General features: G+C 39.2%; 1 protein-coding gene across 3 annotated transcripts; it reads right to left on the bottom strand.

The window, feature by feature from the left end:
• Positions 1-3799: 3799 nt before the first annotated feature.
• On the bottom strand, positions 3800-39614 carry IL31RA (interleukin 31 receptor A). Of its 3 annotated transcripts, XM_056513493.1 has the most exons (17): positions 39322-39608; positions 31517-31759; positions 31128-31209; positions 30312-30608; positions 28791-28911; positions 27192-27358; positions 25890-26041; positions 23177-23348; positions 22472-22554; positions 21707-21923; positions 20317-20499; positions 17485-17586; positions 15960-16106; positions 14465-14605; positions 13418-13511; positions 11827-11905; positions 3800-10987 (listed from the first exon to the last, which is right to left on the bottom strand). In XM_056513493.1, exons 3-17 carry the CDS (start codon positions 31177-31179, stop codon positions 10388-10390), a joined length of 2607 nt encoding a protein of 868 aa, XP_056369468.1. In that variant the 5' UTR covers positions 31180-31209; positions 31517-31759; positions 39322-39608; the 3' UTR covers positions 3800-10387. The 3 variants fall into 3 exon arrangements, with proteins under 3 accessions (XP_056369468.1, XP_056369466.1, XP_056369469.1); XM_056513491.1 differs by lacking the exon at positions 31517-31759 and having other exon boundaries at positions 39322-39614; XM_056513494.1 differs by lacking the exons at positions 31517-31759; positions 39322-39608 and adding an exon at positions 39090-39228.
• Positions 39615-50814: the final 11200 nt, after the last annotated feature.

Below are 50814 nucleotides of genomic sequence, written 5' to 3' on the forward strand. Positions count from 1 at the left end.
ACAGCCAAGCCCAGCCTAGCCCAGCCTAGCCTAGCCTGGCCCTGCACGGCCCAGGCCAGCCCGGCCCCGCTGCCCGAGGCCTCTCAGGGCTCCCTGGCCTCTCAGAGCAGCCGCGCCCCGGCGCCCCAGGGCCTGCTCGGCCCACCAGCACCGTGCCGGGAGAGGGCAGCGCAAGTTGCCTGTAATAGCCGTCAGGCTGACTGCGCAAGCACTACCACATGTTTTTAATATTTATTTTCTGGCACTTTAGGAAGTCCCCTTGGTTTCTCCCTCTCCCTTTGTGAGCAGAAGCCCTGACCCCTGTTAAGGTTTTCCATCAGCCGCAGTCCTGACTCACAAATGCGGGCCACGGGCAGGCTGAGCGCCTGCCTGCTGCCAGGCAGGGCAGACCCAGAGCCCTCTTGGCACAGCCTCCCCCGGAGGGGCCTCACAATGGCCGGTCCGCACAGACAGGCCCCAATCACCGGTTCCTGTCGCCAGGGCCGAGGGACATGCCGGGGCTGCTGACAGGAAACCTGTTCTCATGCACTGCTGAATCACTGCCCTGCTCTGCCCACGTACGCAATCACCACTGACCCAAAAACACGAGGCTTCTCAGGGCCATTTCTGGACCAAACCCGTGGCAGCACAACTCTTTGTGCTTGAATGGAGGCAGCTTTTTCCCGTTTTGAGGAGATGCATCATTGGCAAAAGAGCATGCATGACTGCAGGGGCACCCCACCGTGCACTGCCTCTCCGCACCAGCCCCAGCACTCGGCTGCGGACGAGGCAAGGCTGCTACTTTGGAGCTAAGGCTGCTTTCCTAAATGGAGTCATTGTAACTCACTTTAAAACACACTCTGGCTGTCCTTCATCGTGCTTTACTCAAAACTTGCCATGTTCAGCCAGACACCTGAAGAGTGTCCCTCCTTCCCTCCCCACCTTCTTCTCTCAGACACAAGAACTTACCAAATAGCCCCAGGGCAATAGCAGATGTCTCCAGAGCCTGCTCAGGGCACAGCTCTTTTAGCACATCCCCATTATGCTCCATTTGCTGAATGTGTTTTTACTCCCCTGTCTGCTGGATATCTTCCTTAAGTGAAACTATTAACATTCTTGCATGTGTCAGAAAGCCTCTCCATTTTACTTACATAAATTAATGCCGTTTAGATAAATAATGCATAGATACACATCTGCAAATGGAAGCAAATGGAATCATTTTATCAGCTTGAAGAATAAAGGATCTTGTACCAGCCTTTAAAATTAGGTTGACTGTAATACAGGAAGAAAGTCTGTGAGAATGCAGCATGTGGAGTAACTTAAATAAAAATGTCGGCACAAAAACATCAAAAATAAACAAACACTGACAGAGTACAAATTCCTTTAAAGGCAGTGAAACTCAGACTTAGCCACAAAAACTGGAGTAAACAGAGATACTTTGCAGAGCATGTGGCTCTAGAGAGAAACTTAGTTAGCCCTATCATTAAAGAAAAAAAAATCAATCCTTACAAAATTAAACCTCAGTCATGGGAGCAGAAGAACCATGAGCTGGAGACAATGCATCCAAGAATTTATCTCAGGACATGGCAACAAAAGAAACCCAAGTCACCATAAAACAAGCAGGGGCACATGAAGGATTTACCCCACATACCTGTATTCCTGTCCATATTAGACACAGCACTGCCAGCTCACTCCCTGAGAAATTAGCTACCTTGCTCCTACCTTAGATCAGGAACCTGGTCCATAACTACAAACTAGCAGACCTGCTAATAAACCCAAGGCTTAGGTAATTTCACAGCAATTTGTTTGGTAATTTTATGTCTACACAGTGGGCGGGGGAAGTGGGAATGTGTATCGGAAAGGTAAAAAGTGATGGAAGAAAAGGATGGAATCAACCCCTACTCGAGCTCAAGCATCTCCAATCTCCTCTCCCTCTCACCATAGAGCATCAGGAGATGTAATGCACAGTTTATTTCCAGGATTGTCCTTTACTTAATAAAGACAATACTTATAAACAGAAAACTAACCCTGTGTGCTGGAGAAAGGTAAAAAATAGGAACATCTAAAATCCTGTGTGGTTCTTTTCACCCAAAATGATTCAACACTCCCCTGATTCCTTCCTTGCCGATCAGATGTTGGTAAACCTTGTCCGGCCCAAAAACTGTAAAAGCTTTTTATCAGAAGTGTAAAAGCAATTAAGCTCTCCAGAAAATAAAAGCAAATGCAGAAAAGAAATTCAGTCCCTAAAGACAAGCAATAATACAAACCTCTTTGTGAGCCAAGCTATAAAACAAAACAAAAAGCAGCTAGAGATGAAAGCAAATGCATGCAGCATTTTTGAAGGATGTGTAAGGTCATGGGAGAGAGAAACAGGCAGCAAAGGCAGCAAGCCATGAACACAACTGGGAATGAGCATTTCTGGGCAGGACGCTTGTGACAAAAAAGCTTTACATTCCAAGCAAAGACACCATCTCCCACTGTTTAAACCTTTTTGTGTTCAGAGGATTTAGAAACACTTTTTGTAATTAAATGTCTGTAGCTCATAAACTACTGATGCTGGCAGAAATTCCTATGCTAAAAGGGAACAAAACACAACCAAACAGGAAAAAGAAACAAAAACTAAAACCCCTCCCAGCTCAAACCCTCTCAGCTAACTGTTCAAGACCAGTAAGAGAAATGCAACATAGAGTCCATGTCCAGATTTAGCAGACACTGGCTATGAGAGGATTCACCACAGAATCATGCTGGGGTCATTTGGTATAATAAAGAAATTTCTCACATTAGAACATAATAACATAGTAACATTTTAGAAAGTCTTTTATGCTCTTTTGATTCAGAATAAAATGTTCAGTTTAGATAAGATATGGCCTAAGTGGACATACAGAGCGTTAACTGTGATTATAATCTTATGTTCATTGTCTCTGACATCCCTACATACTCTTGCATAATCTTTCTGTGATTCTGAAAAGTACCACTTCTTTGTTAAATTCCATTAGACATACTTGCACATGTAGTGGTAAAAATTCTGCAGAAGTTAGCCTTGGCTAGACTACTGCGCATTCTGAGCATAGGAATGACAAACCCAGGAAGTCATAAATAAGCCTACTTTTCCAAGAAATGAGTACTCAGAAACTTCAGTTTTATCAGGTTATACACTGAAGCTGAAACAATATCCTAGTTACTTCAGCAGACTTGCTACTTGTCTTTGTGGGGTTGAGCAGTGCCTGGAAATTAGGGCAACGTAAGGGGCTGAGAAATATATTGGTAGTAGATATTCAAATCAAAAGTCTTGACCTCACTACTCAATAGGACTAGTCAATGTTAAAGCAGCACTTTTAAAATATAAACCACCGGATTATAGCATAGTCTCTTTGACAGCTTGAATTGGGAAACAATTCCCAATTAGGAAAACAACAGCCCCACCCACTGCAGCCTTAGACGTTCTGTTCTGTTACTGAGCACGCACTGGGCAACCCTCCCAGAATCCTTGTCCCCCAGTGAATGAGCTGTGGGCTGACCCTCCACCCTCCTCCATGCTCCCAAAGCTTACGTGAATAATGAGTAATTCAGGACCCTGGGAAAGAACATCCTTAATGTGTAGCTGGGGCACCTCAGCACAGCCTGCACCCTGGAGTATTAACCCCTCAGGTAAAGTTAGATACATGACTGGTTTGAAGCTGTGCCCCTTTCTGTCTGAGAGCATTTTCTACACTTGTTTCTTTTAACAGCTGAAGGAAGTACAGCACAGAAAAGGTGTTAGAGTGTTTGAAAGGGCTGCGGTATTTCAACACCCTCAGAAGAAAACAAACTTCTCAGGAGGTCGAATAGCAAACCTTTATTTGCAAATTTTAAAGTAACATCCAGTTAAAGTAAGGCATTTCACAAAGCACTTGCTTTGCAAACTCCAATTTGAAGTAGCACAGATTTTGAGAAAAGGAAGTTGTAGAGCAGTTTTTTGGTAGCCGCTTTGGGCTGGGCCAGAGGCTCCAGTGGGTGGGGGATGGAGCAGTGGCTGCACCACCTACCCAGAACTTGCCCTGTTCCCTGCTCTGAACACACACTTCAGTTGTTTTGAGCCATTAATCTTTTCTCCGGTCTGCTACAAACAGGCAGCACTAAATAATCACACTTTTCAAGTATCCTGTTAGGATACTGATAGGATAAATCTACAGCATAAGTATGCATAAGTATGTTTCTATTCATGTTTTGGTATTCTTGATAATTTATATATTTTTAAAATCTCACAGAAGAATGTGTTTGTCAAACATTGGTTCCCATTTTTGGATTGTAACTCTTCACATTCATGTTCTGAGACCTCTATAAAACAGTGTTCTTAATTAAATAGTGAGACAGCAGTAAAATGACTATTTACTCTTAAGAAGAAAGGCAAACAAAGTAATCATTACAAAGCCCAGTAAAAGAGCAGGCAAATTAGTCCAAGCCCACCAGAATAATTACACTTTTGTCAAATACTAAGCAGAAAGAAAGACATAACTGATGAAATTGACACTATTTTGCTCAGAGCCTTCTTCAGAAATTCTCAGATTGCAAAACACAACATGTGCACGAGAAGAGTACAAATAGTATTTTGAAATAAATACATCTAATAAACAGTATGACTAAGAACAGGTCATGCTCCAAACAGAATGCTTAATGATTTTTTGTCAGCTCTGTTTACAAACGTCATCCTTTGTTCACAGGACATAAAAATTCCATTAGTTATGCAAGGAGGCAAAAGTAGTATCTTTCCAGCCTTTCCGTAGAAACACCATAAGGTCACTGCATATTTTACTGTTGCTGCGCCAGGAGAGACAAGAGGCTGCAATTAACAACTACCTGTACTTGCAATAAGCTCCTATTTGTATGGGCTGAAGACTCACCTGCAGTGAGAATATGCCTTGCCTCCTCTTACCAATATGCCAGACAATAACACAGAGCAGTGCAACAAAACTTCTACTATCTTTGCAGCAGATTGATACAAGAGCAAAGCAATTCAGACAATGGCTTAAGTTAGTATCCACTTCATCTGTTCACAAGAAGCTTTCATAAAGCCTTAAATAATTTATAGTATGTAAGCTGTATGTGTTATTTCTGAGTGATCTTTAGCAAGTTATCTTATCTGACTGTTTCAGAATAGCTACTAGCAAAAGATAAAGCTATTGAATAAATATTGACAAATTACCTCTTACAATCCTAAGGAGCATGATTTTTTTATTCAAAACACTGTTTTGTGTGACTACTGAGAATTAAAATTGCACTGCTTGCTACACAAATTACTTCCCAAACACTGTGCTATTAAATATTTGGTATTTTATATTTTGACATCTAGATGAGCCAAGCTAAAATCTTACAACCCAATACATGAAACCCCTGATATAACAAAGGTGTCTTACTCTAATTCATCAAGGGAGAGTTCAAAATTAAAGCCTGATATTTCTTTGAGGTTGAAATTTAGTTGACTCATTATCTTTTTTGTAATAAGAAATAATCCTGTTGTAATAACTCTGGCAACATAAGGCCAAAGGATTTGGTACCATTCAACTGCAAAAAAACACCAGACCAAACCTTGCTTTCATGACCACATCACAATGTGTGCTCCACAGTTCATCTGAGGCTGCACAGAGCATGGTCTCTGGAATTTGTTCTGCCAGCCTTTCAGTGTCATTTTAAAATGACACTAGCCCAGTATTGATACCCTAAGGTTGTTGTGCCTGCACAGATCTACTCAGCTTATCCATGAGAGCTGCAATCACAAGGCATCAAGGTTATTATCTTACTATTGATCTTAGCAATTACCTGTATTGTGGGAGCAATGGATGATACTCCTACCCTGTAGCTCTGGACTTGAGCCTCCGTGTGTCTAAAGCTTCCTGAGCATCCAGATTGTCTGAGTGTTGGTTTGCACCAAACTGTGAATGGAGGGAACCAGTCACCTTCTCACACAGGAGACTCAGAAACAAGGAACATCCATCTAAAAGCAACAGATACTTCAGTAACATGGGCTAGGGTAACTGGTCAAGGGCGAAGACCTTGTGGGCTTTTATGGTAGACTCCATGCACAATACCAAACAGAGGATCCCAGCAGTGAAGCAGCCTGTAGTGCTGTCTGTGCTGGTGAATGACACTATGCAATATAAACCACATAAACAACTTCCTTTTCTGTGGGTACTCCTGCACAAACTAGATTAATTGACACCTCACTGTGTCTGGGCTCAGGCACATGCACACATGAATATGCTCAGGTGAACACAAGCACTTCAACAGCCTCTCAAAGGAGTCTGTAGTTACACAGATGAAAATATGTAGATGCATATGATATATGTGTATATCTGATCTGTATCAGCTTTTGATGAAGCTACACAACTTTGCAGCAGTGAGAGGGCCAACTCCTCTCCTTTTCTTAAAAGTCTACATTTGGAAGTGTTCTGCTTCTGCAAACACTAAAGAAAGAAAGTGCATTTCAACTTTCCTTAACTGTGCATGTGCAACGTATTTTCTTCTCACAGCAAGAATGCATAATACATGGCAGCTGAACAGCTCCTCATGTAAGGTCTAACAACCATTAGGGAAACAAGAAAGAAGCTGGGGAGATCAAATACTAATACAAGTAATGGACAACTAGCTGAAAAAAGCTCTGAACAAGCAAGAAATTAGTGTCTTGAGTAGGTTAGAAAACCACAGAGGTGATTCTAATGTAATCTTTATGTTTAGGAATGGTATGCACGGCTGCACCTACAAGAAGTCTGACCAGATTTCAGATCTCATTAAATTCTCAGCTCCTTTCTGCCCTGGGGGAAAACATAACATCAATAAAGTGGATTATGTTTTGCATGTGCCCTATATAATCATGGATGACTTTAGGTTGGAAGGTACCTGTAAGATCATAGAGCCCAACTGTTAACCCAGCTCTGCTAATTTCACCATTTACTATGTCCCCAAGAGCCACTTACACACATCTTTTAAACACCCCCAAGCTGGTGATTTAAATGCTTCCCTGGGCAGCCTGGCCAGTGCTTGACAAGCCTTTTGGTAGAGAAACTTTTCCCAACACCTAATCAAAACCCTTCCTGTCAAAGTTTGAGGCCATTTCCTCTTATCCTAGCACTTGTTACTTGGGAGAAGAGGCCAAGCCCACCTGGCCACACCCTCATTTCAGGCAGTTGCAGGGAGCAGTAAGGTCACCCCTGAGCCTCCTTTTCTCCACGATAAACACCCCCAGCCCCCTCAGCTGCTCCTCACAGCACTGGTGCTCCAGACCCTGCCCAGCTCCACTGCCCTTCTCTGCACTCACTCCAGCCCCTCAGTGCCTTTCTTGCACTCAGGGCCCAGAGCTGGACACAGCACTCGAGGTGTGGCCTCAGCAGTGCCCAGGACAGGGGGACAATCCCTGCCCTGCTCCTGCTGCCAACACCATTGCTGATCCAGGCCAGGATGCCATTGGCCTTCTTGGCCCCCTGGGCACACCCTGGCTCATGTTCAGCTGCTGGCACCAGCACCCCCAGGTTGTTTTCCACGGGGAAGCTTTCCTGCCACCCTGTCCCAAGGCTGTAAGGCTTCCTGGGGTACCAGAGGAGCTGGCTTTAGTTCATGGGGTGGATTGTAGTGGTGCATCCCACACTCCCTCACCAGCCACACTGTAATTTGAGAAATGCTCATTAGTCCTTGGCCTTAACAAACAACTCCTGGATTGAGCTCCTTTTGATTTTTTCAGACCACTGTCTGCTCAGAGGAATTAGTAAGTACCTGTTTCATTAACAAATTGATTGGAAACTTATTTTTCTTGCCTGAAAAGCAGCCTAAGTGGAATAATATTTTTGTTGTTGAACATTCAGAGAAAATTCAAACTGTGGCTGCAGAAAATTACTATGACTAAAGCGCACTCTCTTGTGACCCTATAAAACAGTCCAAAGTGAGACCTATTCTATGTGAATATGAAAATCTAAAATGTATAAATTGTGTATTTAGTATAAATCAATAAAAAATTTTACACGTTTTCTCAGTTTTAATTTTTTAATGGTTCACAGTGTTAGTTTGAAAGACAAACTGCAAAAGGTCAGAAAGAGTACAACTCCCAATGCAAAACAAACCAAGTGCCAGAATCTTTCATTCCAAAGCATGTGCAAAAGGCAGCCTTACTTTCTGGAATGTATTGAGCCCACTTCTAGCATTTTGCTTTTTCTGAGAAAATCCTGGGGAAGGAAAGCAGAAAAATGAGGAGAGAAAAGCAGAATATCAGTAGAGAAGGAAATAAAGTGGGATAAAAAAGGGATATATTCAGCCTCCAAAACCTAAGAATTATGACAAGGATAACCTGCCCGAGCCACCTAGCAAGAACCTCCCAACAATCCCTTAAAGGTTGTGTTATTTTACTTTTTACAGTCTCAAACATGCAACTAAGAATATGCAACTTTCATATGGCTGTTAAACAATTTCTAAAAAGGCCCAAAATATCTCTGCATGTGTTCACTTTTATATATTGTGATATTAAAATAAACACTGAGATTTAAGGGAAAAAACTGCTGTGATAGAATCAGTGAGTTCTGAGCCTGGGAGACAACAACATAGCTGTGAGTGAGAAGTCTAGAACCAAATGAAGCAGCAGAAAAAAGCCCTGATCTAACCAAAGATTTGTCCTAATTTCAGAGTATGTCTTACCTAAGTGAGCAAGGGCTTAAAAGAGCAAATATATATGCACTTCATCTTGGAGCACTGGTTGAGAAAGTGATCCAACAAACATAAGAAAGGGAAATCAGTGTTTCTGCATAAGGAACATTTGCAGAAATTGTTTTCCCATCCTTTCTGGGCAATTAGAGGAACATTGTTCTAAGTTAAAGTAGCTTCCTAAATGCAAAACTTCACACTGTTTTTCCCAAAACAAGGCAAGTAATAGCCACTGCATCCAGGGAAAGGCTCAGCTTCCTCATTCATACTTACAATGTATTTTCCATTCTTCCACTCCTCTTCCTGCACAGAAAGGAAAGGCTTTCTAATCCTATTCACATTTGTCTCTCATTTTTCTATCCCCATAACTCCTGTATCTTTCTTACCCTGGAAGAGATCTGTAGTTGTGCAAACTACAGTCTTGTGCAAACAAGAATAATGACATCACACCTCTAAGTACTGCAAAAATACTTCAAACTCTTAAAATTACCATATCCTCCATATGTGTTATACTGAACATCCCCTTCTAATACAATTTACTTAAGACTCTCCATCTTTTTAAACCTGTTTTTTAGCAGAGTATTTCAGTTAGAGTTTTCTAATAATGGCCTCTTTCTTGTTATAAAAATTAGTGTGATCGAGTGTTTTACTGCTTAATTGCTGATTTGTAAAATGGAAACTACAACTAGATTTATTATAAAACAAATTACAAATGTTATATCCTTCATGTAGAAATACCTAATCCTAAATCAATTACCAGAGAGTATCTGTGAAGATTTTATAGACTTAGTGTTTATTCATTACCTCCCTGAAAAATAATTTCCTAACTCTTAGTGCTTATTCTAACACAAGATGACATATTTAGTTGATTTTTTTCAGTTCAAAATATCAAAATCTCAACTGGGAAACGCAGTTTTAAATTGAAACAAATTAGAAGCACAGGAACAAGATGATAAGAAATTAGTCTTCAGTAAGCAGTTTTAAAAAGCAGGAAACAAACAGGAGAAACAAAAACAGCACAAAATGCTGAGGACTATTAAAAACATGAGCAAGGAAAGGAAGCAACATAGCAAGCATAACACATTTTCCAAAATGCAGATAACATAACAAATATGCTCTCATTAAAGTCAAGAAACTATAAGCCAAACTATTAATTCAGGAGTCAGGATAACAAAAGACAACTTCTGAAATCCAGCAAATATTTGTATAACAAGAGGAACATGATATATAAAACCTGATAAAAAACAATCAAGGGAAATAAGAACAGGAAAGTATTTCTTCTTCATGTAACTGAAGGAAGGATTCAGCAGATTCTGACTGTTCAAGTTCGCCCATGTTTCCCCATCAAAGCTGAGCCTTGGAAACTGGTTGTGTGGGGAGAAAGAGATGAGCTGCTTGTACTGCTGGGTGCTCCTGCAGCAAATATTGGTTTGTTTTAGCAGGTTGATACAGGAGAACTAAGAAGAAATAACAAAACCTATTTCTTTTTCCTCATTACTGGCATGTCTGGTAAAAAAAACAAATCAAAATGAAAAAACAAACCAACAAGAACCCCAAACAACCACACTGAAAGTGCACTCTGACATGTACACATACAGTGTAAAAAATTACTTCACAGCTATTTGAAGGAAGAGGGTGTTCCCATCCTAATTAACTGAGATCAGCCATGGTAGAATATATGAATGCCTATGAGCAGCAGTGCCAAGGGATATCTCACAGGAGGATTTTACGATGGAGTTTTCTCACGTTACTGAGCTTTGGCCAGCCTGAACATGTCCAGTGTTATGTAGGATTGTCCTGGAACATTTGGTTGAAAAGGAGACGAGACACTTGACTGGCTTTTGTGTTCATCAATACTATGTTCTGGCAAGCTCTCAGAAACAAGAAATTCCCGTGTTTTAACCGAATTTTTAAGGTATGGATTGAACAGTGCTTTTTCACTGAAATCTTCCAGCTTTAAAACGTCTTCATCATCATTTTCTTCATTTTTAATTGGATTCTGTTGGGATCCACACAAAACATTTCCAACCATTTCTATGGGTTGGGCTTCTTTCACTGGTATCAAAGCTGAATGCACTTGACTTCTGGTAAATTGCTCAGCAATTATATATGGCATGGATGGGGAAAAACATTTAGCAACTTCATTCTCCTCATTACGCAGTATCTTTTCATCTCTGTTAGTTATGTCTTTTGTATTAATATCAGTACATTCAGAAACATGTTTTTCATAATTTATTAGTAGTGATCCTTCCTGACTTTCTTCAGGAAAACAATATTCCAAAACATTGATGTCTTCAAAGTCTACACTTTTAGTCTGAGATGACACTCTCTTCAAAAATGAATTATTCTGTCAGTACAAAGAGATAAATTGGAGAGTTATAAAGGGATAGATAATGTATCAGTTCATTTTTTAAATAAATAAATTATTGCTATTCGAGTTCTGTTTAACTTGTCATTTCAGACTTTCACTAGTAAAGAGTTCACATGCATTTCAGATGGGATGCAGTTACATGTGAATTAGAACTAAAAAAGGCAATGTTATTCTGTCCATTTGCTAAACACTTTTGTATTAGGTTTCCTGTGCTTAATGGAAGAATGAGTTTCCGTGAAGGCTCAGAATCAAGTTTGGATTGTGTCCATCTTTTCTAGTCTAACCAGACATTTCTGAGAAAAAATTTAACCCCCATTATCCATAAATTACACTTTCTGTGTAAACCTGATCAACTACTCCATTCAAATAAACATCAAAACTTTAATAAGGAATAAATATTCAAAAAATAAAAAGATAGATCTGTTAATACAACCAAATACCAAATCTTACTATATGTTGCAATACATTTTTTGTGGAGAAGAGAGGAGGTATGCATATCTGGAAACCTGATTTCATTAAGTCAATGGCCTGTGCAAGTTTAATTTACTTTATTAAATTAACCATGCATACCAACCACTTTGTGACTTCAAAACATTATTTCTCAATATCATATAAAAATTAGGTTAATATATTTTATGAAGATGCATCTTCTCTATTGTTTTGGAATACCACAAAGAGCATTTTTTAACACTTTAAAAGAATTAAACTCAATAAAGGGAGGGGGGAGGGGTTTGATGAATAAAATGACTGCCAGAAAATAATTTCTTTTCATTCCATTTGATCCCTTCTTTAATGTATAAAATTCCATATATTACCATAGATGAAGCAAGAGGCCATTCCACTGCAAGGCTCTCTTCAGGATTTGGAATATCAGGCCAGCAAACCTTTTTAAACCTATAATTGAGGAAGGAATTTTAGCCAAATTATGAAAGAAATAGTTTATTAAAAATAAAATTAACATATCACCAAAAATTCCAAATACTGCTAAAGTATCAAACTTTTATAAAATAAGTCTTTTCTGTATCAACACAATGCTTTTCAATAAAACTGTTTGCCATACACTGATTTTAATTACAAAAGATCTCAACAAGACCTCTTGGATTACAGAGACATTGCAGAAAAACTATTAGCTCACAAAAGCCATTTTTTTATTATATGTGTTATTATATTACATTACTCAATTAAATAGCATATTAAATAAGAGCATGCCAAAAAAAGACAGTATCCAAATTTTGCTGTGATATTTCAGGGTGTTTCTTCAGTGAAAACCACTTCAATGACCTTTGCTCAAGGAAAGTGTCCCTAGCACTACACCACATTAAAGCTACACCGAGTTCCTAAATAAACAACAGATAAAAGATGCTCACTCATTGAATGACTCATTGACACTGGTTAGAGAAATAAGGGAATGAAACTCAGTTCTTAGTTTGATTTTTCACATGGCAATTTGATCTACACAGATATTCTACTGCATCTCATAATATTCTTCAAAATCAAAAAATAGTTTTTACTGTGTAAAAATTCAGTATACACAACACAGATGAAGGAGCAAAAGGGATGGAAATTATTGCTTCAGTTTTACTTATTACCTGATGCTTCGGCTGACAACAGTATTGGTTCCAATAGCTAAGGATGTACCAAAATAGTTCAGATTTTTAATCTTTTCATCAGCCAAACAACCCAGTCACTTTTATTGTGAAAGAAAAGCATATTTTATAATGTTTAAAAAAACCTCACCATCGTCTTTGGAATGTTACTAGATCACCATGGTTAGAGAAAAAAAATTAAAATCTGTCAGGGGACATCCATGACAGCAGATGAAAGGATTATGAAGCATGTACAGATACAGGTCCATACTCAAGGGCCAAGTATCCAAATGTTTTCACAAAATGCAATTTCTAGGTATTTTCCTTACTCCTTTGCAGCTCAAGGAAGGCATCACAAACTAACAAGAGTCATATTGTTATAGGTAAGATAAGCAATAGGGGCTATGTGAAATATGTCCCTAGTACCATTCTAGCATATTAAAAGTATCTAGAAAGCTTTATTTCTTGGCATTATTAATTTTTCAGAAACTGACTTTAAGTTTGCTCCCCTCACTTAAACAACCATGGAACTGCAAGTGGCAAGTATGCATCATTTTACATAAATTGATGTAGGTGATATGTAAGGTGATATGTTTCAATTTACTAAACCTTCTAAAACTAATACTTATTTTTGGACTATAGTACATAAACTGCAGTCAAAGTATAACGTGTATACTTATTTATTTGTTATTTATGTTGCTTGTTTTCTATTTTGACATTGGTTTTAAACACAACATTTATAAAATTAATGAAAATTCCCATTTTACAAGCTGATTTTAAGTAGTTGCATTCAGTTTTAGACAGTAGCAAATATACTCACGCGTGTTTTTTCAAAACGCATGTTATCCAAAGGCCTATCAGACACAACATGCTTACCCCAACAGGTATAGCAATAAAAAAGAAATCTTCTTCATCTTTAGAGAAAAACAAAGAAATAAAAACCAAAACACCAATCAGTCCATATTGTCATTTCTTCAGATATTCCCTTAAGACAGCTAATTTTTAATATCCAAGTCACTTAATTAGCACAACTCTAAAAAGCTTTGTCAAAACTAGCCAAAATTACTCAGAATACTATAGGATACCCATTCTATGATGAGTCAAAACATCAGTATCTGGAATCCAGCAAGCCACAGTTACTGTGCCAGAATACCAGGTCATGATGAGACTTTCCAGGATGCTTTAGGAACAAATTTATTGGAATTTTAAATTTCCTTGTAAATCACAAAAAATACAGTTACTGTGAATAAAACACTGCTCAGATTTCTGAGCTAGTTTCCAAGCACCAGAGTACCAGAGGCATTTAGGAATGTACTGAGAACGTTCTTTCAGAAGTTGAAATGAGGAAATGTCTGAGCTTCTGATCTGCTGCCATTATACCAACCTCCCTGTCAAATCTGGCTAAAACAAATAGTAAGAGATAGGGAAAGGTATCTCCCTACACACTCACAAGCCACATTCTCTGTATTCATTTATCAGTTAAGCTTCTATACCAGATTAGGTGCAACACAATGTGTGGTTATTGTAAATCTCTCAGTTGGAATAGTCTACTTTTCAATGAACTGTTAGGCATCCCATCCCACAGCTGGTAACTACACACTGCTGCTTCCACAACCACACTACTCCACAGCTTTACTGACAAGTAAATAAAGAGTTTTGGGGTTAACTTCTAATTATGAGGGTTTTTTTAGTCTGTAAGATTGTGGGTGAAATTAAGTTAAATTCAACTACTGCTGCAAATTCTTCCTTGTTTTGTTCAACATTACTTAAAAACAAACAGAAGTTAACAAATGCCTAAACAACAATGTCCTGTATTTCTTACTTCCAAACCCATTTTTTTAAATAACTAACCTGGATTATTACTTACCAAATTTCAAAGTCTTGAAGATTTTTTGCTCTCCAATGGTTCCACCAGCTTTGTTGCTTGCCATGATCTGAACAGTATATTGTGTATTAGCCTGTAATGACTTCAGTCTGTATTGCAGAACATCAGAGTTCACTGTTTCATCTTTTTAGAAGGTTTATGTCAGTAAAAACACAAAAGTAATGTTATATCAGGGAATCGTACACTTATTTAGCAACTTCTACAACAAGAGATCACAAACTGTTTTAAAGGTAACTTATAATATAAAGCAACATTACCAGTCCTTTAAAAGACAAAACCTAAACAATGTTTATCAGTACTACTTAAAAGTTTGAGGAAAAAACCTGAACCATTGCATACTTACTTTTAAAAATAAATACAAATAGTTTTGCTAATATTAAAGATAAGGGAATTACAATCTTGTGCAGTTTATAACTGAGAACATTGCTTTGAGAACTTTATTTCCTCAAAATAGTTGGCTCAGAAATTAAGAACTTCAGCTATTTTCTGTAGCTTTTCTGAAGAAAAGAATCTGAAGTCCTAAAAAGGACACAGCCTGCTTTACATTAAAAGTAATATGGAGAAATGCAGCTCTGTAACATGAAGCTCCATGTCTCACGGATCACCCTGCAAAAAGCAGTCAGCATTAAATTACTCAGAAACCAACACAGTAGGAAAAACTGTGTGCAGATGACTAAATCTGACGGAAATAGTCAGCTTTCTCTTTCACATTTAAAAATTACCAGGAATACTCTTGCCCTGGGTCTGAACTGGATATCCATAAGAAACAAGCATCACAAGATTTGTAAGCCTGAAAACTTTGCAAAATAGATTGTGTTAGGTGCCTGATAACAACGATGTCTAAAAAAAGGGAGGAAAAAAATCTGAAGCACTAAATGATCCAACAGCTTTCTTCATAAACCATATAGGAAGAAAAGTTTAGGTCGCCCAAACACTTTTCATGAAAGCTTTTGCTGAGATTTAAACTAAAGTATTTTTAACAGATACCATTACAATGCCAGATTGTATGGACACTATTTCTCAGGTAGAGATTAGGAGTATGCTCAAATTTATGCAATTAGCCTCCATACCAGAAAAGCACAAGCACACATCTGGCAAGCACAGAAAATCAAACACATTTGAAGAAACTGATCTAAAACAACATCCAAATAAGCCATTTCTTGGCAGCTTATTTTACTGTTACTTCCAAATTTGCTTTTAATAGAAAATTGACACGAAAAATACTTTAACCGAAAATTTCCACTATTCTTTTCCAGAAGCTGAAGGCATATCCTTCCAAGGACATGCATGAAACTTATAAATTTAATGAACCCTCATGATCTATGGATTTACACAGAATCTATGACTCTCTAAAGTATTTTAGCTCCTCTACTCTTGTCATGTCTTTATCCATTGACTTCAAAGGTATATCAAGATGGAAGAGAGATTGAAAATTTCATAACCCTGTTGAAAGTATTGTTGTTTAATGTATACTTACTCAATTCTTTTCCATCTTCAGGTTTATAAAATATTGTATAGTTAGTGATAAATCCATTTCTTTTAGCCTTTGAAATCTCATTCCACTTTATTGTAACTTCATTTTTCCCTGGAATGCCTGTATCAGCCACAGGTCCTTCTGATGGCTCTACAGAGAAGCATTATGAAATAACAAAAGTCGTAAAATAGTAAAATAGTGTACCACAGTGGTATCCACCTCTGTTATTTTACACCTACCAGTAGCATCAGGGGAAACATATGCATGAGAAAATATGTAACCTTAGTGCTCTGACACAGTCCTTAACTTTTCTCACTCTCTTTAATGCAGAAATTCTTCCCATAAAGCTTCCCCTCATCTGTTCTGGCGTTTGCACCGTTCTAGGTGTTAGTGTATTCAAATATCTTGAGATCATTAAAAGGCTCTATTGTTTCAACATCAGGGAGAGATCAAGGGGAAAGTTATCCTTTGTGCATTCATGTGGGGGGAACTCAGGTGCCAGGCCACTGCCTTTGCAGAAGGTCTCTGGCTGGGATTCAAGCAGCATCTCCAGCACCCCCAGCATCCTCAGACTTGCCCATCACACTAAACAAAGCCTTTCTACTTACACAATACCACCTCACACACATTGCTCATAACTTTGAAGTTCTCTCTGTTGCAGCTCTAAAACATTTAACTTTTTTTCCTTCCCAGTCTCTAACAACCCTGACTGTTGTCACAGCTACCTATAAACAGGAAAGCATTCAAAACACAGTTGACTGTGCCAGTAATTATTACTCAAACATAAAATACTCCACTGCCTCCCCCCAGCAATTAATGCTCTTTAGTGGTGCATTGTACTATGTGTGCATGCACATTTTCATAGACCTATTCATGCAGACACACACCAACCAACATTTTCACACGGGATCTTAAAATTACTGGTAAACTACATTCTTATAGCTTGTTGTATAAATCACTGAATTCACAACAAACATTATTCCTTCCCCTGCAAAACACTTCATCCACAGTTCATCCACAGTTTCTGTCCAATTACAAACATCATGTCTTCTTACCATTTTTTATGTACAATACTGCAAATATTTTATTATGTTATAAAATATTTCAAACTAGCCGTTTTATTTTATAAGTAGAATTTCCTCATATATTAAGACTGACAAATGTAATCAAGCATTATAATCAAGTATAATTATATGTCTAAATGAGCTGTAACATTGAAGAGATAGCTAGTTTTAAAAATTCTTTCATGTTTGCAGCTATACTCTTTCCAAATGCTTTGTATACAATATGTAAATTTCACAAATATTAGTGGGTGCAAGCAGCAATGTACCTGTATCACAAGATGAATACTTTCTTACAATTTTGTCACTGAACAGAACAGAAATCAGGAACCCTGAAACCTGTGGTCTTTTCCACCATCTTCATCTCTTTTTCCAATAATGGTAGTACCAAATCACTCAAATATAATACATCCTGAGAAACAGACTACAATGCATCTTTCAAAACATGATTACTTTAAAAAACCTACCTTTTTCTTGAGCATAGATTTGTGCATAAGATGGAGCTGCTACATTACTTCCATAAAGAGGATACACCGAGATGTTATAGCATATAAATGGTTTAAAGTTTTCTAAAAAGGAAAGAAAATAATATTTACATACAATCTTTATGTGCTGTTAACACAATGAAAATATAAATCACAATATACTGTTTCCAACTATTTTCTTCAACTCTCTAGCAAGCACAATATGCAATTATTGATTTGAATGCTCATTACCGGCTTTAACACACTTTTTTCATAGTAGTATTTGTAAGAGCACATGGTTCCTGACTCATTTTTCACTAGAAATAGTCTGAATGGGTAATTATATTTCAGCATCATACAACTTCTCTATATGAATCCACTTACTCATCTTGAAACCCTCTATGGTTTTAGAGGAAGTCTCTATTTTCAAATAGCCAGTAAATTACACTTGAAGGTAGTATTTTTAATTTCTCATATCTTTATGCTTGCTGTTCTGAAGGAGACAACTTTGTCTCATACATCAGATTAAAAAGCAGTGGTGTTCCCCACTCTTAACACTCAGGACCTGAGGGAATGGCAAGTAACTGTGTCAAGGGAGATTTGGGTTGGATATTAGGAAAAGGTTCTTCACCGAGAGGGTGGTTGAGCACTGGAACAGGCTCCACAGAGAAGTGGTCACAGCACCAAGCCTGACAGAGTTCAAGAAGTATTCGCTGGACAATGCTCTCAGGCACATGATGTGATTTGTGGGGTGTCCTGTGCAGGGCCAGGAGTCAAACTTCAGTAATTCTTCTCAGCCACTTACAACTCAGAATATTCTATTATTCCATTATTTCTACACTGATGTTCCAGTCCCGCCAACTGCAGATCTGCTTCTAACCAGCCTGACTCAAGGGTACAATTGTCCCAAGTGAGACCTCTCCAGTTGAATTTTATGTTTCAAGACATAGTTTCAGCGTCTGGAAATGAAGTTTTGAACTCTGAACAATCCAGGAACCAAGCAATCAACAGGATGCACCTACTACTCACAACAACTCCCATCAACTCTGAGACAGCTGATCTGAGAGATCTGTAGCTTTATATCCCCTGGAATGAAACCAGTATAAAGGGTTTCCTAGATCATTCCTCTCAAGCTCTGCAGCTTGCTCAGCAAGAATAATGGCTATCAACAGATCCCTGAAATATATCAGATTTCTGCTGCTCTTTCAGTCCCTTACACCTATTGCAATTGCCATTATATATACATTACCCCAGCTGGTTTTAGCTAGGGTAGAGTTGATTTTCTTCCCAGTGGCTGGCATGGGGCTGTGTTTTGGATTTGTGCTGAACACAAGGTTGATAATATAGAGATGTTTTTGTTATTGCTGAGCAGAGCTCACATGGAGCCAAGGTCTTTTCTGTTTCTTATACTGCCACATAGGTAAGGGGGACCGGGAGTGCCTGGGAGATTGGGAGGAGACAGAACCAGGACAGGTGACCCCAGCTGACCAGAGGGATATTCCAGACCATGTGACATCATGTTCAGCATATAAAGTGGGGAAAGAAGGAGAAAGGGGGGAACATTTGGAGTGATGGTGTCTGTCTTCCCAAGTCACCATTACATGTGACAGGGCCCTGCTCTCCTGGAGATCGCTGAACACCTGCCTGCCCATTGGAAGCACTGAATTAATTCCTTGTCTTGCTTAGCTTGTGTGCAGGACCTTTGCCTTCCCTATTAAACTGTCTCTTCATCTCAATCCACAAGTTCTCCTGCTTTTACCCTGCTGATTCTCTCTCCCTGATCTCACTGGCACAGCACTGAGCAGGCAGCTGCCTAGGGTTAAACCATGACAGTCCTTTTTGGGGAGCCAGGCAGGAGTCAAACTATTGAGATGATGACAGATTTGATTGGTACGTACTAGACTGAACTCAGCTGTTAATGCTGTTCAGCTAGTGATAAGCAGGCTCCTATGCTTGCCAAGAGGCTCTCTTGCCTGGCTGGATATTAGAGTCTAGTGATAGTGGGCACTTTTTGCTTTCGCTGCTTGCACTGCTTAACACCTTACTGATTTGTGCCTGAGAACATTTTGACAACAGCCATGGGGATGTGCCTGGGCTGGCTGGGGCAGTGCTGCTGTTTCTGTGCTGATGTACTGGACAGGCTGGAACTCCAGCAAGAACTTGAGTTGAAGGGACTGTGATGTGTGAATGAATCCATAGTGGAACATCCACCTGCAGCCTGTGGAGGACTCCACACTGGAGCAGGTGGATGCCTGAAGGAGAATGTGACATCACAGGGAGCCATGCTGCAGCAGTCTGTGAATAACTGCAGCCATTGGGAAGGACTCATGTCAGAGAAATTCAACAAGGACTGTCTCCTGCCAGTGGGAACACACACTGGAACAAGGAATATAAAGATTCCTTTGCAACCTGTAGTGAAGATCATGGTGAAGCAGGCTGTCCCCCTGCAGCCCATGGAGGACTATGATCTTCTGTCTCTAAAACATATGAAGGAGCATGACTTTTTCCCATATTCAAATTTATCTTTTTTTTAGTCCTAGATTTCTCTGCTAGATTGTGACATCAATCACAGGCGTCCCTACTGGCATAAGATCAAGCCACAGAACTACTTTAACACAATTCTGTAGCCTAATCTTATATGGAAGCAAACACTACCTTGCATGTTGCATGAAACATGAAAATGCTATCACATTACCTGCAGAGATTTCAATAAAGCATTTTAAATATGTTTAAAAATCCTCTGAGGAAAGCTGCATGAGTTCATCCTTGTCTGTTCTTTCCAATCTACCTATAAATACATCTGTACATTGTTAGAGCTGTAACTGATAAACATACTTTTGTTATTTTTCCACTCTGTAGAGTTTGATACATATTGCCACGATCTACTGAAAGGGTCCATCTCCAATTCCTCATACCATTCAACCACATATTTGGTTGTTTCTGGTTCAGAGGTTATCCATTGCACCACCACTTCCTCATTTGTTGTAGAGGTCATCACTGTTTCAATCACCTGATAAGCTAAAAATTTAATAGAAAACATCAGCAATTCTGTCTTCATAACAGCTTGAAAAGCACACACAGAATTCAAGAACAGTCTCTTTCAGAATTCAAATCTCACAGTGTGTAAAACTTTATAAACCAAGTTACTACCAATTTTGCAGGTTGCTCATAAGCAATTTTGATCGAGATGACAAAGGCAATAGTACAGGAAAGCAAGTCAGCAAGGTTAAGAATGACACTGAAGCAAAGGTGAACCATCAGCCTGCAGAATAGAGCTAATGAAAGTCTGAGTGAAACCCCAACCTGGCAAAGCAGAGGCAAAAGAGATCTGATGAAGCAGAGAAAAAGAGAGATTTATCTGCTGGGGGAAGAGCACATCACAGCGTAAAAAAATCAGAAAAATCTTTGTGATGGGATGCAAAAGTGTGTAGGGAGATAGTCAGCAACCTCTAGGACAAAATTACATTAAATCTATATATCCAGTTTTCTGATTAGAAATGGAATTTAAGCAGTTCCAGGAAGACACTTGCACTTACATCATGAACAACTGATGTTAGAGGTGATTCAAGGGTGTCAAATGCAAAGTCTCTATCAGATCATGGCTGGCAGCAGGATGTTGCAACACAAGCTCAAAGCAGTATCAGAATTAAACATAGGAGCCAAAGAGCATCTCTTGTGCTAGAGCAGACCAGCTTCCTAAGCCTGGCAGTGGGTGGGATGGGTACTCTGGGAATGCATGTGAAATGAGGATAAACACCAGGCTTCTCTTCCTGCTTCCACTAACACAACTTAGAGACTTCTATTTATCATACCTTTGAATGATGTTGTTGAATACTCTGCAATAGTACCCTGTGATAACCAATCTTATGAGCTAAAAATGGGATGCAAAAGAATTGGGTAGCATTCCATGGATTTTTTTGAGAGGTCCAAATTTAGGAAAACATCTAAACCAGCAAAAAATACCCTCAGAAAGTAATACAATAGAATTTCAATAAGATATCACAAAGTATTCATATCTTAACAACTGCATCTCAAAACCAAACCCCCAACAATAATTGTCTATAGCAGAAATATGATCCATGAAGCAAAATGTGACAAGATATACATAGATACGTATGACAGAAGTCCTTAGCCCAATTTTGCTTCCACTGTATCAGAACTTAAACAGATGTCATGAAAATCACTTTTTCATTAATGAGAAAAATAAAACATTGAGAAATATTACGTTTTTCATCAATGGATGGAATCCTCAAAATAGCTTCAGGAGACTCTCCAGCAGAGTTATAGGCAGTGACAGATATTATATGTGCCTCTTCATTTAAAAGTAAGGTGATTTTCTTTTCAGTAGAGTTGTTTGTCCTTTTATGTGCAGGCTTTTTTTCTGGAAAATACTGTATTTTGTAGCCTAGAATTCTCCCAGAAGGTGGAAAACTTTTTAATGGCTGTTAAAAAAAATATACAGTAGTGTTTTGCAGTGCTATTTGCACAAGCAAAAATATATGCTGTATTAAATATCAAATTACAAAACTATTATACTCTATTTAGAAAAGCAAGGTATTTTCTTCAGACCCATCTTCAGTACAGACAGTTGCAACAATTTCCTTGATGGATTTCACAAGTCAAATGCTGAGATTTGAAATGCAAAAACATTTGGTCACTTTACTAGAAGATTAAAGTGAATTTAAACACAGCTTTGGTAAACCGGATTATTTAAATGCAGTTTAAGGACTTTCAATGCAATCTTCCAGTGATCTGAACATAATTAACTGTTCCCTTTCCACACAGATTATAAAACTTTATCAATCTACCATTCAGTAAACAAAAGCCTTTTCAAATCTCATTTAGTTCAGTGAGCGTTTTTTTGTTGTTTTTTTTTCTGATAACAGCAAATGCCTCTGGCAGTTATATGTCCTACAACACTAAAATATTTAAATACAGCATAATCTACAGGATAACAATATGATTATCAATTCACAAAAAAATTATATACTTTCCACAAAAGATGTACAGTTCTATTTCCAGATGAGTGTGAAGACTCAATTACTCTCCACAAATCCACTTTTCCTGAAGGAGCTATTTAAAGACAAAAAAAAAGAACCAACTTGCAATTTGTTGCTATATTTAAAAAATAGTTTAATATGGTGAAAACAATCAAAAGGGTTTCAAACATAGTGTTAGAGAAACTTACTAAAAGTAAGTTTTCTCTTCTGTAGTGCTACATCTTTTTTTCCCTAATTAGGTACTTCTTTCTTTCCATATGTTTCTGCTGCTTGCTTTTATTTGTTAAGTTCTAGAGTCTCCTAGAAGAGATTTTCTAGTCTTGTTTTATAACTGGCATTTTGATTTCTCTACTTATAATTTATTTCATTGAACATGCCCACTGCACTACTTTTCTGCTACTATCTTACTTTGCATTGTTAAATCTTCATCTCCACTCTTAATTTTCACTCTTCACTGTCTACTTATCTGTTTTCTTCCTTAGCCCTATGTTGTTTGAATCACTTTTCAAATCTCCTCCAATACTAACTGTTGTCTTTCAGTTTTCCTCTCCTGTCCCTAAGCAAAATACACATGTTCTCTTTAAGTAGGGATTCTAAATTTAATAGAGGATAATACACTCAAACACAGTTTTTTCCTACTAAATCCTATGCTTCAAAGTATAATAGAAGAAAACTTTTACATGTAGGCAGCTTACCTTTTTCTTCTGTGCTTCCATTTTTCTCCCCACTCCATCCACTCCAAAATACTGACTCATTATTGATACACCGAATGGCAACAGAATAGTCTGTGGAGTCCCACAGACCTGTGAGATTACATGATCCTATTACATGACCCTTCTTAGAATTCAGTGAGACATTGACAAATTCCTGAAAATAGATACATGAACAAAAATTGATATAAAACTGCATGCAGATAGATAACTTATTTTCTTAAAAAACCACAAAAAGATGCAGTTTTTGTGTATCTCACCTCACTCAAGACATTTTTCTGTATACCACTTTTGTTCTTCTTGTCAAATTCCAAGATGTGAAAAACTTGATCCCAAACTAGGTCTCTACTGACTAACCTGTGGCTTGAACAGTGTGCAGCTCAGATGTCATTCTAGAGCAGCTGTGCAGAGAAGCTGCTGGAGGAATGCAATTCCCACTGGTGGAAAGCAAGCAGTTATTGCTAAAGCCATTACTACAACAATGTCCCACAACAGCATCCTGGTGGAAGCAGTGAATCTCCCACAGCTTGTGCGTCAGCTGGGTACTTGTTTCCTGTCTTGTTTATCTTTTCTGAGTTACAAGGCCTTCTAGCTTTTAGCCTTACGACAGTATGGCTGGGAGCTCTCTCAAAGATTATCAGCATAGGATTAAAATGAAAAGGCAAATGAAAAGACAAAAAATGCTGGTACCAAGAGGTAAAAAATAAGATGAAGCCTGTAAGTGGTGAAGGAAGAGATATGAGAAGTAAATGATGTGGTATCTTTTCAGAAAAGTAATGACAATGTGAGTAATTTCTTTATTTTAAAAGGAACCTCATTCCCTTCAACACTCACAACAACAGGGCTAAAACACAGTGAGGAAATTCTTGGCTTCCATCAATTGAACCTTCCAATGAAAAGTGAATCAGTTTATAACAATGCAGACTGTACTATAACAATCTGTAACAACTACAACAAAAGCAGAGTCCTAGTCATAAGAAAACTCTAATGGGAAGTGCACTGCCTAATGTAACTGAAGATTTAGTCTATTGTGATCTCAAGAAACTCACTGTCAAAAAATACCTGCTTCTATGAGAATGAATTCAGGGCTCTCCAAACCACTGTAGGTGACAGATTCTGCAAAAAATCTACAATAAAAAGAGTTCCAAAACTATCATCAGCCTCTGGGAGAACCTGACATAGAATTGGAGACACCTCATAGTAGGTTTTAGTTACTTTGCCAAAAGGCTGTTAGCAATATTGCATTATAATTATAAACTCAGAAATTTAGTATATGCAAATACAAAACCAGATTACATGTTTTTCACTCAGTAAAAACAGTTCACACCAAACTATTTAGACTGGTTTGGTCAGAAGACTTTAAAGGCCAAGATGATATTTGTCATTTGCTCAAACATTTTTTAGTGAGGCTTTTTTGGGAGTTGGTTTTGGGGTTTTTTTTTTTTTTTTTTTTTGCATATATGTGCTGACAGAGAAACAGCTCCTGTATCTTTACTAGTCATGGATAGCTACTGTTTCTTCTGGAATGGTCTATGTGAAAAGGTAGGTGTGAGCTGAGGAAATGGACACAGACTGTATTTGATAGCAAGAAAACCACACAGGTGATTTTTAATGCAGGTGCTGAAAAATAGACACAATACACTGTAAAGCTGTAGCCCTCCAAGGACTATGAGCTCCTTTCCTAATGTTAAAAACATTTGGAAAGGACCTCATAGCATGTAAGTATCACAAGGACACCAGTGCCTTGGCTCCAAAGGGATAAACATTCCAAATAGATCCTTTAAACAATCATTAGTTCAATTTCTAATACCTGAACTGGACCTGGCATCCTGCCCATCCAATCATCCTGAATATTATATCCTGAATTCAAGAGCTAGTATGTCATATTTACAGTTATGGTGCTTGAGAATGTGAGAGGGATGATAGTTAGAAACATCTTTAATATTAGAAACTTCTTTAAAGCTCCAATGACTACCTTGATGGATTTTGCTCTCCCAAAATTATACATGTAGTGCATAAAATAGTAAGATCAAGGCAGATATCTCAGTTCAATGAACTTAAAAAACAATCCAAGAAACTTGGCCAGTTCTTTAGTTTGGAAGAAGAAACAGTAAAACTACAAACACAATCCCTTCCATATAGAGGGCCATCAAAATAGATCATCTGAAACATGAAAATACTGGGTTTTTTACAACCATTCCATTTAAGTGTCAGAAAGACAGAAAAAAAAAAACTTCTTTTATTTTCCACCATGCAAAATCTGTATTTTCATTTAAAATAATGAATAAATAAATAAATAAATAAATAAAATAAATTTAACATCATTCTATCTTAATCAGATTCAAATACTGCAGTTCTGAGTGAGTGCTGTTTGCAACACCAGAATGTAAGGGAAAAATAAAATATTGTTACTGACTGCATGGGCAATCCCTTGGCCTAGGGTCATCCCTCATCCTTCCAAAGAATAATACCGAGAAGCACGATATGTACCAAAACAGATAATGACCAAAAGAAAAATGATTACTCAAAAACAAACAGTGTACTTAAGATCAAGAACCCTGATAACATTCCACTAAAATAACAACATTATAACCATTATTTCAAACAATTTGTTATCTTTTTAAAATTCAAATTCTTGTAATACTAACAAGTTAGTCACAAAGAAACTGGCATGCAAAAGAAAAATGATGTAACTTACGGTAAAGTTTGAGTACAAGTTTCTGTATTGAAGCTGGCAAATTATGGATTTTAACGGGATAATCTTCTCAGGCATTTTCCAGGTTACTGTAAGTAATTGCTTTATACCAGGGATTTTTTTAACTGAAAGTATTTCAGGAGGGGCAAATTTCTCTAGAATGAAGAAACAAAAACATTAAGAGAGGAAAATGCTTCTATAAAAGTTCAGAATGCCTCTGTCTGTGTGTGTTCCAAGAAGTTAAATCCTTATTCAAATAACACACATCCTATCAGAGTACTCATGTGATATTTTATTTTATAGACATAATTCTACATATGGGAAATTATTTTTAAGAGAAATTATACACATAACTGACTTAATTACATGGGACTTTGAACAACCGGGTCTAGTGGAAGGTGTCCCTGCCCACCCAAGCCTTTCTGTGATTCTCCTCACAAACCTTCTCTCAAATAGATGTGCAGATGTCTTTGATTTGTATCAGCACTGAAAAATATTACCCAGAGACAACAGCAGGGAAAACAGATGAAGCAGAGCTGGGATGTCAAAGACAAGACTGAACAGCAGATGAGGAAAGAATTCAGCTGAAAAGGATCTGAAGGGGAGAGAAGTGTAAAGGAGATGATGGGAAAAGAATAGACTAGCAATGAAAAAAGTTATGTCTGGCATGGAGAATGTGGAGAGTAATGAGGAGTCAGAGCAGTTCTGAATACAGAAATAAAGGATATGATTGATGATGAGTGCTGCAGCAAAAAGTAGTCAGTTATAAGGGTTACTGATTAACTACACCACGAAAATGAACAGAGGAAAAGCACAGGACCGAGGCAGAAGAGGTAGACAAAGTATTATTATTGCTCCTGTATGCAATCATTATTGCACACAGAACAGGTGAGTTTTTTTAACATTCCTAACCAGAAAGCAGAAGAGCAGAGCAAATGATGGACGGCTCTTGAGAAATTATAATATCACTGTTCGTCACAGGTAGGTGTTGCACTGATATTTGGTACTACTCAGAAATATTAGAGTCCAAGTACCAATTAGATTGATGAGAAGTTTTAATATATGGCCTTTACTTCTCAATAATTAAAAAACTTAGTAATTTATAATGGATATATCAGATGTTAGCTTAAAGAAATACCGTTGCACTTAGATGTTGCATAGCATGAAAACGTCACCCTGACATTTCTCACCACCTCACAATAAGATCAAGAAACTGCTGAAAATTGCTGCTGTAACACCACCAGCTTGAAGAATTTTACAAGGAAAGGTCATAAATTAAATCTTTATTAATTCTTTCTTAATTACCTATTTTTTGCAGAGGTATAGGAACACATTCTGTTAAGGATTCACCCAAAACATTTTTAGCTTCCACCTGAAAACAAAAATCATTATTATAAGCATTGTTTGGAGGAAAAAATGAACACGACTCCGTTGCATTCTGGCAGGACTTGACTGAATATTGAGAATGCATCCTAAAAAAGAGAAAAACAGAAGTAGTTAGAAACTAGAGAAATATCTTTGAATAATTCAAACAAATTGTTAGATTATTATTTATATATTCTTAAGGTTGCAAGACATTTTTACCAGTGAACATATTTAGACGACATGTTTGTACAAAATAACTTCCAAATTTCCCTGCCCCTTTGTACCAGTGCTAAATGTTACCATGCTAAACTCAGCTAGGGAGATGCTTGGATTTGGCTGGAAACAGTTCTGCAATCCAATTCACTCTGAGGTTAATAAAAAGTCTGTTCTTATACAGGAAGAAATAATTCTGAAATGTGCTTTCAATGGTGTTTTAGATTCTGGCTTCACAAATGCAGCTAAGTTATAAAATACAGAAACACCAGAAGAAGAAAGAAAGTTCCACATTATAAAGGTAGAAGCCTAAAATGTCAGAGCTAAAATGGAGATAAAACAAAAGTTTTCCTACCCTACAATTTAAATTCAAAGGATAGTATACACTAGTACAATATTGAAAGAGTACCATCCGTAGTCTGAATTTCTTCCCATTCTCATTAATAACTTTAGGCATTTTAGAAATCTCCTCCTGAAACAGTATTACCTGGAGTCCTGGTTAGGCAGAAAAAGAGCACTAGTAGAAGCAGCACTATGAAGTGACAAGTGCATCTGGGACAAATCTGTGCTATCACCTTCAAAATCCTATCTGAAATCTGCCTTGGAACAACATTGATTTCACCATTTTCACAGTAGCTTATGAAAAAGCAAGCTCCTAACCAACATTTAAAATCTAACAGTAATGTAAAGAAGCACAAGTATCTGTGCATCTACCCTGAAAAGCATGAGACCAAATAATTCGCATTTTAAACAGAAATCCCCAAGCAATCAAAAAAAACCAACTCTGGATTTTTTCAATGAAGCATTATGACTCCAAGAGTCACTAGGTTCAATGCTCTTGGAATCAAGCAGAATACTGCAGTAAAGCAGTGACTGAATTAATTTTGATGGGAATTTTTTTAAGCAGATGAGGAAGCAATCTTTTTTACGCACCCAAAATGAGGTTAGTTCATTACATAGAAAGTTTCTGGGAAACTCTCCCATAAAATGCCTCCTTCATTTGTGCATATGGTCACTCAGCTTTCAATCTGAAGTAATGTTACTTCAAAGGAATAAGTGAATATCAGTTCTGATACAAATATTTCTCTACTGAAGATTGGTTGAGAATGCTTATTTCCTTTATACAGCATACTAAAAAGGTATCAGACTGCAAGTATTTTCAACAATTACCAATTCTGAATTAATCAATTTAAATTACTGAGAAATGGCAAGAGTCCAGTCTCCATAATGATTTCAAGTTTTCTTCAAACAGAAGTCAGGATGAGAGAGGAAGAGAGCTGGTTGTCATATCCCAGCAACCCAGTGCCCACCAGCTCTAGTACTTACTGTTTTCGATAAAGAGTATAGTTTGTTGTAAGACTTGTTTCTCTTCCTACATTCCAAGTACAGGTAAGGTTAGCATCATAGAAATAAATGCAAGAAATATTTTCTGGAATGTCTGGACGAACTACAATGACAAAAAGTTAAAAAAAAAATCCAGTAAAAGTAAGTAACGTCATGTACACCTGATTTTGTTGCTCAAAAAGCAATTATGGCAAACTTCATTTAGTGTCTTCACAGTACTTCATTTCATCATCCCTCACTGCCCTCAGAACTCCCCACAAAACCAAAATTAAAACCATTCAACCACTCTTCCTTACAGAGAGATTTTCTCCAACTATTTCTCAGAAATACTTCACTTAATGTGCCCAAAGGCAGTAACTCTGTAACTATTATTTATCAAACCACTGCAAACACTGTCTTGAAAATCTAAGCATACACACACCTTGTCTCCCACCATAACACACCTGTAGCTTAAGGTGAGTCCAGAAAGTGAGAGGAAAACAAAAGAAAAAAAAAAAAAAAAAAAAAAAAAAAAAAAAAAAAAAAAAAAAGTATTTTCTGAAAGACAGAACTCAGAACTCCTTTTGGTACTTTCCTAGAATATCTAATTGTTTACCCTATGAAAAACCCAAATCTGAGAAACCTGCACAGCCTCAAGAGTGCAGAAGACAAATTTCTGGGAAACAGATCTATGTGACCTCAAAGAGATCACTAATTCTGGACTCTCTATATCTTACAAGCAAGACAGCACAAAAAACCCCATCTTCTGCAATCTCTATAGTCTGAAGTCATCCATTAAAATGTAACACACTGAAAGACTTTTTTGTTACAGCTCATTTTCTTCACTGGTTAGAAGAAATTGGAGTAGAGAGAAAGAGAACTGTGCCCAGTGAAATAAACTGGTTGAAAAAGCCCTCTTTTCAAAACAGTATCTTTCTGCCCCATCTAATAGAATTATCTATAATCTTCTAAAAGATTTTTTTTAATCAACAAGCTTACAGCACATTAAGCTTTGCAGACAAGCAAGACCTTCTGCTGGCTTTTTTTTCTACAGGTGTTCTGCTTTTATTGCTTCTTTATTAGAATGGAACCCCTAGGCACATGCTAGTATAATCTGGACTTAATCTGTTAAAAAAATTAGAAAAAGTGTATACATATTTACACTCTGTTATGGAGAACATGAAATTATAATTTCTTTAGAAAAGAGGATTAAAGAGAAAATCCTCTCTGGAGAAAGCTAAAGTTGGCTATGCTAGAAAGATATAACTAAAAGGACAGACTTTTAAAACCCAACAAAAAACTTCAGCTGAGCAAAAGTCACGGTAGGTCTGTGTCAGTAAGGAATGCTGGTAATTTCATACTTTATTTCAGGAAAAAAAAAAGATAGATAGACAGATAGGTAGAGAGACATACTTGAATACATGTGTTTTAAAATGCCACAGCCAAAAGTACTGTTTTAAAAGTAAAATTATTATAGTAAATTATTAAAAAGTGATAAGATTATTTTTCTGCCTTTCTACTTACACCCAGATTTAACTTCTGTGTAAGCCAAAGGTAGTTCCTCGTCCAAGTACTTTATGGAACAATTCACATAAGCTATGCTATGAGTGAAATTATGAATGGTTACATTAGATACAGTCTCATTCACAATGTTATAGTTTTCTGGAGCAATCAATGTATCATTCAGTTTCCAGATGATATGGCTTGCATTTCTCTGAGGCATGTAGTTCTTTCTAAGAACACAGGATAGTTCCAGGGAGGATCCTCTTTCAATTACAGGAGATGAAGGAAAAATGTCAGCATCTCTGATAGAGTTTTCATCTAAAAATAAAATCAAAGACATCACATAGCCATATCCCTCTTAAAATACTAATGTAAAAAGGGCAAGTTGTTTTGTTGTCTACAGATAATTTAATTTTTTTTTCATACTAAGGTCAAATAAAATGCCCAGTTAATCCTTTAAATCAGACACTGCTGTGTGAAAATGCAGTTCACATTAATTACTGTAAAATAACAGGTATTACATTAGAGTGATGTTTGAACAACTTCACAAAAATAATGAGGAAATTTCTACTCAGATACTTTCTAAATAGCCCTAAATGAATAAGGCTATTTAAGCCTGTTTTTATAAAACACTCCAATATGTAAAAGATATGCATGTAATTTACATGCATTTATCACTACTACTCACAATATCAAAATAGACATTAAATCAGTAAGGCTAACATATACAACTAAGCTGCAATCTATTTCAGAACTCTTCAACATTTTATTTGGAGAAAGTTATCTTTTGGAAAAATTTTTTATGGCAAGACAGGTGCTAATAATCCAGAAGCATACCTGCTACAGAGCTGCAGAGTAGAATAAACATCCAAATCAAATTGCTGAACATTTCCTTCTCAATAAGAATGGGCAGAAAATGCTGTCATAAAATAAAAACAATGGCTTTTATTTTTAAAAGCAAAGTAAAAATGCCTTTTTGATACTTTGTTAGCATTTGTGTATGAGTTAATAACGTTATTCAGCTTTTCTCACTTGTATTCAAGTGAAGTATTACTTTGTGTAAGTGCTACTTTCCTGAACAATGGAAAAATTTGATGCAGCTTTACTAAGACAAATTGCATACATTTCTTATAACAAAGAGAAAGACACATATACCTAAAACATTGCTGAGGGCAACCCAATCCCCACAAGTGTTTTACCTTGCAAGGGCCATGTAGATTTCTTACCAGTTATTTATCTCCATTCACTTGACATTCAGCCTGTCCAGTCTTTTCTAAGGAGATTCATTCAGCAAATTCTTTTGAAAATGAAAGATTGCTGGAGAAGGAATGATCTTCCTATCTTGTTCACCACCACCTAATAAAGAAACTGTTCAGGAAGCAGACAGCAGTCCAGGTCACCTTTCACCCAAAAGTGGGTGAATTCATATTGTTTTTTTCTGTTTAGTGTCCCTGGCAACTGAGTGCACTCTGCAAAGACAAAGGAAGGCACCTCTCATTGCTCTTCTTTTTGAAGAAAAGAACTACAGAACTACTGTGCAGTCAAAAAACCTCAGACTCTATGTTAAGAAGGAGGAAAGCAAAGTAGTAGACTGATTTCTTCTAAAAGGACTGATGAATCTAGTGTTCCATAAGAAAATATTACAAAAATCAAACACTTTCCTTGCCTCGAGTGCCGCTGTCAGCACTTACAAAATCACAGAATGTTAGTTTGGAATGGACCCCTACAGACTATCTGATCCAAAATCCCTGCTTACACAGAGCCTCCTAGAGCCAGTTCCCCAGGACCACGTCCAGACAGCTTTGAAAGATCTCCCTTGACAGAGAGTCCACACACTTTCTGTGTAATCTGCTCCACTACTTATTCACTCTCACAAAAAAAAAAAGGATTTCCTGATGTTCAGAAGAAACCTCCTGTGTTTCAGCTTATGCCCAGTGCCTCTGGTCCACAATGAAGGATTTGGCATTTCTCCTTATTGAACTTCATGAAGTTCGTGCCAGCCCAGCTTGCCAAGGTCACTGTGGACAGCAGCTCAACCCTCTGGCTTACTAGTCACCCCTTCCAGTTTTGTGTCATGGCCAAACTCACTGAAGGCAGGCTCTGCCACAGCATTCTAATCCAGAACATTAATGAAAATGTTGAACAGGACTGGATCCAGTATTGCCCACTGGGGTACACACCAGTGATTGGCCTCCAGATGGACTCTATCACTGATAACCACCCCGTGGGTACATTTATTAAGCCAGTTTTCAATTAACTTCACTGCTCATCCAGCCCATGCTTCATCAGCCTGTCTGTCAGCTCCTCACCCCTCCCAGCACAGCTCTGTGCTCTCCTTTATCCCTGACCCTTCACCTGTCTGTCAGCTCCTCAGCCACCCCAGCACAGCTCTGTGCTCTCCAACTGGTCACAGACATAGGAGGCGACACCATCTCTTCATCTCCCCAGCCTGCCCTTCCTAAAGAACCTGTATTCTTCCATTCCAGCACTCAGGCCACAGGAACCATCCCACCTCATCTCTACTATTTCAGGAAGATCACAGCCCAGCAGGCAGACTCTCCTCATTTATTCCCCACAATAAGAGATAAGATTGCGCTAATATCCTACATGTGGATTTGCTGTTTTTGAGGGGATATGAGACAGAGGAGGCTGCATTTCAGCCAAAACAGTTCAACTGTTTCCAAGCATAAAGTGAAAAACATTTTTATCATATTCCTTTAACTAGCTCCAGCAATCCCATGCTTTTTTTAGGAAGGAATTCTAACTTAGAAGCATTGGCAAATCTTGAAAACATTTTTGAATAATGCTTGAGCTGAAAAAACCACATACCATGACATATCCCACCACAGTGGAGCACAGCACTGCATGAACAGGCATGCACGAACTGGCTGCCATGCCAAGTTAGAAGCTTTTGAAAAATTCTAGTTTCACACGCACACCAGAGAGCTTAAATAGTTGAAGATTCCATCCACACTCAGTGGGTGTTCCTCATCCTGTATCCATCCTGTACCTCTCCCTCCCTCTTCTAGTCTTTTTCTAGTACTCAGCCACACAATAAGTCATTTCCACTTGCTAAAATAGCAGAAGACTAAGAAAAAAAAGTATTAAAAAATGTAAGCAACTTGCTACATGATCAGACAGGCATCTGAGTTGGTGAAATAGAGGAGAGAACTGGGGAAAGAGACCTCTGTGATTTTTCCCAGATGTGTGCTGTTCATTTGGTTCAGTCCTCCTGCTTCTGCTTTCTCCAGTGTAATTTAGCAGCTGTTTATTTGGCATAGCAGCTGCTAGTTACTACCTGCCAGAAACCAAGGTAGTGACTCAGCAGGTCACGATGTTGCTCAAATCTTAGGTGCTTGCCAGGACACTGATACATGATACATGACAAAATAGCTCATTGGCTGTTTACTGAAGAGGTTGTATATGTAAAAGTAATGAACACTACACCATATGTGCATAAGTGTTTCACTTAAAGATGCCTATAAAAGCTAAATTCTGATGACTTAACAAATATGAACACAACTGTCTTCAAGTGATTAAAAAACTGATTCATCAGACTTTTCCCCATATTGTATTTAAGATCATTCCTTAATTGCCCTTCTTCCCCATTTCAGGACATGAAGCCTTTTTCCATTCAGATCCAATTCTAAGATTGTTTTTAATTACATCAACTACATGCCTCTGCATACAGTGTAGATGTTACACCAAGAATAAAGAACATGCCACATCCATAAATGTAAAGACAGCATGTCACAGAGTCATTGAACCACAGAATCACAGGATGTTAAGGGTTGGAAGGGATCTTAAAGACCATCTAATCCTAACTGTCCCTTCCACGTTCAGGGATACCGCCCAGTAGATCAGGTTGTTCAAGGCCCTATCCAACCTGGCCTCAAACACTTCCAGGAATGGGGCATCCACAACATCCCTGAGCAACTTGTTCCAGTATCTCAGCACCCTCACAGTAAAGAATTTCTTCCTATTATCTAACTAATTTTTCCCTCTTTCAGTGTGTACCCATTCTGTGTTCCCATTCCTCCTTGCCCTGTCACTCCAGCTCCTGTCAGAGAATTCCTCTCCAGTTTCCCTGTAGAACCCCTCAGGTACTGGAAGCTGTCTATGAGGTTCCCACAAAATTTTCTTTTCTCCAGGCTGACCAGCCCCACCTTGCTCAGCCTGCCCTCATAGGGGAGGTGCTCCAGTCCTCCTAACAAGCTCCTGGCCCTCCTCTGGACTTGCTCTAACAACTCCTTGTCATCGTGCTAGGGACTCCAGAGCTGGATGCAGTGCTCCAGGTGGGAACTCAGCAGAGCAGAGCAGCACAATCCCCTCCCTCAATCTGCTGGCCAATGCTGCTTTGGATGCAGCCAGGATTCCCTTGGCTTTCTGGGCTGGGAGCACTCACTGCTGGCTCATGGTGAGTTTTCCATCAGCTACCACCCCCAAGTCCTTCCCCACAGGGCTGCTCTCAATCACTTCTGTGCCCAGCCTGTGGGTGTGTCTGGGATGGCCCCAGCACAGGTGCAGGACCTGCACTTGGCCTTGCTGAACTCCCTGGGGTTTGCATGGTCCCACCTCTCAAGCCTGTCCAGATCCCAGTGGATGCCATCCCTCCCTCCCCTGTGCTGACTGCCCCACCCAGCTCAGAGTCTGAGCTCAAACTCGCTGGGGATGCCTCGATGCCACTGTCCATGTCACTGACAAAGGTGTGGAACAGTATCAGCCCCAGGACCAACCCTGGAGGGACACCACTTGTCACTGGTCTCCATGTGGACAATGAGTTATTGACCACAACCCTGTGTGTGTGGCCATCCAGCCAGTTCTTTATCCACTGAGTGGTTCATCCATCAAATCCACATCTGCCCAATATAGAAACAAGGATGGCAAGTGGGACAGTGGCAAATTCTTTGATTAAGTCCAGGTACACAATGGGAATTGCTCTGCCCTTGTTCACCAAAGCTGTAGCACCTCATCATAAAAGACCACCAAATTTGCCAGGCATAATTTGCCCTTAGTAAAGCCATGTTGGTTGTCACCAATCACCTCTTTGTTTTCCATGTGCCTTAGCATAGTTTCCAGGAGAATCTGCTCCATGGTTTTTCCTGGCTGAGGAGAGACTGACTGGTCTGCAGTTCCACAGGGCTTCTGCATTCTCCCTTTATAAAATGGGGGTTATAATTCCCTTTTTTCAGTCATCAGGGACATAATTTGATGGCCACAATTTTTCAAAAATTATGTATAGTGGCTTAGCAGCTTCTTCTGCCACCTCCCTCAGGACCCACAGATGAATTTTATGGATCTATGCACATTCAGGTTCCTTAGATGGTCTCAGACCCAATCCTCTCCTACAGTGGGCTTAGGGTCTTCATTCTCCCAGTCCCTGCATTTACCTTTCTCAAATTTGAAGGAAAGCTAATGGTTTTTTTAACTCTTTAACCCCTATGACTTACACACTTACAAGCCCATCCACAGGAAAAATGACAAGACACTGTGATGAAAGATCCTGGGCACACTGAATTTGCAAACCACAGTCTTTAAGTGAGCTAAAAATAGACAGCTGAACCTCAGAGCAGGATGAATAGAATTTTAAACATTTACCTTTAAATATAACTTGATCAAAACAGGTGTTAGGTCTACATTTTCCTGGAAAATAAACCTATATGTATTTTAAATTATGATAGCCTACCAGGAAACTTAATGGTATCATAATCTACTAACACCACTTAAAGTAAATAAATTCATGCATATCTATTCAGAAAACTACTAAGCTTACAGACATATCTGAAGGAGCCACATGGTGAGCCTCTCAAAATACTGTATCAACTGTTGACCACAGAAACTTGTTCTAAAAACACTATAATGTAGAAAAAAAAATCATCATCACATAAAACAAGTTGTTAATTTAAAAATTTCAAACCAACTGGAAAAAGCAGGAAAGCCATGTTTCCTCTTTCAGTCTCTTAACAGCAAATGTAGGCATAAAAGGATAAGATACTTTTGTTCTAAAATTCTGAAGGACACAGTGATCAGGAAAAGTCAGTTCTGCTAATAACTGCTGATAACAGTTATTTTGCTCAGTACACTCTGGAGCTACAGATGCAAAACATGTTTTGAGAAACCCTTTGCTTTTCTTATAAAACAGCACACTGAATATTCACACATTATAATACAGAATGTTGTTACATTGGAATTAAAATCAAATTTTTAACAACATGAGCTTGATACTAATAGGAAAAATAGAGTATAACTCATTCTTCTCTTATACAAGCATAACAAATAAGCCTCTATATAAATCTTGAGGTATAAAATGCCCAGATAGATAAAAAAAGCTGCAAAACAGGTATTCTTTTACTAATTAATGTATTGTATCTCATAAAAGAAATATAATTTTTTACAGAAAAAGCTTTAAGTTACAAACACAAAACAAGGTTTAGTTTTTTTATCTTTACACATGGGTCACTTCTTTAATTTTAACTACATGATTGCATCCAATTTGCTAATGCTCACTAAAGTAAAGGTCCGGCCATCAGTATCACTAGAACTAAATGTTGATTATATTACCAGACATAATGTTGCTTTCAGGCATGTCCTTTCCCATTCTTTTTTCACTGACAAAGAAAAATAGCCAAGCTATGGTTTAAAGAGAGTTGTTGTACAGGTCTTGGAGCAAGTCTCCTTCTTCAGCTCGTTGACTGCATGACTACAAAGTCTATTTGGACTGCAAGGTTCTACTCTGAGAGATGATTTTGCATCAGATGTTTCAGTGAGTAAGACATCATGAGACAATGGTCGCCTTCGTGCCCCTTTGTGTCGCTCAAGAACAAGCTGTCTCTGGTGTGACAAGCAACTAGGTGAGCAAAATGGATGGGCAGGGTAGGAGGATCCATGCACTGAACTCTAGAGAAACATAGAGCTCTCACTGAAAAGAGAGTAGCCAGATCAAAATATTTTACATTTGTCAGATTTAGGTGGTTTCAATCTGAAGTGGCTACAATCTATACTGTACAGAATACACACCTGTCAAAAAATCAGAAGATTCTCTCTACTACTTCAGAGCATTAGTTCACCTTCTCCAGTTTTGCCTTTCAAACTATGACTGGAACTAGATGTTAAACACACATCTACTTAAATAAGATTAACAAAACATGTTTAGGAAGAAAGTAGATATGTTTCTGGACTGTTATGGAATCAGCTACACCCCCAAAATGCATAATATAGTTATAATCCCTGTACTATTACAGTGCTGGAAGTAAAAGAACACAGAACACAGTGCAGGTAATACCATGATCCACAGACATGAGAAGGCAAGAGAACAAAATGAGCACAAAACTTCACTTTCATACTTTCTTCACACTCAAAAAAGATGACTGTGACCCTGACATGTACCTGTAGATGTAATATACTAAATGTCTGAAAAAGCTATTTAATCATGTATTTTAGAAAACACTATAAACTCAGACTCATTGCAGCACCATAATCCTGCTGCTTCAGATCAACTCGTAACAGTTACATATCCTGCTTTTCTTTACTCTCTATGCTGCAAACTTTACTAACAACACTTTTGTATCTTAGTCAAAACTGCAAGGCAAAACATGGCATGAGAAATCAGTGAGAAATCAGGCTTCAAACACTACCAAACAAATTTATGTTTTGACATCTCTTAGGATGGCATTTTTGAATTGAAAATACCCCTTACAAGCACCAAATCATGAAAAAATTCCCCAGGTTTAAATTATTATTACACAAAAATCAAGACCTCTAACCTTTAGTACTGCAACCTCTATGATATAAACCCAAAGCTTCTTTCTCCCTTTTAATGCCTTTTGAGACCTGTTTTGTTATGGATTAGTCTCTGACAGAAAAATCTGAACTGACCACTCCATTCTTTCACCCAATACACAAAGCTTCCTTTAAGCATGAAACCATTCTCTTGCCCAGTTTCTTAATTCACGGCTAGAGTCTAAGAAGTTGCATTTCATATTTTAGACAATCATAGAATAATTTTGGTTCAAGAAAACTATCAAGTGCATCCATTAACCCAGCACTGCCAAGTCCACCGCTAAAACATGTTACTAAGTGCTGCATCTACTTGCCTTTTAAACACCCCCAGGGACAACAACTCCACCACTTTCCCAGGCAGCCTGTTCCAGTGCTTGACAACTTTTTCTGACCAGAATGTTTTCCTAATATCCAATCTAATCTAAACCTTTCCTGGTGCAGCTTGCAGCAATTTCCTTGTCCGTTGCTTATTACCTGGGAGAAGAGACTGACCCTCACCTCACCACCTCCTATTAGGGCAGCTGTAGAGAGTGATAAGGTGACCCCTGAGCCTCCTTTTCTCCAGGATAAACACCCCCAGCCCCCTCAGCTGCTCCTCACTACACTGGTGATCCAGACCCTCCACTCCCAAAAGACAAATCATACATTACAAGTAAGAAGGCAAGTGACACTTCCCCAATTTAAGCATCAGTGTATGAAGATGATATTCACGATGGATATGTACACAAACACATCACAAAAATATGTTTCCTCAGAAGGCAGAAATCGCTAACATTGAAGAAACCTGGGGCCAGTGCATTTAAATCTGATATATCACTTCAAGGAAATTTGAGTCAATAAAAATTAAGCAGAGAGAAATTAAGAGCTTTTCCTTCCTTTGATGATTGCATACATTTGCAAACATCTTCAGAACTGACTCTTAACCATTACACACACAAGCAAAACCACCAAGCATTTAGATCGCATTCTTTACAAAATGAAACAAAGGCAATAAGCTAAACAGAAAATTTCAATTCTTACTATCTCGTAGACTTGAAAGAAAGAAACCAAAAGGATCTTTTCACCCTGAAGAGATGCAGAAGCATATCAACGCGCCAAATGACAAACGCTTGGAAAGAAGTGCATCCAAGCAAGTTTCACTGATAGAGATCCACGCGAATAACAGTCCGGGCAAGAGTTTCTCACTTCCTTACACTTCATATAAATGAACGTGAGCAGAGAGACCTCTACTGAAAACATATTTGGCACTTACCTCAGCTGCAGAACGGGCGTTTGGTTTAGCAGGGGCCTGCCTCTGCCTCCCAGCGACCGCGAAGGGACGGACAAAATAGGAAGTTGCCCGGCTGAGCACAAGTAGCGCTTTTTCGTCAGATTCTGAAGGCCACCCCCGCCGCTCGGACTAGCACTGTCGGACTCGGGCCGCCTCAGCCGCCCCGCACGGCGCCGGCCGCCCGCGGGCTGATGCTCTGCCCTGCCCGGAGCCCCGACAGCAGCCCGCCCGCGGAGCCACCCCGCGGGCCCGCCGCACCCTGACCGGCCCCGCCGCGCTCCGACCGTCCCTCCGGCCCCTCCGCACCCCGCCCGGCCCCGCCCGGCTCTCCCTGCGGCCACCCCAGCTCCGGGACGGGGCGGAGCGGGGACGCAGCCTCGCTGCCCCACAGGCTGAAGGCCGTCCGCACCAGGGCCCTCGCCGCCCTTTGAAAGGGTGGGAATCAGCTGGCTATGCGGGGATCAGTCAACCAGCCGGCTGTGTGGGGATCAGTCAGCCGGCCGTGAGGGGATCAGTCAGCCGGCCGTGAGGGGATCAGTCAACCAGCCGGCTGTGTGGGGATCAGTCACTCAGCCGGCCGTGAGGGGATCAGTCAACCAGCCGGCTGTGTGGGGATCAATCAGCCGGCCGTGAGGGGATCAGTCACTCAGCCGGCCGTGCGGGGATCAGTCAACCAGCCGGCTGTGTGGGGATCAATCAGCCGGCCGTGAGGGGATCAGTCAACCAGCCGGCTGTGTGGGGATCAGTCACTCAGCCGGCCGTGCAGGAGTGTACCCAGCGACTCTTTGGTGCCGATGATCCAAGTCAAGAGTGTCTTCAAATCGCATAAACTCGCGCAGCGAGACAAATGTTGGGTAGCAGCCACCGCCGAGGAGCACTCACTCCTAAGAGTCTCATGCATCATTTAGGGCACAGGCAGAGGAATAAATCAAGTGGTGATCCCTTTTAAAACTAACAAATGTATTCCTCTTAATGGCTTGGAAGAAGACTGTAGCCATCAGCAACATAAAAAGGAATAACGGGACTGAAAATCAGAAGGAACTTTGCAATTAAGATGCTGTGAAGTTAGTAAATGGAAAGATCTAAAGTCCCTAGTTAATGTGCCTCCTATTAAGCACTGACAGTCCTTGCTAAGCACTCTCCAAGAACAGATACTGAATTTCAATAATGCAGTCAGAACATCAAGAAGCCTTGGCCCCAATTCAGGAAGAGATCCATTGCACACAACAAATGGTTTATCCTGCACTGGTGTCACACACAACAGAAGTTGTAGATTGACTCATTTCAACTTTCATGACTTGTGCACCTCAGGTTTTTTCAGGCTATTTTAACACCCAAGCTCTATACCCACTCCAACTTCCAGATCACTCATTAGCCTTCACCCTCTTTAGCTAATCATCAGATTCAGTCAGGTAGCCCATCCCATTTGCTTTTTATTTTTGAATTATATTGCCATCTCCTCATTATCCATAACCTCCATGTGAGGCTGCACTGTAAACTGCTTTAAAGTTTTTAAATTCCCCTTTCTATTTAGAAGTATACATTAGCATGTATAGTGATATTCTGAAAATTTGCGTTGTAGTATGAAGTAACAGATGAAACATAAGTGGATCAAAAGAAGCAAATGTAAACTCTAATCTAAGTGCTTTTCAGTATATTGCATTTTTTTTTTCTTTAGTAAGAATATAAGGATCAGACCCTTAATTGTGTTTAGTTATCTCTAAATTTCTAAATAGATTTCTAAATTAGATTTCTAAATATCTCTAAATAATTGTGTTTAGAATCTCTAATCTAGACTTGGTCTGATTAATTGCCTGTTCTCACAGATTAATACATTACTGATACACTGAAAGTTGGCTTCTCAATCTTTCCAAATCATGAAAAGCTGCACCAGACCTAAGAGACTAGTTAAACATTTGTCTAACTTTTTAAAAACTAGAGTCATCCCTCTGCCTGCCTCAGGGCTACATACATGCTCACATTAAGGCTTGCACGGTCTCAAATACTTGGTTCTGGACTGGACAGCAGCACTAAGGAGACTGCCGGATGCAGCGGGCACTTAATGATAGCATCAGTAACTGCTTCAGCTACTACCATTTGTAGCAAGTTAATAGTAAACAGAAAAACATCTTAGAAAAGTGATGTCATTTACTGAAAGTGATTTGGCACTCAAGATGGGAAACCTTTAGAGTACAATAGAAATCCTGCCAAAAAATGTTCCATATCCACACTTACGGACACTTCTATCCACTTTGTACTTGAATGCTCTAGAAGAACTAACTCTTCCATCCTGAGGATGGGAGCAAAATGAAGCTACTGTTCCTGAAACACAAGGAAGGAAGTGCCTTCCACAGAAAGACTCAACTGTTTCCATTGCTGATGTCTCTCTAGCAGAGAGGGCTGGTAATTCCGGGGTAACTGCTCCAGAGATTGGCTGATCCCAGATGGTACCCCTTCTTGAAGAGCAGTATTTCCACTTTCTCTGTTGCCAGGGTGAGACAGGATGCTGCAGAACCACTGCTAAAAACCTGACCCTCATTGCAAATTGATTTGTTACCCGTAGTAGTTTGGTTTTGAAAAGCATTTATCTTCCGTATTATGTATGACCACACCCTATATAGTTACTGACCACTGTATAATTACAGTAAGCATTAACACAGGCACTGAAGAGAGTATTCTGTAGTTCAGTGGAAAAATTAGGTGCATTTTCATTGACCAGGCTACAAATTGACTTTGTAGCATTTAATCGTGAATCTTAGCAAAAGCAGATTAGATGGAAAACATATACTGAATTTTATCTCAGGAAGTTGCAGAGTTGGTTTTAACCAAGAAACTCATTAGGCTGATTTCTACCTATGCCAACTATTTGAACCACTTAATTGCTCTAAATTTAAAGAGGAGGGCATGACATTCATGGACTCATGGCATTGCAAAACAAGTAAAAACCATGAGCGCCTTCTATTCTATACTGGTTTCACTTGTGGGGAAGAAAAATCCAGTGAAACCAGTCTGATATCACTTTCCAAATATTAATAACTCCGTTTTTCGGTGATTAGCTTAACATTAGAAATCTACTAGCATCAAATCTACAACCTCCATGCAAGGTTGCATTTAACAGGTGAAAAATTAACTATGCTGTTCTTAAATTTCACTTTAGTGTAACATAAAAATTCAACAACAGCAGTACTCTCAAAACCATACTCTTAAATTACCGGTTTATGACTAAAGCCTTAGATAAATGTAAAACATTGTCCAAGCTTATGTAGCATATCACTGAATAAGCAACAATAATGGGTGTGACAACCCACTGCTAAGGGGAAGAAATCACCTAAGATTTGTAAATGCACACTGGTCAAAAGGAACTATGAGTCAAAGGGTCTGAAATCAATGAGAAAGTTTTATTAGTAAATTACACATTTGGCATGGAAATTAGTGTTAGCCCTTGACCTACTATATATGCAGTGAGTTTTTGATAAATGCGTAGGGGGAGATAGAAAGGACCACCACAATCCATCATGTGCCTAAAGTCAGCATCCCTACAATGGGAACATATAAAACTAAGTCAAACTAGAGTCTGAGGCAGACTCTACAAACTGCTCAAACCTAACAAAAGGCATAAGAAATGTACCAATTATTATGTTGTGCAGTGTGCAACAATCAACATTCAATGCACACAGAAAGTTTTAATACCTAAGTGCAATTATTTGTGAATCTTCTTCATTTGTACTCTAATGAAGATTTATTCCTCAATAAGAGAATCATGTTTTTCACTAAGAAGACCACAAAGTTGTTACCAATTTCAGAATAGAGAACTATGCAATACTTCCTTCCTGTCACATCTTCTTTTACAGCCTTGCGACACCCCAACAGCTGTAATTGCAATCTGTTAAAATGATGGCAAAAAAGGAATGCTTTATTCCCAGAGTAATGTCTTTAGTTGTTTATTACAGAATGTTTTTACATGTTTTAATCCTATGGAAATTGAAAATTCCCAAACCTTTTACTACAATCGCAAAAGCAGTGAAACATCATTTGTACAAACAGGCTAAAGGAATTACTGAAAATCTCCTGTGGCTTTAATAGCAGGACAACAAAGTGCCATTTCCTGTAATTTTCCACTCCAAGACAGTGAGCAGACTCCTTATGACAGCTTCAATCAGCTTGAGCTGGTGTTGGCAGAGAGTCACTATGAAGGGAGAGAGATGCAGCAGTTTGTAGCAACCACCTGCAGGGAAGCAAGGTTCTCACATACACTTCAACAAAGAATCGAGCAAAAGAAAAAGGCTATGTAGATGAGAATGGCTTATCACCCAGATACTCTTTTCTTACACCTACATTTGCCTACTAAATCATATCACAAAATGCCATATTGACTCATTTCTTGAACAATGCCAGGGATTGCAACTCCACCACCAACCTGGGGAGCCAGATCCAATGCTTAAAAACTTGTTTCTTAAATTCTTCCTAATATCTGACATAAACCTCCCTCGATGCACCTAAGGCCATTTCTCATAGAACCATAGAATCATTAATGCTGGAAAAGACCTCCAACATTGAGTCCAACCTTTGATCAAACACCACTCTGTCAACTAAACCACAGCACTAAGGGCCATGTCAAGGTGTTTTCGAAATCTTCCAGACATGGTGACTCCATCATCTCCCTGGGCAGCCCATTCCAATGCCTAATGTAAAGAACTTCTTCCTGATAATCCACCTGAATGTCCTCTGGTATTAAGGCAACTTTCTCTCATCCTGTCAGTGGTTGCCTGGGAGAAGAGACTGATCCCCATGTGGATACAACCTCTTTTTAGGTTTCCCCTGAGCCTCCTTTTCTCCACGATAAACACCCCCAGCCCCCTCAGTTGCCCTGCACAGCACTGGTGCTCCAGACCCTACCCCAGCTCCATTGCCCTTCTCTGCACTCACTCCAGCCCCTCAGTGCCTTTCTTGCACTCAGGGCCCAGAGCTGGACACAGCACTCGAGGTGTGGCCTCAGCAGTGCCCAGGACAGGGGGACAATCCCTGCCCTGCTCCTGCTGCCCCACACCATTGCTGATCCAGGCCAGGATGCCATTGGCCTTCTTGGCCCCCTGGGCACACCCTGGCTCATGTTCAGCTGCTGGCACCAGCACCCCCAGGTCCTTTCAGCCACTCTGTCCCAGCCTGTGGCACTGCCTGGGGTTGTTGTGACCCAAGGGCAGGACCCAGCACTGGGCCTTGTTGAACCTCACACCATTGGCCTCAGCCATGATCCAGCCTGTGCAGATCCCTCTGCAGAGCCTTCCTGCCTAACAGCAGATCAACACTCCCACACAGTTTGGTTTCACCTATGAACTGACTGAGGGTGCACTCCATCCCCTCATCCAGTTCATTAATAAAGATATTAAGCAGAAGTGCTCCCAGTACTGGACCCAGGGGAACTCCACCTGGTGACTGGCCACCAGCTGGATATTACTCCACTCATCACCACTCTCAGGGCTCTGCTCAGAGCACCTGTCCAAGCCATAGGCTGTCAGTTTTTCCATGAGAATGCTGTGGGAAACTGCATCAAAGGCTTTATTACACATAGATGACACTAAGTACTTTGAGAAACTGCTTAGAGTGGAAAACAGTGAGAGGTAAAACACTTCACTAATGAATCTCTAACCTGCAAATCTGAGGTAAATCTTGGTGACTGAAGAATACAATATGGAAATACTGTTTTTTATGAAATGAAATATCCATAACTTGGAGAGGAGTTACAGTACAAAGCATGACCAACCTGAATTCGAGACACTGCAGGTGCTTGCTAGAGCACCACATTTCTAGAACAAAAAACAGTTTAGGAAATGTTTTAGACATGTTACTTGTTTCCAAGTCTCTGAAATTCCTATAAAGGTTTCATAGTATGATTTGAGCTCCCACAATTCCAAGGAGTACCTTGTACCTTTCAAGAAGTCAGGACACCAAGTCTTCACTTGGTGAGGCTGGGTTTTTTTGTTGCTGTGGTCTGAGGTCAGGTTTTTCCTCAGACATCTTATGAAGGGTACACTACCATTTAGTCACGACTAACATGCTACCAGTTATCTACATCTTCTAATAAACCACTGCTTTGTATTCTTAAATTGTATATATTGTACTTGCAGCCTACATGCACAGAAATTCCCAAAGTGATTCAGAGGGGGTGGATTACATATTCACTACTCTAGACAGTAAATGTGAAGAAAGCAAGCATATTCATTTCTAGAAGTGATCTCTACATGAACTGATCAACTACTACAAAAAAAGTTTATATTGCAAGCTTAGAAATTCATTTGTTCCAGTGAAGAATGTTCCATTGCTTAGTACATTTGTTTATGCTGCATATTACCTTATAATTACAGAATCTCTTAAGCAAATATAGGTCTTCAATATAATTTTATTTGACTGTCATATTCAGACCAAGAAGTCCACAAAATACTGCTACAGGAATAGCTTCACAATACATGGTAATGATCCTAAAGGAAAAAACCCAACATTTTTAAGCAGTGGGAGTAGAGGGGCAGAGTTGATGAAGACAAAGAACTATTGAGACAGAATTATTGACATCTGCCTGTTTTCATCTCCCTGCTACTGGATGGTAAAGGAAAAGGCACTAAGAGGCCAAAGTTGAGCCAGTTTCTTTCAGTATAAACCTCATTCTTCTTTGCAGGACACAAAGTCTTTGCAAAAAACCATTCTATCTCCTATGATCACAAATATTTCATTCTCAAGAGTGGAAGATGAGTGAAACAAAGCATTTTTTTAAAGTTGGGAGATATTTAAGGATTTAGTATGCAAAACTATTTTAGCTGTCTTTGTAAAAGGAGGAGGGAAAAGAAACAGTGCAAGGAAATCCTGCTTGATAGTGTTGCACTGCAGGAAGAATGACTAGTTCATGTAACACTGAAATTAGTTGACTACAGCCAATGCCCATAGTTTTCTAAGACAGAATCAGCAGGCAACATGTAGATTTACAATGAGAAAATAAAATATTATTCTTATATATAGATATCAGGTTCTGAAAGGCAAGTCAGATTTATTTAGAAGCATAAAAAGATGTATTTTCAGCAGTTTGGCTCCTGAATAATTTGTCTAGTGAACTCTGAACAATGAGATGACTACCCCGAACTGAATACAAAGTAATTCCTTTCCTAGTGTCCTTTCACAACAGATTATTTTTTCTGCTTAATAAAATGAAATGAAAGGCAAAATCATTACCTTTAGAAGTGCCAAAGACTGTACCTTAGCTACTTTGAAGGAAATAAACAGCATAAAATAAAAACACAATGTTGATATTTCAAGTGATACTGAGTTACTGCTCAAAATTAGTTCCACTGATTTCAACACTTTCCTTAAGCTATCCTGAAAAAATACAAGTATCAGATAAATTTGATAAATTTTAAGAGAATGTGCTAAAAGTAAGATTCCCACATCCTTGGTCCAAACTCCGCAGTCTAATGAGTTCACCTACTGTTGCTTATTAGTTAATGGAGTTAAGACATGGAAAAAATCCTATCACAAAACCCTCAGATAACTGAGGGTTTATAAGAAATGTTATTGCCAAAGACTGACACTAACCACACACAACAGAAGTCACAAAAAAGTAAAACTTGCTGTTGCAGAGTAGTATTTTTACCTTTCACAATTTCTGAAGTACAGGTCTATGCACACATCTACATTTGGCCAAGACCCGTACATTTATGGGAACATACCAAAAGTTGTGACGGATGTCAAATATCCTCCTCTTGAGTCACCAGGGAATTCCTGGAACTGCAGGACAGCACATTCTAATTACTAAACTTGGCTAACAGAAAAAAAACCCTCCTTATTACTACCTAACATTGAAGCCTTATACTTTGTCTTAAATCAAAGAGGAATACAGATTTTGCATAAAACCAGCTGACACACTGAAAATATTCAGCAAGCTTGCTCTTTGTTTCCAGCCCTATAACTGAGGTCAATGAAGAGAGACAGGTCCATTCTTTGGCATTTTTAAAGGTAATTTGTAATTATGTATGAATGTAAATTCCTATGAGCATTAACAACAATTAAAGAGATGTTTTCAGAACAAACTGTTTATTATATTTTCAGCAGACTATAGCCTGCTTTCCTATCCGCCAAAACACTCTGGAGGAGTTTAATCAACCTGGTATTAGTTCTGCAGACATTCTATTTTCTTTGTTTTTCAGAATTCTTGTTTACAGTCCTTCAGTTCTTATGGCCATAATGTTTGATTTGAGATGCAGCCCTTAATCAGCAAGATTAAGCATACTGTGAAAATTTTGCTTTATTCAGCTACTACCTGAAGATTCCTTACAAGTCACCCATAGCACATGAACGGCTACAGGCCAAAGGCTGTAAAATACAAATTATTGTGGTTTGACACTGGCCAAATGCCAGGCACCCAAGAAAGTTGCTCACTCACCCTCCATTGCAATGGCTGGGCAGATAAGTGTGAAAAATTGAATGCTTAGTAAGTTGAGATAGGGACAACACTCAAGGGGCAAAACAGGTTTGGCTTAGAGGTATAAAGTGAATTTATTACTAACAAAATCAGAGGAGGATGAGAAGTGAAGTAAGCCCTTAAAAACACCTTACCTTACCCTCTCTCTCCCTCTCTGTCACTCACAGCACATGGGACAGGGCGTGAGGGTTTTGATCAATTCATCACCCAAAGATTTTCTTCCGCTGCTCTGGGAGAGAGGTCCCTCCCACGGGAGACAATTCTCTGTGAGCTTCTCCAGTGTGGGTCCACACTCAAGAGCAGTAGTCCTGCCAAAACTGCTGCAACATGATTGCCTCCCCTGGGCAGACAGTCTTCCCAGAATTGCTGTGATGTGGGTCTCTCTTCCCACGGGGTGCAGCCCTCCAAGGACAGGCTACTTCAGACTGGAAGCAGAGTCCCTCTCTCTCTCCACTGGATCACATCCTCCTCCAGGCATCCACCCACTCTGGCATGGGAACCTCCTCCACAGGCTGTGCATGAAATCTCTGCATCCCCATGGGCTGTGGGTGCATCTCCGCATCCCCTGAAAGATCCTCGTGGGCTGTGGGTGGATCTCCGCATCCCCACGGATCCCCGTGGGCTGTGGGTGGATCTCCGCATCCCCACGGATCCCCGTGGGCTGTGGGTGGATCTCCGCATCCCCACGGATCCCCGTGGGCTGTGGGTGGATCTCCGCATCCCCACGGATCCCCGTGGGCTGTGGGTGGATCTCCGCATCCCCACGGATCCCCGTGGGCTGTGGGTGGATCTCCGCATCCCCACGGATCCCTCTGGCTGCAAGGGCACAGCAGTCTCACTGTGGTCTCACCACAGCCTGCAGAGAAATCTCAGCTCCAGCACCTGGAGCACCTCCTTCTGCACTGACCTTGGTGTCCCCCATGTTGTTCCCCTCACATGTTTTCACTTCCTCTTTGCTGACAAGAAAAAAAAAAACAAAACAAAACTATGCATCCACTTTGTTTTGATTTTCTTGTTAACTCTGTTACCACAGAGACTTTACCATCACGTCTAACTAGCCCAGTTCTGGCCAGCAGCATGTCCATCTTCATCACCAGCAAGGATTGGTTCTGCCCAGACATGGGAGATTCCAGAAGCTTCTCACAGAAGCCACCCCTGTGGCTCCTCCCTACCAAAAACCAGCCCATGCAAAACCAACACACTAACTTATATTTTCCTTTAGTGACAAGAACTGGACATAATTTGTGCTAAAAAAGCACATTAAAAAAGTTGTCAATGGTTTTTTTAGATACCACAAAAATTCAATTTAGCTTGAAAAAAAAAAATCCATGTTCACTGTTCATCAAATGAAAGATCTGATGTAACTTCTCAACAATACTCTGTCAAGAACCTTCAACATAATCCTGAACTGTAGTTCCAATAATAGCAACTTGGAGGCAGACAACGGAGGAAAAACATTCAACGATACAAGTTTAGCACAAGATACAGGTAGCAGAATCACCCAAATGGAATCACAGGTATGTGGTTACATTGTTCTCAGGTTAAAATCAGTTCAACAAAACCTTTTAACAATTTGCCAGCAGGACAACAGCATTCTCTTGAATGAAGAAGTTACTGACAAAGAATTTTCCAGTAAATTTTTCAATGTGTTTTACATGTAAGATTACTGGAGTGCAAAAACAAAATCAGCAATCTACAGTGCACTTCATTCCCCACCCCAACTTCCCTTGTCAGCATTTTCCTCCAGGTGAAAATCACACTGAAATATTTTCCTGCAGATTAACTATTTAAAGAATCACAAATCTTAAACCAAAATTCAATGTTGTATCTTTCTGCAAATATTGCTCTTCACGTTTTTATTTCTCCTAATTTTCTTTTTCCTTCACAGTAGACTTAGTCCTTCCAACTCTCACCCTCCCATAAATAGTAAACATGACTTTTAATCTTCAACACCATTCTAGGGACTTTGTTGGCTCATTTTTTTATGAGAGCTTGCAGCTCTATGCTAGAACAGCCATCATTTATCACCTTTCTGTGTAAATGTTTATGAAAAATGGGACTAGAACAGTTGTTTCATAGAAAATGTAATAACTGCAGAATTCCCTCTGTTGCCTGACCACAACTCACAAGTCATATGATGGGAGACAAAGCAAAAAGAACCTAGTGGTCCTTTAAACAATGCTAAGCCAGGTTCCCTTCAAAAGTTTACCCTAGGTTACAAGTGACTCTCTTCTTCAATTGCTCTTCACAGAAATGAGCAAGTTCTATCAGCTCACAGCTTCTTCCAACAATTACAGTTCACTCACACTTAATGTTAAGTCAGACATCAAAAATACCCTCAATCTACCTGAAATTCAGAATGGATGCACAGATCTTCAAGGATATATCTCAGGAAAAGTAGTCGTACTGCCCAGTTCATTTTACTCTGAATTATTAAGATCACATTTAAATACACTCACTACTTATGAGTTTCAAGTATACTGTCCTTTCAGCTCACTCCCAAGTACTCAATTAAGACTTCACTCTTTTTGTATAATATATAGCGGTAAAATTACAGTCCACAAATTCTTCTAAGAAGATATTTAAGTAAATGGTTTTACGAAGATATTCATACAAAGAATGACACCCCACTTTTCCACAATGAGAATTCCCTAGTATTGCCCAGTCAGTTCTGATTTTCACTAAATTGGGTAGTAAGGCTCCAGTCCAGTAAGCAGATGTTAGAAGTACTATTTCCCTGGATTTAGTGAGAAGACTGTATAAAACATAGCGCTCAGCAAGCTAAGGTGTGCTAAAAAGCAAGCCAAGAGAAGCCTGTAAATTTGCTCAGCTGTACAAGAAACTACAAAATGTAATGGCCTTGCCCTTTTCTTTGGGGATCCAAGAATACACATCTTTGCAGCATACTGTATTGGTAAGGGAAAAGAATTTCAATGAAAACGCAACTTAACAGAAATCTAGACCTGTTAGTGACTGCTGACCTCCTACAACTTCTGCAAGACCAGGAAGAT

The sequence above is a fragment of the Oenanthe melanoleuca genome, chromosome Z, assembly GCF_029582105.1.
Source record: "Oenanthe melanoleuca isolate GR-GAL-2019-014 chromosome Z, OMel1.0, whole genome shotgun sequence".
Taxonomy (NCBI): Eukaryota; Metazoa; Chordata; class Aves; order Passeriformes; family Muscicapidae; genus Oenanthe; species Oenanthe melanoleuca.

Bases quoted from the DNA above. Each gene is read 5' to 3' on its own strand.
- IL31RA (XM_056513491.1), bottom strand. From the start codon at position 31,179: ATGTTCAGCAATTTGATTTGGATGTTTATTCTACTCTGCAGCTCTGTA. The intron at 26,042-27,191 runs GTAATTAAGAAA...TCTTCATTCTAG, and splicing joins TATACCTCTGCAAAAAATAG to AGAAATTTGCCCCTCCTGAA. The intron at 17,587-20,316 runs GTATGTTTATCA...TTTCCTTTTTAG, and splicing joins AGAGTGGAAAAATAACAAAA to AAAACTTTAAACCATTTATA.